Source organism: Emys orbicularis, chromosome 9 (assembly GCF_028017835.1).
Source record: "Emys orbicularis isolate rEmyOrb1 chromosome 9, rEmyOrb1.hap1, whole genome shotgun sequence".
Classification (NCBI taxonomy): Eukaryota; Metazoa; Chordata; order Testudines; family Emydidae; genus Emys; species Emys orbicularis.
In genome coordinates this window covers 79,176,709-79,248,797 of record NC_088691.1, presented here as the reverse complement: position 1 = coordinate 79,248,797, position 72,089 = coordinate 79,176,709, and the positions used below count along the sequence as shown (strand labels likewise).

At 43.2% G+C, this 72,089-nt stretch overlaps 3 protein-coding genes across 3 annotated transcripts in view; 1 reads left to right on the top strand and 2 right to left on the bottom strand.

The window, feature by feature from the left end:
• The window catches only part of SELENOT (selenoprotein T), a 20,411-nt gene extending 9,504 nt beyond the window's left edge, over nt 1–10,907 (bottom strand). The window contains exons 1-3 of the mRNA XM_065410709.1: nt 10,766–10,907; nt 2,228–2,338; nt 873–999 (exon numbers count right to left, since the gene is read on the bottom strand). Of these exons, the coding sequence (XP_065266781.1) occupies nt 873–999; nt 2,228–2,338; nt 10,766–10,896 (369 nt within the window). The 5' untranslated portion in view covers nt 10,897–10,907. The remainder of the gene's footprint in view (nt 1–872; nt 1,000–2,227; nt 2,339–10,765) is intronic.
• A 25,669-nt stretch (nt 10,908–36,576) lies between these two features.
• EIF2A (eukaryotic translation initiation factor 2A) lies at nt 36,577–62,541 on the bottom strand. Its single transcript, XM_065410539.1, has 14 exons — nt 62,462–62,541; nt 55,758–55,827; nt 55,266–55,340; nt 53,458–53,576; nt 51,018–51,117; nt 50,546–50,628; nt 48,233–48,306; nt 47,957–48,101; nt 45,984–46,100; nt 42,653–43,224; nt 40,962–41,078; nt 40,229–40,357; nt 38,752–38,817; nt 36,577–37,011 (listed from the first exon to the last, which is right to left on the bottom strand). The coding sequence occupies exons 1-14, from the start codon at nt 62,487–62,489 to the stop codon at nt 36,946–36,948; spliced, it is 1,761 nt and encodes a 586-aa protein (XP_065266611.1). The 5' UTR covers nt 62,490–62,541; the 3' UTR covers nt 36,577–36,945.
• Nucleotides 62,542–62,779: 238 nt separating this feature from the next.
• Nucleotides 62,780–66,191, top strand: SERP1 (stress associated endoplasmic reticulum protein 1). Its single transcript, XM_065410585.1, has 3 exons — nt 62,780–63,053; nt 63,295–63,370; nt 64,634–66,191. The coding sequence occupies exons 1-3, from the start codon at nt 62,970–62,972 to the stop codon at nt 64,672–64,674; spliced, it is 201 nt and encodes a 66-aa protein (XP_065266657.1). The 5' UTR covers nt 62,780–62,969; the 3' UTR covers nt 64,675–66,191.
• The last annotated feature ends 5,898 nt before the right edge of the window (nt 66,192–72,089 follow it).

Below are 72,089 nucleotides of genomic sequence, written 5' to 3'. Positions count from 1 at the left end.
AAAACCAAGCACCATTGATAGGGCCCTACCAAATTCATGGTCCATTTTGGTCAATACAGTCATAGGATTTTTAAAATTGTAATTTTCATGTTTTCAGCTATTTTAATCTGAAATTTCACGGGGTTGTAATTGTAGGGGTCCTGACCCAAAAAGGAGTGTGAGGGGAGGGGGAGTCACAAGGTTACTGTGTGTGTGGGGGGGGGGGGGGCCGCTGCGGTACTGCTACTCTTACTTCTACGTTGCTGCTGGTGGCGGCGCTGCCTTCAGAGCAGAGCAGCTGGAGAGCAGTGGCTGCTGGCTGGGAGCCGAGCTCTGAAGGCAGAGCCACCAGCAGTAGCAGCACAGAAGGATGGCATGGTACGGTATTGCCACCCTTTCTTCTGCACTGCTGCCTGCAGAGCTGGGCCCTCAGTCAGCAGCCACTGTTCTCCAGCCACCCAGCTCTGAAGGCAGTGTAGAAGTAAGGGTGGCAACTCCACGACCCCCCTAAAATAATCTTGCAACCCCCTGCAATTCCCTTTTGGGTCAGGGCCCCCAATTTCAGAAACGCTGGTCTCCCCTATGAAATCTGTATAGTAAGGGGTAAAAGCACACAGAAGACCAGATTTCACACTCTGTGACACATTTTTCATGGCCGTGAATTTGGTAAGGCCCTAACCATTGTTAAGAGCAATTAGAATATCCTTCCATTTGTCAAGTAAATGTAGATACTCCCCAATAAAGATTTTAGATATTTGTATCTTAAACACCTGCAGTGTACAAACAAGCTGAATACAGATATTGCAACAGCTTCCAAGCACTTCCATACAAGTCACACTAAAGTCAGCCCCTACCACCAGAAAGTTGCTCTTAAAGAAAAGGAAATGATGTACCTTATTTTCTTGGCCCCACTGCCAGATACTTGGAGCTTGCATGCCAAAGAAAGCGAAGGGATCCTTGCCGACAATTATTAAGCCTATTAATACTAGTTTGAAGACTGACAGGAAGGATGCTATGTGTCTATCAAAAGGAAAGACAACAGTCACTAAGGCAATTTTTAGTTAATACTTCGCCACTTTAGAGTCAAAATCACTCCAATTAGAATTATTTTCATAGTGTATAACCAGAAATTTTATAGAAAGTAATGCCACACCTATTTGTAAAATATATAGCTTTTAAGATCATCCAGAAGAGCAAAATTAGAATGTTTTTCATTTAAAAAAAAACATACAACAGACATAGCATACCGTTTGGGTGCCATTTTAAAGATGTAGTATATTTAATAAAGTACAAGGATAAATACAACTGATATTTGTATTTGACAGTGTGCCTAATATCTTACACTGGCAAATGTATTCAGTCTTCTATCATATTTCAGAAGAATGTCTTCAATGACCCATGCTCAAATACATCCACTTGAACTGTGTTCTCTCAATGAGTACATAAAAACCTATAATTCACCACGAGGGGGTTAAACCCACATGCAGAGAACAATGTAACTTTAAAATTCTGTCTGTAAAGTCACTAAAGATTTTAAAAATCTCCTGTAATATTTATTTTGCCTCATTACAACTGGTAACATTTCTGCAAAAGGCAATTGGACATGTAAGTGGTCCAGTAACCACTGCAGTACCTTTACACCAACATTCGTTTTCTAGCCTGTAAACAACTGAATAAAAAAATAAGAATCATTTTCATTTATTTCCTCACCACCAGGTTTTAAATTATGTTTAAAGAAATTCTCCTGTTTATGATAAAGTCACAAGAAAACTAATTTTAAAATCTACTTCTCCATTCCCAGTGTAGCCTGATATGTATATTATGCAACATTATGTAAATATGTACAAACAGGTGAGCTACAAAAGAGATAGATGATGTGAACTAATGTCCAAGGACATCATCGTGGAGCAAAGGTGAATTTTGGCTACAATTAATTTAATCTGCCCTCAAGTATTATGGTACAGACGGATGTAATTTTTTTTTTTTGTTTTTGTCCAATATTCACACAAGGATCATCTGCCAAGGGAGAATATATCCCAGTTTCTTTTCTTTAAATCTGATTTAGAAATGAGAGGGAAAATTCTTTCACTTTCCATATGAAGATCTTTACAAGAGACTATTTTAATACCTTAAAAAATTAACCCACACTTTTTTAAACTGTTCTACTTTGAGAGATATGTACAAATTGTACATACAGCCATTACAGGTTCATTCTGCTAGTTTATAAGCAGACAAGTTATATACTTACCTATATATAGGTTGCGGAAGGTAGTTTTCCCCTTCAATGCGGATGTCTGGGTACCGCTGGCTAATAACCCGCATGTACTCCTCAAACACCCGCCTGTAACCTCAGGAAACACTAGAGGGAGGGGGGGGGGGAGAAACATTATTAACAGTGTAACTTTGGACAAATGTTTATACTGACAGATGGTGGGGCATATATACATATATATATATATATACACACACACACACAAACTCTCCACAAGTTCTCGTGATCATTTAGAGTGAAATACTACTTTAACAATTTTTGACCACTTAATAGACTGTGTCCCAGCAAAAAAAGATATTTACACCTTACATGTGAACTCAGAAATAGCTATTTTTAAACGTTCACTTAAGAGCCTTATACTGGATCACCTTCATCAGACAGTCATGCCAATCAAGACAATTATCATTCATTCAGCTGAGGCTACAGCAAAACCCTAAATTGATACTTTATCCTGCTCTCATCAGTCAATTTAAGCAGAAATATGTTAAAAGTGGTTAAGTAAGACAAAGATTGTTTTCTGCTTTCAGATTTCAGCCAAAAATCTTGAATGAAGACTTCAGTAAAAAGCTGTCTAGCTATTTAATATTACGGTCTCTAACAGTCATGAGCTTCACACTACCAGGATAAAGAGGAGAATGTCCTTTTGTCCTTTGCTGAGGTACAAACAAGCAACTTCTTTTTTTTTTTTTTTTTTGTGACTGACAGTACTTGGAGGAAAGTGCTCTCAAGGAAGTTTCTTTTTGTAAGAAGTGTACTACAATCATTGTCATTAAATCTCAAACACTGTTGGCAAATTCACTGCACAGCTGATATTGACAATACATTCCCAAATAATTTATGAATGTTCTGAATTAGAAAACTAATATCCATTGTACCAAGAAAAAATAAAGTGGTTTGTGATTAAACCAAACTGATTATTTTGGAAGTTCAGACACTGATTTCACATGCCATACCTATTTTCAACGTACTGTGCTATTATACTCAGGATAGGCCAACATGAGTTTAATCTTAAGAGATTTCAGGGTCAATTAACAACTCTACATTTTTACAACAGCATCACTGCAATCTGATTTCCTCCCAGCTTCCAACACATGACAGCTTCCTATGTAAGAAGTCTGTTAGATACCTTTAATGCTGTGAGATATACACTCAAATGTGCCACACTGGAAAGCAATTTGGAAGTTGGCTGAAGGGGTCATGGTATAATGAAGAGAATGCTTCCAATGACAACAAGAGGACAGAATTTGTAGCAGCATGACCTGATGTGATGTCTCCAGCACTCTGAGACAAAATAACATAATAAATCAGTAGTACTTTGCCACTAACTTATACGGCAACTCCTCATTTAAAGTCGTCCTGGTTAACATTGTTTCGTTGCTACCTTGCTGATCAATTAGGGAACATGCTTGTTTAAAGCTGCGCAATGCTCCCTTATAACGTTGTTTGGCAGCCGCCTGCTTTGTCCACTGCTTGCAGGAAGAGCAGCCCGTTGCAGCTAGCTGGTGAGGGCTTGGAACCAGGGTGGACCGGCAGCCTCCCTATGAGTTCCCCACTCCCCTAAGTTCCCTGTGTGGCAGCCGCCCAGCAGGCTATCAATTGCGGGCAGTTCAGCTGTCCCTCCCCCCACTGCCATGTGCTGCTCCTGCCCTCTGCCTTGGAGCTGCTCCCGGAAGCCTCCTGCTTGCTGTGCAGGATTGGGGGGGGGGAAGATGAGGGCTAATGTCAGGGTGTCCCTCCTCCCCCCTGCTCCTGTCCCCGCTTACCCCTTCTCCATATAGAGCACGGTGGGGACATGACAGGGCTCAGGGGGGAGAGAGCTTGCTGGCCACAGCTGCTGTCTCAACTTCCTGATCTTTTTAAAGGCAATATACTTAGAGTGGGGTCAGCGCATCTCTCTCTCTCTCTCTCTCTCTCTGTCATACTGTCTCCCCGCCCTCCATTTGTGCTGCCTTGTAGAGTATGAGGCTACATTAACAACGTGTTAACCCTTGAGGGCTCGGCCGAATGCTAGTTCATCATTTAGCAGTAAGGCACTCCCAGGGAAATATCCCACCCTCTGACTTCACCACCTCAACCAAGCTTCACAATCATCATAGCTGTGTACAGTATTAAATTGTTTGTTTAAAATTTATACTGTGTGTATATAAATATATATATAAAATAGGTTCCAGGGAAAAAAATTTCATTCATTCATTCTTATGGGGAAATTGGATTCGCTTAACATCGTTTAGCTTAAAGTCGCATTTTTCAGGAACATAACTACAACATTAAGCGAGGAGTTACTGTATGTTGAATTGCCTGACCTTATAAAAAGGGAAATAAAAACAACCCAGGAAACTACAGACCAGTTAGTTTAACTTCTGTGCCAGGGAAGATAATGGAGCAAGTAATTAAGGAAATCATCTGCAAACACTTGGAAGGTGGTAAGGTGATAGGGAACAGCCAGCATGAATTTGTAAAGAACAAATCATGTCAAACCAATCTGATAGCTTTCTTCGATAGGATAACGAGTCTTGTGGATAAGGGAGAAGCTGTGGATGTGGTATACCTAGACTTTAGTAAGGCATTTGATACGGTCTCGCATGATATTCTTATCGATAAACTAGGCAAATACAGTTTAGATGGGGCTACTATAAGGTGGGTGCATAACTGGCTGGATAACCGTACTCAGAGAGTTGTTATTAATGGTTCCCAATCCTGCTGGAAAGGCATAATGAGTGGGGTTCCGCAGGGGTCTGTTCTTGGGACCGGCTCTGTTCAATATCTTCATTAACGACTTAGATATTGGCATAGAAAGTACGCTTATTAAGTTTGCGGAGGATACCAAACTGGGAAGGATTGCAACTGCTTTGGAGGACAGGGTCATAATTCAAAATGATCTGGACAAATTGGAGAAATGGTCTGAGTTAAACAGGATGAAGTTTAACAAAGACAAATGCAAAGTGCTCCACTTAGGAAGAAAAAATCAGTTTCACACATACAGAATGGGAAGAGACTGTCTAGGAAGGAGTACGGCAGAAAGGGATCTAGGGGTTATAGTGGACCACAAGCTAAATATGAGTCAACAGTGTGATGCTGTTGCAAAAAAAGCAAACATGATTCTGGGATGTATTAACAGGTGTGTTGTGAGCAAGACACGAGAAGTCATTCTTCCGCTCTACTCTGCTCTGGTTAGGCCTCAGCTGGAGTATTGCGTCCAGTTCTGGAAACCGCATTTCAAGAAAGATGTGGAGAAATTGGAAAGAGTCCAGAGAAGAGCAACAAGAATGATTAAAGGTCTTGAGAACATGACCTATGAAGGAAGGCTGAAAGAATTGGGTTTGTTTAGTTTGGAAAAGAGAAGACTGAGAGGGGACATGATAGCAGTTTTCAGGTATCTAAAAGGGTGTCATAAGGAGGAGGGAGAAAACTTGTTCACCTTAGCCTCTAAGGATAGAACAAGAAGCAATGGGCTTAAACTGCAGCAAGGGAGGTCTAGGTTGGACATTAGGAAAAAGTTCCTGTCAGGGTGCTTAAACACTGGAATAAATTGCCTAGGGAGGTTGTGGAATCTCCATCTCTGGAGATATTTAAGAGTAGGTTAGATAAATGTCTATCAGGGATGGTCTAGACAGTATTTGGTCCTGCCATACGGGCAGGGGACTGGACTTGATGACCTCTCGAGGTCCCTTCCAGTCCTAGAATCTATGACTCCTTCTCTTGCTTCTTTAAGATGTAGAACAGAGGCTAAGAATTCAACAGAAAGGACATGGTTTTATTATTGTCTTGGACAGTCCAGCCTGTTATAAACAGCTGTACCTTCTACAAATGAAAGTATCTATGCTCAGACACAGCAGTGAAAATGAAGATAACAGACGGGGGGGGGGGGGGGAGGAGAAGAGGAGAAAGCTCTGAAAAAAAGATGGTTTTAGCAGTGAACTGCCAACAAAATACGAAAATTACATCAACTTCAGTAACATGCAATGAATGCCCCCTCACCAAACAGTAAGGGAATTATTTAGCACAAATGAAGACACCCCACCCCCACTTTAGTCTTTCATGTTTGTTTTTGTTCACTGAAACACTCCAGAGCACACATCTGAGACACCACAGGTGCCAAGAAATCCTCTTGTTGGAACAGAGTTAACCCATAAGGAGTCAGTAGTTCCTTTTAAAAAAATATGCAGTACTACATGTTTACACTAAGTTTTCGCATTTTATGTCCTTTGAAATAAATAAATGTTACAACACTATGAAATATATTAAAGAGAATCTTTTCTAAATCTAGCACCAAGCTTGGCGTTGGGGAAGCTTCCATAGTAGTTGTCACAGACATTCTGAACTGTCACAGCATAGCTGGAGCCACTGTAAAAGAGTCACAGGACCCATGTAGAAAACAAGCCTCTATTTTTACTTGTATGGAATGCCCCAATCATTGGCTAGCAGGAGCATTCAAAACACATTATTGAAATAACTATAATTTTAAATATTTTGAACAGCTATTTGGCCTTGAGACATATATAAGCTAAGTCTAACGGTATTTGCTTCATAAAAACTATTTAAAATAGCTTAAAAAGACAATTAAACTATTTGTTTGACAAACCAAGAAAATTTGTCATGACAGGAAAATTGTATTTGCATGCACACGATTTTACTCTGAGATTTTACTTTGAACAAAAGAACTTTCCTATAAAACTGTGATACACTGCTGCATTTCCAGTAGTTTCAACTAAGCACAATGTTTCACAGACTGTCAAAGATAAGTAATTTTAGTTATAGCATTCTAAAAGTGAATAGACTGATGTTGAAACAACTGTCCACTAAAAATTATTATGGAGAGAAGAATTTAGATAATGAATACAGGGTCAAACATGCTACTTTAGTCTAGTAAACCAGTGCTTCTCAAAGTCGGGCCGCCGCTTGTTCAGGGAAAGCTCCTGGTGGTCCGGGACGGTTTGTTTACCTGCTGTGTCAGAAAGTTCGGCCGATCGCAGCTCCCACTGGCCGTGGTTCACCGCTCCAGATCGGCCGAACCTGCGGACATGGCAGGTAAACAAACCGGCCCGGACCGCCAGGGGCTTTCCCTGAACAAGCGGCGAACCGGCTTTGAGAAGCACTGTAGTAAACTATGAAGATGCACACCTATGTCACAACGTAAAAACAGTTTCAGGTAAAATCTGATTGCACGTCTCATTAATATATGAAAATACATGAGAAATAGTAAGTAAGAAAATGAAGAAGAGCTATATTAATTTGACTAAAGTTTGTTACTTGTAGCGTTTTATAGAATCACTAATACCAATATGAAACGACTCCATTAATTTTTAAGGGCTTGGGGTGCACATTCTTACTCCAACATGGAATTTTTTCCTCCTGCTGAAATGGCATTGCATGCCTCAGTCAGGCAGTAGTCCCCAAGCTGTGGGGCACACCCCCACAGAGGGGCACAGAGGACTGTTGGGGTGGTGCGGTGGGGTCTAGGCCAGCCCCCATGATGGGGCAGGAAGACAGCGTCACCCAGCCCCACTCTGCGCCCAGCTGCGGCCTTGGCTCTGCCCCCAGCCCAGCTGCCACTCCGGTCCCAGCCCAGAGGAGCGTGGACACATTCTATTACCGGGGGGTTGGGGGAGGGGAGAGAGAGAAGAAGAGCAGCGCAAAAGGAAAAGTTTGGGGACCACTGCGCAGTACGGAATGCTAGCATGCTAATGACAGCAGATGTCTACTGCTCTGAACGCTGTTTACAAAGACTGGCAGCACTTGAGGATAACTATAACAGAGACATCAGACAAAATAACTAGTTCTGATAAAATTTATGACACGTGGCTACAGGCATCTTCTCCTATCAGAGATGATCAATACTACATGAAGGTAAGGTATACTCTTTCCTGCACATTTTTGGTGGTGATGTAAGATAGCTCTATTTCTGATCCCTAGTATAGCTTTTGTTTGGGTTTGAAGCACTATGGAACACATCAGTCTGGAATACTGTATTTAATATATGTATCTGTTATTTAAAAGACACATGAAGTACTATTTCTGTTACTAACACTTTGCTGATTTGTGGGAAACTATTTTGTATGCTGATAAAAATGCATCTTTCGCAAAGTTGTTCACTACATACAAACTTAGATATTTCACACCTGTTTTAAAACCAAGTATTTCAAAACTACTACTTCACTTACATCTTGTCAAGACATGTTTTCCCTTTCAGCAGCTACCACCTTTACAAATACTTAGATATCACAATTTCATGTTAAAATTAAGTCTAAATATTCTGTAAATGATGTGACTTTTAAAAAAAAAAAAGAAGTTTGGCTAGAAACTCATCTGCTCATCAAATATAAGATTAAATTGATGACATGTCCCTACTATGTACAAAAAAGCCATAGGATAAAAGTTAGTTTCAAAGGTGGAAATCTTATTTTTTGGAAATGGTTAAATTCCTTCTTAAAATTATTGTCTATGGGCATTAGTATTAAATATATGCTATATACTACCATCAATTCACAGCAGAGCTCCTAATAACAAGCCCAAATGTAGAATATGTCCTTTATGTAGTAACTAAACTTTTAGCTATTTGGTAAAACTTCTTCAACATCACTCGGAAGGAAAATATGCTCACCTTCAAGACCACCACTGTTCTGCCCTTTCTCTACCTTCCTGATCCTCACATTTCTCCCCATTCCCTATTTTATGTCCCCCCTCCTTTCTTCACTCAGCATTTTCTCTCAGGCATCAACTCACAATTCCCACCTCCCTGTCAGATAAAATGATCAGCAATTAGATAGTTACTAAAATGAAGGGTCATAATTAATCTTTAGAGCCTAGATCCCAATAAGAATAATTGAGCCAGGTAAGTGCACACATCAGAGTCATTGTCTGCAGACTCAAGACAAAACCACAGCTGTCTAAACTCTGTTCATATTTTCTCCACAATCATGAGGGTTAGTAACTTACTTTTTTAAAATGAAAGCTCAGATCCTGCAGAATCCAGTTATGCCCTACAGATGACAGCCAGGAAGTTGGGCTGAATTCTGCCCTTGAGGTGGTTGTTCAATACCTCTGTTTTAATCTTACAGTGCTCTATGAACCCTTTCTAGAGAAATGTCTCTTCTATTAAACCAAAAGTTAGCTATTACATAAATTCAAATGCATAGGTAACTTCCAAACTATTGTTCAATTTCTATCAAGGACTAGAGAGAGTAAGATATTTTCTCTGTTCAATGTTAACTTATAATTTATAAAGTTCCAGCAATAGCATTAAAAAACTGAAAGTGCCTCTATGTTATTTTAAAAAACTAAGGCAGCAGGGAAGGGGTTTTTCTGGTTGTTGTTTAATTATTTACTGTTCTGTCTCTGAGTCCCAGTTGTGATGGGTTGCTAGGCTGATGTAACCACAGTACACAAGAGCAGCTTAAAAACAGTCCTGAAAAGCAGAAACATTTTTTTTAAATTAACACTTGCTGTGAAAGGGGTTAAGAGACTACTATTAAAGATTAACCCCCAAAGCCCCACATTAAAATATACCAGAGATTCATATAACAAGGAAGAACTCATATCTTTTAAAGAAGCAGAGATCATAAAGGACAAAAATTGATTCAACACTGATTCAGCTATCAGAAGAATTCATCATTAAACATTTGATGTTCAAAAGAGGTACTGCTAAGGTTTTAGACCTAGAGTATTAATTGCTTCTCTGTAGTCTTCAGATTTCTTCTAGGTATCACTTACCCAAATCCATGATTTAAACCCTGATTAAAGAAATGCAAGTCATTCTGGGTCCCAACACAAACTATACTGCATACGTAGAGGATCTCAACTTTATTCATGTTCTGATCTAAACCCAGTTATTATTTGTCTCACTACTGTAAAGATCAACTACAAAGAGAATAGCTACGCGCAAACGCAAGTTAAAATATTACACAATTCAGCTATTTTCTTTAGTCTGTAAAACTCCTCAGCACGGAGCTCATAAACCCCCCTCTCTCCAAACACAAGAGAGACAGACAGTCCGTGCAGTTTGACTAGCCCCCGCCTGGCAAACCGTCCCAGCAGCAGGCTGGCCACCGAAAAAGCTTGGAAATCCCTCACTGACAGCTACCTCCCCGTGCAGTCTGCAGCCTCCTAGAGCCGCAGCGAGCAGGGCTTCTCCGGCCAGCAGCCTTCGGGACTGGCGCTAAATCACCGGGTCCGGGGCTCCGCGGGAACCGGGAAACACTCGGGGAGGGAGAGGAGGCCCAATCGCCGCCCGCGCTCGCCCCCAGCGCTGCCAGCTGGTCTCGGGCTTGGCACAGGGACCCTCGCCCGTGTACAGAGCGGAGGAGCTGGGGAAGAAGCGGCTGGAGGCCCCTGCCCCAGCGCGTACCGCCGAGTCCCGCGAAGGAGCTTGGCTCCTCCAAGGCCGCTCGCTGCCCCGGGCGGGGCCCCGACATTCCCGGCAGTACGCGCCAGTGGCGACCCCTGGAGCGGCCCTGCCGGAGCCGGGCCCGGGCGGGGGGACGCTACCGGCTGCAGCCCGAGCGAGCGCGCACTTACCAGATCTGGAACTTGAGCAGCGGCCCCGTGGTGTAGGCCATGCGCAGCTTCTTAGCCGGCAGGGCCCCCTGCTCCGTCGCGGCCCGGCCCAGCCCCGCCGCCAGGAGGAACAGCAGCACCAGCGTCCGCATCGTCCCTCAGCACCGGCAAATGGAGACTGAGCACGCGCCGGCCGCGAGGCGAGCGAACCCCCACAGCAAGGTCACGGGAGCAGGAACCGCAGCGCGCACGCGCAGGGCGGGTCACGTGACGTGAGGTGATAGTCACCGAACTCCCCCTTTCTCTTACACACGCGACAGTGGGCGCGAGACCCTGTCCGCGCGGGGGCGCGCGCGAGGGGCGTGTTCTGCGCACAGGGCTGGCTGAGCCACTGCTGGACGGGGGATAGTGGGGTGGGGCTAACATGTCTGGTACATAAACAATGGCCTACCAAAATCACAGCCATGAAAAATGCCTCATGGACCGTGAAATCCGGTGGCCGCCCCTCTCTCCCCCCTCCCCCAGATTCCCTGTGAAATCTGGATAGAGTTGTGTGCTTTTACGTTATAGTATACAGATTTCACGGGGGAAACCAGCATTTCTCAAATTGGGGGTCCTGACCCAAAAGGGAGTTGCAGGGGGGGCATAAGGTTATTTTAGGGGGGAGTCGCGGTGTTGCCACCCTTACTTCTGTGCTGCCTTCAGAGCTGGGCAGCTGGAGAGCAGCAGCTGTTGGCCAGGCGCCCAGCTCTGAAGGCAGCAGCTTGCCCGCAGCAGCGCAGAAGGGTGGCAATACCGTACCATGCCATCCTTACTTCTGCGCTGCTGACTTCAGAGCTGGGTGGCCAGAGAGTGACGGCTGCTGACTGAGGGCCCCGCTGTGCAGGCAGCAGCATAGAAGAAAGGGTGGCAATACCATACCATGCCATCCTTACTTCTGCGCTGCTGCTAGCTGCAGTTCTGCCTTCAGAGCTGGGCTCCCAGCCAACAGCCGCCACTCTCCAGCTGCCCATCTCTGAAAGCAGTGTCACCGCCAGCAGCAGCACAGAAGTAAGTGTAGCACACTGCAACCCCCCACTACAATAACCTTGTGACCCCCCCTGACTCTTTTTGGGTCAGGACCCGTACAACTACACCGTGAAATTTCAGATTTCAATAGCTGAAATCATGAAATTTATTATTTTTAAAATCCTATGACCATGAAATTGACCAAAATGGACTGTGAATTTGGTAGGGCCCTAACAATGACTCAGCAGCACCTTCCGCTGCTTGCCAGCAGCCCTGGGGCAGGCCTGCCCAGGAGATAGTCGCAGCAGGGCTGAGCGCTGCCCCCTAGCGCTTCAGGGCGGGATTGGTTATTATTGCTGTGGATTGGGGTAGTGGCTGATGGCCCCAGTGTGCCACGCACCAGCCACACACCCAACAAAAAGATGGTGCGTGGCACACTGGGGCCACCAGCCACTACCCCAATCCACAGCAATAATAACCAATCCCGCCCTGAAGCGCCAGGGGGCAGCGCTCAGCCCTGCTGCGACTATCTCCTGGGCAGGCCTGCCCCAGGGCTGCTGGCAAGCAGCGGAAGGTGCTAGGCAATGAAGCTGAAGAGCCTACAATCGAAACCAAGACACAACAGGCGACTGCAGCAGCCAGGCAGGGAACAATGAGTCTACACTGCAGTGCTCAGCATGAAGAGCAATGGTCACAGCACATCAGCTGTCTGCCCACTCTCACATTTTTTTGTAGGCATCAAAAACTGAGCTTGGACTGGCACTCTGATAATCTCCAATTTTCTATCTAGAAGTGGTGTCAGGGGATAAGATTGCATCGGGCTCCTATGTGACCTTAGTTCACCTGTGGGTATCTTTGTGATGGAAAATTACACTAAAGAATATCAGTATAGCTAAAACTGCAAACCCTTTCTAATGTAGACAGTGCCTTAAGGCTTAAACTATATGATAGTAGGGCAAGCGCTAGTCCTGCATCTCAAGCCTAGGAAGCAGCACAGTATTAGGCTAGGTCTACATTCGGGGGGGGGGAGGTGTCAATTTAAGATACGCAAATTCGACGTATCCAATCCGACTTACTCCGCTGTGAGGACAGCGGCAAATCGACCGCCGTGGCTCCCCCGTCAACGGCGCTTACTCCTACCTGGGCTGGTGGAGTACGCAAGTCGATTCAGGGATCGATTGTCGCGTCCCGACGAGACGCGATAATTCGATCCCCGAGAGATCGATTTCTACCCGCCGATCCAGGCGGGTAGTGAAGACAAGCCCTCAGATGCTGCCTGAATCTGTTTGCACAGGAAAATGCTCCAGCAAATTCCACTCCTTTCAGTGGCAGACCTGATTAATGGCATTTCTGTGCCTAAGGGGCATAAAATGCTGAGGGATCTTAGATGTTAATGTACCCTCACTCTCACAGATCTACAGGATCTGTGCTTCACCCCAGCTTTTATACAGAACATAAGAATAGCCATACTGGGTCAGACCAATGGTCCATCTAGCCCAGCATCCTGTCTTCTGACAGTGGCCAGTGCCAGATGCTTCAGAGGGAATGAACAGAACAGGCAATTTATCAAATGATACATCCCTTGTTGTCCAGTCCCAGCTTTTGGCAATCAGAGCTCTGCGGACACCCAGACCATGGGGTTGAACTATCTTGGCTAAGCCATTGATAGACCTATCCTCCATAAACCTAATTCTTTTTTGAACCCAGTTATACCTTTTGCCTCCACAACATCCCCTAGTAATGAGTTCCACAGTTTGACTGTGCATGGGTGAAGAAATACTTCCTTATGTTTGTTTAAACCTCCTGCCTAATAATTTCATTGAGTGACCCCTGATTTTTGTGCTACGTGAACAGGTAAATAACACTCCCTTATTCTCTGTCTTCACACCAGTCATGATTTCATAGACTTCTATCATATCCCTCCTTAGGCCTGGTCTACACTAGGAAATGAGGTTGGTATAACTACGTTGCTCAGAGTGTGAAAAATCCAGTTAAACTGACCTAACCTCTGGTTGATGGAAGAATTCTTGGGGAGGTGGATTACCTATGTCGAGGTGAGAAACCCCCGGTCAGCATAGGTAGTATCTTCATTGAAATGCTACAGCGGTGCTGCTGCAGCAATGCAGGTATGCCACTGCAGTGTTTTAAGTGTAGACTAGCCCTCAGTCATCATTTTTCTAAACTGAACAGTCCCAGTCTTTTTAATCGCTCTTCATGTGGCAGCTGTTCCATATACCTAATTTTTTTGTTGCCCTTCTCTGTACTATTTCCAATTATAATATATCTTTTTTTGAGATGGAGCATGGATGCAGTATTCAAGGTGTGGGCGTACTATGTATTATATACAGGGATGGTGATATTTTCTGTTTTATTATCTATTCCTTTCCGAATGGTTCCTAACATTCTGCTAGTTTTTTTGACTGTTGCTGCACATTGAACAGATATTTTCAGAGAACTATCCATAATGACTCCAAGATCTCTTTCTTGAGTGGTAACAGCTGATATAGATCCCATCATTTTGTGTATATAGCTGGGATTGTTTTCCAATATGCAGTACTTTACATTTATTGATATTGAATTTCAGCTGCCATTTTGTTGCCTAGTCACCCAGTTTTGTGAGATGCCTTTGTAACTCTTTGCAGTCAGCTTTGGACTTAACTATCTTGAGTAATTTTGTATCATCTGAAAACTTTGTCATCTCAATGTTTAGCCTCTTTTCCAGATCTTTGGATACGTTCTGAATACATTCCCAGTAATGGTCTCAGCAATGATCCTTGGGGACCCTGCTATTTAGCTCTCTCCACTGTGAAAACTGACTGTTTATTCCTACCATTTGTTTCCTATCTTTTAACCAGTTACTGATCCATGAGAGGACCTTCAAAGGACCTTGTCAAAGGCTTTCTGAAAGTCCAAGTACACTATATGGGCATTGGATCACCACTGTCAATATGTTTATTGACTCCCTCAAACAATTCTAATAGATTGGTGATGCATGATTTCCCTTTCCAAAAGCCATGTTGATTCTTCCCCAACATATCGTATTCCTCTATGTGTCTGATAATTTTGTTCTGTGCTATAGTTTCAACCACTTTGCCTGGTACTGAAGTTAGGTTTACTGGCCTGTAATTGCCAGAATTGCCTCTGGAGCCTTTTTAAAAAATTGGCCTTACATTAGCTATCCTTCAGTCATTTGGTTCAGAGGCTCATTTAAGCAATAGGTTACATACCACAGTTAGAAGTTCTGCAATTTCATATTTGAGTTCCTTCAGAATGCTTGGGTGAATACCATCTGGTCCCTGGTGACTTATTATTGTTTAGTTTATCAATTTGTTTAAAACCTCCTCTGTTGATGCCTCAATCTGGGACAATTCCTCAGATTTATAACCTAAAAAGAATGGCTCAGGTGTGGGAGTCTCCTTCACATCCTCTGCAGTGAAGACTGATGCAAGAATTAATTTAGCTCCTCCGCAATAGTCTTTAACAGCTCAATTGTCCAGTGGTCCCACTGATTGCTTGGCAGGCTTTCTACTTCTGATGTTTGTTAGTTAATTGCTGTTAGTTTTTATGTCTCTTGTCCATTGTTCTTCAAATTCTTTTCTGGACTGCCTAGTTATACTTTTCCACTTGACTTGCCAGCATTTATGCTCCTTTCTATTTTCCTTAGTAGGATCTGACTTTCCATTTTAAAAGATGTCTCTTTGTCTCTAACCACCTCTTTTGCTCTGTTGTTTAGTCATGATGGTGTGGGACTTCAATTTGGTCCTCTTATTGGTTTTTTTATTGGGAGATTATATATATATAATCTATATATAGTGTGAGCCTCTATTATGGTGGTTTTTTAAAGTTTCTATGCAGCTTGCAGGCATTTCACTGTTGTGACTATTCCTTTTAATTTCCTTTTAACTAGCCTCCTCACTTTTGTGTCATTCACCTTTTTGATATTAAATACTACTGTGGTGGGTTTCTTTGGTATTTTCCCTCGTGTAAGGATGTTAAATTTAATTATATTATGGTCGCTATTACCAAGCAGTTCAGCAATATTCACCTCTTGGACTAGATCCTGTGCGCTGCTTAGGACTAAATCAAGAATTGTCTCTCCCCTTGTGGGTTCCAGGACTAGCTGTTCCAAGAAGAAGGCATTAATGGTGTCTACAAATTTAATCTCTGCATCCCATCCTAAGGGGACATGTTCCCACCCAATATGGGCATAGTTGAAATCCCCCATTATTATTTATTAGTTTTCTGTTTTTGTTGCCTCTCTAATCTCCCTAGGCATTCCACAGTCACCGTCACACTCATCATCCTGGTCAGGTGATCAGTAGTATATTCCCACTGCCATACAGTTATATTCAAGCATGGAATTTCTATCCATAGAGATTCTATGGTACTGTTTGATTCATTTAGATTTTTACTGTATTGACTCTATCCTTTCTTTCACATATAGTGCCATTCCGCACCCCACCCTATCATGACCTGCTCTGTCATTCCTATATATTTCGTTCCCTGGTTTTACTGTGGGCCTTTGATCATCATTGTTCCACCAAGTTTCTGTGATGCCTATTACATCATTATCCTCATTTAATACTAGGCACTCAAGTTCACCCATCTTAATGTTTAGACTTCTTGTATTTGTATGCAAGCACAATAAAATTTGTCAATATTTAGTTGTCTTGGAGGAACAGTTTCTTAGGGGAACCTCTGCAGTGTAGCAGACCCCCAAGGAGTCTCACTCATCCATCAGGATAAGGCCACACAGCCTCGCTGCCTCCTAGACTGAGCTTCTGCACTCCACCAGTCTTATTTCACACTGTGTGCTCTGTCCAGTGAATCCAAAAAATTAATGGAGATATCCTATCTCCTAGAACTGGAAGGGACCTTGAAAAAAGGTCATCGAGTCCAGCCCCCTGCCTTCATTAGCAGGACCAAGTACTGATTTTGCCCCAGATCCCTAAATGGCCCCCTCAAGGATTGAACTCACAACCCTGGGTTTAGCAGGCCAATGTTCAAACCACTGAGCTATCCCTCCCCTAAAAGGTAATTGTGTCCAGCCCCCTGCCTTCACTAGCAGGACCAAGTACTGATTTTGCCCCAGATCTCTAAGTGGCCCCCTCAAGGATTGAGCTCACAACCTTGGGTTTAGCAGGCCAATGCTCAAACCACTGAGCTATCCCTCCCCCATATACAGCACCGCTGTAGCTATCCCTCTCCCATATCCAGTTGAGACAGACTTGCTGGTTAGAGACTTAAATGCTCTTCAGGTACTAATGCGTCCCAGCAACTATTTATGATGACACTATACTGCCTTTTCAAAACAGAGTAGGATTTAGTCAACTGGAATGCAGCATTGGAAGTCCTTAAATTAGCATAGAGAAATAAAGGTTAAAGCATAATCCATTCTGGTCAAGCCAGCACAATTCACCAACCAAGCTGCAGTGAACTCCATATTAGACTCCATCTCTCTCTGATCTCTTTAGTCAGTCCCAGGAGACAATAGACAACTTCCTCCAGGAGCCCACACTTTATCCCGACTGGTCATGTCTCAGTCCTTTGTTCTCTAGACAGTGCCATCCTGAGTTCACAACCCCTCTTGCCAGAGATTCCAGAGTGTTGAGTGATGAGTTGTTGGAGCTTGTATTGTTTCTCTGGACCTCTTGTAGATCTGGGTCAGTTTCCACCAGTCCCTTAAGGACCCTATTAATTCCTCCAGCCAGGTGACACACACACCTGTGTCTCCTATACTGTTCCAGAGGCAGTATTAACCCTTTTGCTCCCACTGGCAAATTACAGAGGGAAACCGAAGCACACACAGCATTATATATTATAGAAAATTCCCACTTTGTCACTCAACACAATCTTCATACTCACCTGAGAGTAGTCAGACTAAGCAGAAGACAAGTAATCCTTTGGTCCAGCAGCTACCAAATCCCTCACGTTATTTACTTTCTCCTAATCTCCTGGCTGCTTCTCTGTATCAAGACTTGGGTTTGTTTAGAGGAAAAAAATACACAAGATGGAGGATGGGGGTTTAACAAAATAAGCCTCTCTCAGGTGGAGTTATGCCACTCAAGGTCAGATTAACATATAAGCAGATTTCATTTCCATAATTTCTACAAAAAAAGTTAAATAGCAGCATTAAAATAATTGTTGAAGGCACAAATCATCTATTCAGATATTTCAAGGCACCTGTTTGTTGTTCAGGATGATGCTAGAGATATTGTGGTATTGAGTAGGGTTGTCAGGGCATCTGGTTTTTGACTGGAACACCCGGTCGAAAAGGGACCTGGCAGCTCCAGTCAGCACCATCGACCGGGCCGTTAAAAGTCCAGTCGGCAGTGCAGCGCGGTCCTGGGGGTAAGGCAGACTCCCAGCCTCCCCTGCTCCACGTGACGCCTGGAAGCAGCCACCAGGTCCCTGCAGCTCCTAGGCACATGGGTGGCCAGGGAGGCTCTGCCCACTGCCCCCACCCTGAGTGCTGGCTCCGCAGCTCCCATTGGCTGGGAATTGCAACCAACGGGAGCTACGGGGACGGTGCCTGTGGGTGCGAGGGCAGCATGTGGAGCCTCCCTCGCCACCCATGCGCCTAGGGGCTACAGGGACCTGGCAGCCGCTTCCTGGGAGCCATGGTAAGTGCCGCCGGGACCCTGCACCCCGAACCCACTCCTGCATGCCAACCCCCTGCCCCAGCCCGGAGTCCCCTCCCGCACCCAAACTCCCTCCCGGAGCCCGCACTCCACCACATCCCAACCCCCTGCCCCAGCCCTGAGTCCCCTCCTGCACCCCAAACCCTCATCCCCAGACCCACCCCAGAGCCCACCTCCCCAGCCGGAGCTCTCACCCCCCCACACTCCAACCCCCTGTCCCAGCCGGAGCCCTCACCCCCGCCCCTCCGCACCTCAACCTCTGCCCCAGCCTGGAGCCCCCTTCTGCACCCCACCCCAGAGCCCGCAACCCCAGCCAGAGCCCGCACCCGCTCCCGCACTCCAAACCCCTCGGGCGCAGCCTAGAACCCTCTCTTGCACCCCATCCCTCTCATCCCTGGTTCCACTCCAGAGTCCACACTGTTGATTGGATTTTATATCTTGGCCAGGGGAACCAGTCTGAGGTTCGTCTCCCTACCCCATGCCTATCAACGGATTTGTCTTTACCCCAAAGAAAACGTACAAGAGATAAGGTGCAAAAAAGGGACAGATTTATTAACAGGCAACAGTTAAACAAGTAAGATAAACAAGGTAAATAACATAGGTAAAACACTAAGGATTCCTGGTTGAAACAGAAAAAGGGATCAAATATGACAGGCTTTAGCTATAACAAGGTAGAGGGCTTGAAGGCCTGACCCAAGAATAAACCCAGATCAGGTCCAGTAAAGAACAAGATGTTGCGGGGAGCCCAGAGCCCTTTAAATCCCGCCCGCAGCTCCTGGGGCCAGGATTTAAAGGGCTCTGAGCTCCCTGCAGCGGCGGGGAGCTCCGAGCCCTTTAAATCCCCGCTGCGGAAGCCGGTGCGGTCCGGCACAGTGTACTGGCTCTTGCCGGTACACCGTACCAGCTTACTTTCACCTCTGGCTGTCCTCACATACAAGGTAAGCTACCCTCCCAACAACCCTAGTGTGGTGCTATGGCAGGGGCGGGCAAACTTTTTGGCCTGAGGGCCGCATCAGATTTTGTAAATTGTATGGAGGGCCGATTAGGGGAGGGGGTCGTGGCCTGGCCCCCACCTCCTATCTGCCCCCCCCCGGGACTCCTGCCCCATCCAACCCCCCCTGTTCCCTGATGGCCCCTCTGGGACCCCTACCCCATCCACACATCCCCGCTCCCTGTCCTCTGATGACCCCCGCCGCCCCATCCAACACCTCCTCTCATCCCTGACGGCCCCCCCGGGACTCCTGCCCTATCCAACCACCCCTTCTCCCTGTCCCCTGACTGCCCTCTGCTGCCCCATCCAACCCCCCTCCTTCCTGACTGCCCCCTGGAACCCCTGCCCCTGACTGCCCTCTGCCGCCCCATCCAACCCCCCTCCTTCCTGACCGCCCCCCGGGACCCCTGCCCCCATTCAACCCCATTTCCCCCCCTGACCACCATCCATACCCCCACCCCCTGACCACCACCCCAAACTCCCCTGCTCTCTATACAATCCCCCTGCTCCCTGCCCCCTTACCGTGCTGCCTGGAGCACTGGTGGCTGGCGGCGCTACAGTCGCGCCGCCCGGCTGCAGCCAGGCCACGCCGCCGCCACCACACAGCACAGAGCACCGGGTCAGGCCCCGGCTCTGCAGCTGTGCTGCCCCAGGAGCTCACAGCCCCGCCGCCCAGAGCATTGCGCCGGCGGCGGAGCGAGCGAGCTGAGGCTGCAGGGGAGGGGGAACAGCAGGGGATGGACCGGGGGCTAGCCTCCTGGCCCAGGAGCTCGGGGGCCGGCCAGGACGGTCCCGCAGGCCGTAGTTTGCCCACCCCTGTGCTATGGCCTACCTATGATGCAAACAGCAGCATTAGCTATTTCCTAGAACAGCAGCACACACTATCTCCAAGATAGGCAGCCCTGCCTGCCTGACAACCTAGACCTATATACTGCCCAGTTGCTGGGCAGATTACCAGTCAGGGACCTGACAGTTTCCCACCTCTGAGGGAAAAGAGCGCCAAACCAAACAGGAGGAGGGGGAAGAAGGGTACCAAACATGGATTCCAGGTGGTTGTTACAGGAAATCCAAGATGGGCTAACATAGGGGCTAATATGAGATGACAGGAAAACCCCCCTACAGCACCCCTAGCCGGAGCCCTCAACCCCCCCCCCCCCGCACCCTAACCCCCTGCCCCAGCCCAGAGCCCTCTCCCACACCCTGAACCCCTCATTTCTGGCCCCACCCAGAACCCGCACTCCCAGCCCAGAGCCTATATTCCCCCGCACCCTGACCCAGTCTGGAGCCCTCTCCTGCACCCCAAATCCCTCATCCCCAGCCCCACCCCAGAGCCCACACCCCCAGCCAGAGCCTGCACCCCCTCCCGTGCCCCAACCCCCTGAACCAGCCCAGTGAAACTGAGTGAGGGTGAGGAAGAGCAAGCGATGGAGTGAGCAGGGGGTGGGGCCTCATGAAAGGGGCAGGGCAAGGGTGTTCAGTTTTGTGCAATTAGAAAGTTGGCAACCCTAGTATTGAGAAGGAGGTAGTTGTGGTTGAAAAGAGAAACTGATGAGTGGAAGGATGGGGGTGCTGATTGTTGATTTGCTTTTTATTATTGTTTGGGTTGTTTGGATATGAAGTCTAGCAAATGTAGCTCAAAATTAACCAGGGGGGAGAGGGGGAGCTTACGTGGGAATATATACAGAAACATCACCAGAGGGAGCTCTCTCACATGGTCCAGTACCTCACACTATGGAACCTCCCTGCCTTACACTCAAGGTTTTCCTTTTGAGCTTCTGAAGCAAATCAGTCTTTTCCCTGAAGAGACTGGCCTGCTGTGGAGCAGTCAGTCATTGCCTGGTAGGTTTTGTGCAGCTCAGAAGGCCACGAACATTTTCTGCGGTGCACAAGCCCTTAGTTATTTTTTTATTGTCAAACACAAGCAAAATTTAATTTTGCCAAGCCTGGAATCTGTCAGTTTTCCCCCCATCAGTAGGGTTACCATATTTCAGCAAGCAAAAAAGAGGACGGGAGGAGCCCCGCCCTAGCCCCAACCCCGCCCCTGCCCCTTCCACTCCCTCCCACTTCCCGCCCCCCTCAGAACCCCCAACCCTTCCCCCGCTCCTTGTCCCCTGACTGCCCCCTCCTGGGACCCCTGCTCCTAACTGCCCTCCAGAACCCCACCCCCCTACCTAAGCCTCCCTGTTCCTTGTCCCCTAACTGCCCCCTCCTAAGACTCCCCCCCCCCAACTGCCCCCCAGGACTCTACCCCCTACCTGTACCCTGACTGCCCAAAACCTTATCCACACCCCCCAGAAAGCCCCCCCCCGAACTCCCAACCCCCCCGTCTCTTGACTGCCCCCTCCAGAACCTCCCTGCCTCTTCTCCGACCCCCTGGCCCCCTTACCCTGCCGTTCGTCCCGGCACGCTGGGCAGCAGGGGAGGAGGAGCGGGGGAGGAGCTCCAGACTGCTGGAGGCGATCTGTGAATGCAGGGAGGGAGGGAGTGATCTTTGCTGCAGGGGAAGCGGAGAAGGGGCTCTCTCTGGCTGTCGGAGCCCCATGTAAGTGGCACCATCTGGCCGGCTGCCCTGTTAGCCGCGCGTGCTCTGCATGGGGTGGGGGGGGTCCGGACATTTACAAATTCCCCCCGGACGCTATTTTTAGCTCAAAAAGCCGGACATGTCCGCGGGAATCCGGACGAATGGTAACCCTACCCATCAGCAGATTACATTACTCTCAATAAATCATGTGTGTGGGGAGTGACTGGAACATGAACATAATGCACTCACGAAAAATAGAGTAGGAATTAGCTATCGTCTATTTGGCAAATAAGATGAAAAGTGACAGAAGGCTCTGTTACTACATCCCCTTCCAAACGGTTTGCTACCCACCCCTACTTCCCATCTACTTCTACAGATTTGGGCCAGATACTGCAACTGCATGCACACAGGCAGATCTTTGCATACTTGCAGAGCTGCAATGATTTCAATAGGGCTCTGCATGGGAACAGGAACTCCATACAGACAGGCGGGCCAATCCACATTGCTCCAGTGGCAGGTTTTGACTCCTATTTGGATTTCATGGTGCCTAAATAAATCCATATATTCCCACCTTATAAAAAACAGAAAAGGCAAAGTTAAGGCTGAGATGTTGAATTCATATTTACATCTCTGATGTTAAAGAACACTCAGCACCTTATCATGTAAAGACTTATGTATGTGAATAGTCCTATTTAACTCAATCTCTTCATAGGAATACTCATGTACATAAAGTTAAGCATGTGCATAAGTCTCCACAGGATTGGGGTCTTATTTAGTGCCTATCATCCAGAGATCCCAAAGTGCTCTACCAACTTTACAAACAGATTTATATACCTTCCAGAAATTACTTTACTCATTGCAGAACCTAGAAGTCTTGACTCACAGGCTCTTGCTCTAACCACTGGCAGTTAAAATAATTTAGGCATATTTGAGGTACATCGATATATGTATGACAAGTATGATGAAAAGGGGAACAAACAAGACCCAAGGAATTATAGCCCAGTCAGCCTAACTTTGATATCTGGAAAGATACTGGAACAAGTTATTAAACAAATCAATTTGTAAGTACCTAGAGAATAATAGATTTATAAGTAATAACCAATATGGATTTGTCAAGAACAAATCATACCAAACCAACCTAATTTCCTTTTTTGAAGGGGTTACTGGCCTAATGGATGGGGGTAAGAGGTAGACATGATATATCTTGATTTTAGTAAGCCTTCTGACACAGTCCCACATGACATTCTCATAAGCAAACTAGGGAAATATAGTCTAGATTAAATTACTATAAGTGCACAACTGGCTGAAAAACTGTACACAGAATAGTTATCAATGATTCTCTTTCAAACTGAAAGCACATATCAAGTGGGGTCCAGCAAGGGTCTGTCCTGTGTCAGGTACTATTCATATTTTCATTAATGACTTGAATACGGGAGTGGAGAGTATGCTTATAATGTTTGTAGATGACCAAGCTGGGAGAGGTTGCTGGCACTTTGGAGTACAGGATCAGCATTCAAAATGACCTTGATAAATTGGAGAACTGGTCTGAAATTACAAGATGAAATTCAATAAAGACAAGTTCAAAGTCCTACACTTAGGAAGGAACAATCAAATTCACAACCATACAATGGGAAATTACTGGCTAAATGGTAGTTCTTCTGAAAAGGGGTTCTAGGGGATCACAAATTGAATATGAGTCAACAATGTGATGCAGTTGCAAAAAAATTTTTTGATGCATACTAACAGGAGTGTCGTATTTAAGACATGGGAGGTAATTTGTACCATGCTACTCAGCACCAGTGAGGTCTCATCTGGAGTAGTGTGCCCCATTCTGGGCACCACATTTTAGGAAACAAGTGGACAAATTGGAGAAGTCCAGAGGAAAGCAACAAAAATGAGAAAAGGTTTAAAAACATGGCGTATGGGGAAAGGTTAAAAAAAATATGGGCATATTTAGTGTAGAGAAAAGAACACCGAAGGGGGAGCTGATAACAGTCTTCAAATATGGCTGTTAAGGGCTGTTATAAAGAGTATGGTGCTCAGTTGGTTTCCACATTCCCTGAAGATAGGACAAGTAGAAATGGACTTAATCTGCAACAATAGAGTTGTAGGAAAAGCTTTCTAACTATAAGAGTAGTTAAACAGGCTTCCAAGGGAGGTTGTGGAATCTGCATTATTGGAGGTTTTTAAGAACAGGTTAGACAAACACCTGTCAGGATGCTATAGGTATGCTTGGTCCTGCCTCAGTGCCAAGGACTGAACTAGATGACCTCTCAAGGTTTTTCCAGCCTTCTATTTCTATGATTCTATGCAAATAACAGCACTTAGGTGCTGAAGTTATTTCATATGTATATTCATATATATTACAGAGGCAACAGTAGTGCCTTTATAGTTAAGGCTATATTTCGGTTATGTCAACACACATTTTAAGGGAAAGGAGTTGGATGGGTATCAGCTGATAATAAAGGGTTAATGTTGAGAGCCTCATTTCACAGTATGGAAGGAGCGGAAATCATCATGTATATGATACTACCAGGCTATCAGCCAGATAGAGACTTCCTTTTTAAGGAATCCATCCTCACTACTATTTTCAAATCCCAAGTAATGCTGCATCAAACTTACTAGTTAACACATATTAAACTTTCTCCAGTACTCTCACGTGGCTGGTTATGAAGTTGCATTGCAACCACAGAGGAGCTTGTCACTCTCAGGGTGAGTGCAGTATTTGCAATCTAATCTATCCCCTATGATATTTTAATGTATCTGCCAATGTGTTATGGGTACTTAGGTATAAGTATCCATCGATGATGGAAGCAGAATGGGATGGGGAGCCTAAAATGAAAGATGTAGGAGGGAAAACTGACTTTAGTATAAACCAAACAATCACTGCCTTGGAGTAGTAAAAATTTACAACCCATAAGAAAACAAAAAAGAGGTATGTCTATTTTATTTCAGAGGCCCTATTGCTATTATTCCATGTATCCAGAGCATTAAACATAAACTGAGGCCTTGGCTACACTTGGGAATTCACAGCGCTGCCGCGGCAGCGCTGTGAAGCGCGAATGTAGTCGCGCCGCCAGCACTGCGAGAGCTCTCTCGCAGCGCTGTATGTACTCCACCTCTCCGAGGGGAGTAGCTTGCAGCGCTGCGAGCGAGTGTGCAGCACTGCAGGCTCTGATTACACTGGCGCTTTACAGCGCTGCACTTGCTGCGCTCGGGGGGGGGGGCGTTTTCACACCCCTGAGCGCAGCAAGTTGCAGCGCTGTACAGCGCCAGTGTAGCCAAGGCCTGAGGCAGCAATGGATCTGAAAACTAGTTAATTCAGAGACAGCGAATTACATTCGTTTGTACAAACTGTGTAGTTGACCCAACAAGAAATAGTCTGCTCAGCAGTCTTAGGTTATTCTGAATTAACGCAGTGACCCAGAAACTAAAGGCTATGTGTGGTCCCAACACTATACAAATTGAGATGAGTCAGTCAGATTTATTTTTTCCATAAACAGTGTAAAGTTGTATGATCTGTAATTCAAACTCTGTTATTCTTCCTAGTTTGGAATACATTTTCTTCCATAAGAGCTACTTTCCCCAAACAATCAGGCAGAGAGGTTTTTCTGATTTCCATTATCTAGAATAAACTAATGCCAGAGTAAGAAAGATCTCCAAAAGGAATTCTAAGGCCCCTATACCAGCGCCATCTCTAGCGTTTTTGCCGCCCCAAGCACACACACAAAAAAGCCGCGATCGCGATCGGCGGCAGGTCCTTCGCTCCGAGAGGGAGTGACAACCCCGCCTCCGAATTGCTGCCGAATGGCCAGACGTGCCGCCCCCCCTCTTCACTGGCCGCCCTAGGCACCTGCTTGCTAGGTTGGTGCCTAGAGCCGGCCCTGCCCTATACTGTAATCCTTTATTCATGACTATGTCTTTAGTCATATAAGCTTCACATTGGCTTCACATAAATAAGAAATTGAAGGATTGACCCCTTTTGTTAACATGTGTTCTGATCTATGAATGAATATGAATATATACACATATAGTGATGGGGTCAGGCCAGACGGCTACAGGAGAGTGGTAGAAAGCAGGTATATTAGCCCCAGGATAAGCAGGTCCCTTTTCCCCTGGTAACTGAACAGGGGTTACTTCAGGTTAATTAGGACACTTGGGGCCAATCAAGGGGCCTGCCAGAACCTGTTAAGAGCCTCCCCTCCAGCCAAATAGGGGCATGATAGGAGCTGTGGGAGGAAGGTGCACTACTGGAGAGCTGGGTGGTGCAGATACTGACAAGCAGCAGGAGGGAAACCCCACAGGTACAGAGGCGAAGGGCAAGGGAAACCCTGCCCAACAGAGTGAACAGCCCTTCCGGGCCCCAAGGTCTGAGGGAAGAGACCCCACCAGAGGCGAGAGACTGAACTGGATGTCTGGCCTGTTGCCACCATGCCCGTAGGGGCTACTACAGACTAAGGGGCTCCCTTCCCATCAAGGAGGCTGGGAGGAACCCTGCACAGACAAGGTGTGGACAGTAAGCCCAGGGACATGGGGAAATTCTGAGGGAGAGAGGAATACCCTGGCTCGCCGCTAAGAGGAAGCGCGAAACCCACCGAGGCCGAGAAGGAGCTCTGTCACAACTGGTGTTAGGGGTGGGATTGTGACAGTGCAGCGGACTAAGCTTAAAAAAAAAAAAAAAAAAAAAGACAGAGTGGGATTTTTCTTGTCCTCACCACAATGGACGATGTGGTGAGGGCACTAGTACAGGCCACGGTGGCTCAGCAGAAGGCCACCCAGGCTCAAGTGACAGCCCAGCAGGAATCAATGCAGTTTTAGCATAAGACAAACCAATTACTTATGAGTCAGGCGACCCAGGACCGAGCCCTCCTGCCAGAGGTGATGGACCAGATAAAAGCTCTGACCACCCTAGCCCGTGGGCCCAACGGGACACAAGCGCTGAGGGCCACCGGTTATCTACCAAAGATGGCTGTGGAAGACAATGTGGAGGCATAGCTCCTTACCTTTGAAAGGATCGCATTGCGCGAGGCCTGGCCCCAAGACCAGTGGGCCAGCATCCTCGCCCCCTTTTTGTGTGGGGAGGCCCAGAAGGCTTACCATGATATGCCTGCAGAAGCCGCAGCCAATTACCCCCAGTTAAAAGCGGAGATCCTGGCCCGATCAGAGATGACGGTAGCAGAGCAGGCCCAGAGGTATCACAAGTGGAGATACCAACAGAACAAGCCTCCGTGGTCCCAACTATTTAACCATATCCACCACGCATGGAAGGGGCTGCGACCTGAGGCCCGTAGTCCAGAGGAGATTCTGGTCATAGACGGTACATGAGGGGACTGCCACCAGACCTTCGCACATGGATAGGCCAGAATGGCCCCTCCTCCTACGATGAGGTGGTCGCACTGGTGGAAAGATGAATGATGGCCAAGTAACTATCCCGACCACTCAGGGAAGATTCACTCCGAATCAAACGACCAGCCCCGATCCTGGGAGTTCGGACAACCTAGCACCCAGGAAAGTCTAGGTGGAAGCAGAGAGGAGCCAAGGACCAGCCAGAAGCTGCGAAGGGATGGAGCAACCTGGGCAGAGGACCGCGGGGCCCAACCCCTTAGTCCAAAGAACAAAAGGGGTTCCTAGGACCACATATAGGTGTTATGCATGCGGGGAGTTGGGGCACATAGCATCCCAGTGTTTCAACGCCGAAGAGCCCATGCAGTGTAACCTGGGGAACTGGGCAGACCTGTGCACCCTAATCCACCTCATGGAGGTTGCAGTGACTCCACATAAATATACAAGGCCAGTGAGACTGAATGGGGTAGAGACCATGGCACTTGTGGACTCCGGGAGTGCTATCACACTCATCTCGGGGAAGCTAGTGAAACATAGCTGTAGCCAGCTAACGCAGGCCAAACATACTGGGGGTAACATGCATCCATGGGGCAGTTAATTATTACCCCACCATCCCAGTGAAGATTGAGATACAGGGGAACGTTACAGGGGTAACAGCGGGAGTGGTCCCTAAACTCCCAGACCCCGTACTCATAGGGAGGAATTTCCCAGGATTTGGAAGCTTGCTTCCACCAGAGGGGTGGGAGGAAGGAGAGGATCCCGAAGTTAATGAGTTGTCCACAGCAGAATGCCAACCCTCCCGACTTTCTCAGCGATATCTCAGGATCTGTTCCCCATTCCCGGGAGGGTCAGGAAGACCAAGCGGGAAAGGAGGGCCAGCTAAGGCCTTAGGAACCTGGATCCTGACCCAGGGCCAGAAGGCCGCCCTCGCAGGCAGGCAGACATGGGCGGCAGATACAGAGTCTACCCTGGCGGAAGAGGGACCCGAGGCTGGTCCCAATCACACCACCACTGAACTGGCAGAGGGGGCAGAGACAGGCCCCCTGGAACTTGGACAGGCTAGTCCCAGGAGGGAGAATTTCAGGCGGAAGGCCCGAGATATAACGTCAGGAAGGAGGTGGCTGAAATAGATGGGGTATCCATAGACAGAAAAGCCCAGGCACCAGGACCTTACTTCATGATCAAGAAGGATCTCCTGTACCAGGTCATACAGATGCAGGTACAGGAAGTACAATAGCTCCTGGTGCCGCGAAAGCATCAGAGGGCAGTGTTAAGCCTCACCCACAGTCACCTTTTTGGAGGACACCTGGCACGGATCCTATGACGGTTCTTCTGGCCAAGAGTAGATGAAGAAGTCCAGCGGTATTGCACCTCCTTCCCCAAGTATCAGCTACACAGTCCCCGTCCTCACTTGAGGGCACCGTTAGTGCCTCTGCCAATCGTAGAGGTCCTGTTTTGAGCAGATAGCCACTGACCTGGTGAACTCCCTGGAGAAGACAGCCCGAGGTCACCAGCATGTGCTTGTCATCCTGGACTAGGCCACCCGGTACCCGGAAGCCATCCCCCTGCAAAACACGGCCTCCAAGTCAATAGCCAAGGAGCTAGTGGAAATCTTTGCCTGGGTAGGGCTACCAAAGGAGATACTGAGCAACCAGGGGACGCCCTTTCATGTCAAAACTGATGAAGGATTTATGTGCTCTACTCCATGAACGGGCCCTGCGGACTTCTGTCTACCACCCGCAAACCAATGGTCTTGTGGAAAGGTTCAACAGGACCCTCAAGGCCATGATAAGGAAAGTGGTAAGTCGGGATGGGAAAGACTGGGATACATTACTGCCTTACCTCATGTTTGCCATCCAGGAGGTTTCTCAGGCCTCCACCGGGTTTTTCCCCTTAGAACTATTATACCAGTGCCACCCCTGCGGCACATTAGACATAGCCAGGGAGATCTGGGAGGAAGAACCCAACGTGGGGAGAGACATAATTGAGTACGTGCTACAGATGAGAGACCAGATAGTCTGAGTCACCCCCATCATGTGGGAACATTTGGAGAAAGCGCAGGAGGCCCAACAAGCCCACTACAAATGCCAAGCAAAGGTTTGATGGTTCCAACCGGGAGACCGGGTGATGGTATTGGTACCCACCACAGAGAGCAAGCTCTTGGCCCAGTGGCAGGGGCCCTATAAAGTGGAAGATGTAAACTACAAGGTGCAACAGCCAGGACGCCGGAAACAAGAACAGGTCTACCACATCAACCTCCTGAAAGCGAGGCATGCGTAGTCACCCAAGAGGCCCTGCCCCGGGAAAGCAACCCGCCTGAGCAGGTGAGGATATCCCCCAACTTGATGCCAGATCAAAAGACCGAGGCATCCAAGATGATTGACTGGAACCAGAATGCGTTCTCGATGAGACTGGGCTGGATGACCAAGGCATATCACCACATCCTCACGAACACTGGGGCCAAGGTGACGATAAGGCCCTACTGGGTCCCAGCAGCCAAGAGGGAGGAAATCAAGGCCCAAGTGAAGAGAATGTTGGAATTAGGGGTCATTGAGGAATCCCACAGTCAGTGGTCCAGCCAATTGTACTGGTGCCCAAACCCAACAGCACCACAAGGTTCTGCAACGACTTTCGCCAGCTGAACGATATCCCAGTTTGACACATACTCTATACCCCACATAGACAAGTTAGTTGACCGACTGGGCAATGCCTTGTTCCTGACCATCCTAGATTTGATGAAGGGGTATTGGCAGATTCCCCTAGCCAAAGAAGCAAAAGAAAAGACTGCTTTTTCCACACAAGAGGGTTATTTCAGTATACTGTTCTCCCCTTTGGGTTGTATGGGGCCCCAGCCACCTTCCAGCACCTCATGGACAGTTGCGCCCCCCATGCCAGTTATGCTACCGCATAACTGGATGACGTGGTTATCCATACCCCAGACTGGGAGACCCACCTGGAGAAGGTAGAAGCGGTGCTGAATACCCTAAGGTGGGCTGGCCTCATAGCCAATCCTACCATGTGTGCCATAGGGCTAGTGGAGGCTAAATACCTCGGGTACATTGTAGGGAGAGGCGTAGTAAAGCCCCAACTAAATAAGCTAGAGGCAATCCAAAATTGGCCCTAGCCGAACTGAAAAAAACAAGTCTGAGCGTTCCTAGGTGTAATGGGATACTATCAGCAATTTATCCCGCACTTCACCACCGGGGCAAGTCCCCTGAAGGACCTAGTAAAAGCCTGGGGCCCTGACATGGTGAGATGAACCGACACAGCGGAGGGGGCATTCACAGACATGCGGACAGCCCTCTGCAGTAACTCTGTGCTCATAGCCCCGGACTTGACTAAAGAATTCATTTTACAGACAGACACATCCGAAGTGGGGTTGGGTGCTGTCCTGTCACAGATGGTCGGAGAAGACGAACACCCAATCCTTTACCTTAGCAGAAAACTCCTTCCAAGGGAACAGAAATACACAGTAGTAGAGAAGGAGTGCCTTGCCATCAAGTGGGCCATGGAAACTCTGATATTACGTGCTAGGCCGGAGATTTGTCCTGGTGACCAACCATTTCCCTCCTCCAGTGGATGCAACGGAACAAAGAGAAGAATGCCAGGGTGACCAGATGGTTCTTGTCCTTCTAACCATTCCACTTCCGCATACAACACAGGGCCTGAAGCCACCACAGCAATGTGCATGGCCTGTCACGAGTACACTGCCTAGCGACCCAACCTGCCCAACCCCATGGTGTTGAGAAGGGGGGAGGGATATGTGACAGGGTCAGACCAGACGACTACAAGAGAGTGGTGGAAGGCAGGTATATTAGCCCCAGGATAAGCAGGTCCCTTTTCCCCTGGTAACCAAACAGGGGTTACTCCAGGTTAATTAGGACACCTGGGGCCAATCAAGGGGCCTCCCAGAAACTGTTAAGAGCCTCCCCTCCAGCCAGATAGGGGCATGATAGGAGCTGTGGGAGGAAGGTGCACTACTGGAGAGCTGGGCAGTGCAGATACTGACAAGCACCAGGAGGGAAAACCCACAGGTACAGAGGCAAAGGGCAAGGGAAACCCTGCCCAACAGAGTGAACAGCCCTTCCGGTTCAGTGGAATGCTGTGCATTCCAAATAAAACCTACGTGCTCAAGGTCAGTTCCATGTCCCTTATCTCAGAGCAGGTATATTAATAAGCAAAAGATTCAAAGTAATTAATACATTTAAAAGCAGAGACCTTTCCTGCTTTCTACAACCTGAGGAGAGGGAACCTCTTTCCCCCTAGGTAGCCCTTCCTCAATACAGAGACACACATTAAGGCTTCTCCAGTATTTCCAAAATCACGAGTCAGGTACCATAAAAGACATGAGATTAAAAAAATGTGTCCATATTGGTCCCTTCTGACCTTAAAGTCTATGAGTCTATGTTCTTTTTATTTGCCTTTGGGTTTTGACTAGGGCTGTCAAGCGATTAAAAAAATTAATCGTGATTAATCGCGCTGTTAAACAATAGAATATCATTTATTTTAATTAATTTTGGAAGTTTACTACATTTTCAAATATATTAATTTAAATTACAATAAGGAATACAAAGTGTGCAGTGCTCACTTTATATTAATTTATTACAAATATTTGCACTGTAAAAAACAAAAAAAATTGTATTTTTCAATTCACCTCATACAAGTACTATAGTGCAATCTCTATCATGAAAGTTGAACTTACAAATGTAGAATTATGTAAAAATAAACTGCATTCAAAAATAAAACAATGTAAAATTTTAGAGCCTACAAGTCCACTAAGTCCTACTTCTTGGTCAGCCAATCACTCAAACAAGGTTGGTTACAATTTGCAGAGATAATGCTGCCTGCTTCTTGTTTACAATGTCACCTGAAAGTGAGAACAGGCGTTCACATGGAACTATTGTAGCTGGCGTTGCAAAATATTTACATGCCAGATATGCTAAAGATTCATATGTCCCTTCATGCTTCAATCACCATTCCAGAGGATATGCTTCCATGCTGACAATGGGTTCTGCTTGATAACGATCCAAAGCAGTGCAGACTGACGCATGTTCATTTTCATCATCTGAGTCAGATGCCACCAGCAGGTTGAGTTTCTTTTTTGGTGGTTTGGGTTCTATAGTGTCCGCATCAGAGTGTTGTTCTTTTAAGACTTCAAAAAGCATGCTCCGCACCTCGTCCCTCTCAGATTTTGGACGGCACTTCAGATTCTTAAACCTTGGGTCAAGTGCTGTAGCTATTTTTAGAAATCTCACATTGGTACCTTCTTTGTGTTTTGTCAAATCTGCTGTGAAAGTGTTCTTAAAACGAACAACATGTGCTGGGTCATCATCTGAGATTGCTATAACATGAAATATATGCAAAATGCAGGTAAAACAGAGCAGGAGACATACAATTCTCCCTCCCCAAGGAGTAGAGTCACAAATTTAATTGACACTTTTTTTTTTTTTTTAAATGAGCATCATCAGCATGGAAGCATGTCCTCTGGAATGGTGGTTGAAGCACGGAAGGGGTATATGAATGTTCAGCATATCTGGCATGTAAATACCTTGCAACGCCGGCCACAAAAGTGCCATGCGACCAGTTGTTCTCACTTTTAGGTGACACTGTAAATAAGAAGCAGGCAGCAGCATCTCCTATCAATGTAAACAAACTTGTTTGTCTTAGCGATTGGTAGAATAAGAAGTAGGACTGAGTGGACTTGTAGGCTCTAAAGTTTTATACTGTTTTGTTTTTGAGTGCAGTTATGCAACAACAACAAAAAACATCTGCATTTGTAAGTTACACTTTCACGATAAAGAGATTGCACTTCAGTACTTGTATGAGGTGAACTGAAAAATAGTATTTCATCATTTTTACAGTGCATATATTTGTAATCAAAAATAATACTATAAAGTGAGCACTGTGCACTTTGTATTCTGTGTTGTAATTGATATCAATATTGAAAATGTAGAAAAACATCCAAAAATATTTAATAAATTTCAATTGGTATTCTATTGTTATAAGTGCGATTATTTTTTTTGAGTTAATCGCATGAATTAACTGCAATTAATTGACAGCCTTAGTTTTGACCCTTTAAGGTACACTTAAGTCAAATTTTTCAGGTTTTCTCTGCTATCATGAGGGCTAGAAACTTTTTTAAAATAAAAGCTGACAGTCTCACATAATCACTTGTTCCTAGGAGCTTTATGTAAAACACCAAATATCATAAGACTGGCAATAAAATGAGCATTGGGTCCCTCATCCCTGCTATTTCAACAAAAGAGACAGGAAGCCTTGTATTTGGGTTCCTGCAGGTCAGATGCTTGCTCCTAGTCTCATGTGCTCTGTGACTACAGATCTCGGTTTCAAAGGCTGTAGCAGCTGCCCTAGGAAAGGACTGTCTCCATAATTACACATTTTCTCAGGAGATCAGTGTTGGGCAATCTTCAGAAAGGATCACTAATCTAAATTCAATAGCCAGCCATAATGATATTTTTCCCCACAAAAAGACAATTGATAGTTTAGATTGCTAGGCACAATTCAAAACCAGACATCACTGAAAACCTCTAAGCACTAAAATAATGGGAATCATGTCAAGTTACTTAATTCTGGCAGCAGCCTTAAAGGGTTAAAAATCACATGCTTACCTTGTTTATTTTAAACTTATTACCATTAGAAGTAGCACTTAAGGATACTGTAACTTCAAGATAAGAAACTATTCTATTTTTCCACTCTGCTTTCTGGGTTTGACAGCACTTTGTGCATGGCCAGTTTTTCTTGTTGCTTGTGTGGGTATTTCACACAGCAACAGGGAAGAGAAAACCTTATAAAAAAAAAAAATAGGAAAAAAGTTCAACAGAACCACAAAAAAATTGGCAGGGAAAGTGTAATAACTGACAGTACTTATAACTCTTTTTTTGGAAACTGACTAGCTTGCAAATGAACTGTTTCTTTAATACCTAGTTAATGCATGCACACACCAACTACTGTTATTTCCTTCATTTTTAGTGTTTGTAATAATCTCTCTTGTTTTGAATTGCTCTTAGCCTCCTTAATTGTAACAAAGATTTTCATGTGAATTAAGATTTTTTTTTTGGTTAAAGTTGTTTTATGCATTTGGGATGAAGGAGAAGCTAGAAGGTTTGACTTAGTAGAAAAGATTGACAGAGCTAAATATGGGCAGCTTGGTTAGGAAATAATTAACCGTCTGTGTGATACATAAACCAGTTTTATGTTTTTTAAGGGTGTTAACTACAAAGATAGAGAGGAACTATGCTGCACAGTAAATGGAGGTGTGATTTTAAAAAGGAGAAATTTAAGCCACATAACAGGAAATACTTCTTGACAGACTTATTAGGATGTGGAATAGTCAGAGAACATGGTAGAAGCCCCATCACTTTGGATATTTATAACCAAATTGGTCCAACCAGGAAATGTACTGTAGAAAACAATCAGACATTGGAAAGGAGATGGAATGGATGGTCTAAATAGTCTTTTTAATTTCCAATGTTTATAAATTAAATAAATAAATAAATAAATGGAGATGTCCTATCTCCTAGAACTGGAAGGGACCTTGAAAGGTCATCGAGTCCAGCCCCTGCCTTCACTAGCAAGACCAATTCCAAATTCTTATGTTCAGCACTGCCGCCAGAGTGAAAGTTTCATATCTGTCTAAACAGTAATGTGATTCTTCCACTAGAGGGAAACCATTGCATTTCCATTGATTGTTGCTGTATTGAGGAACTGTGAAGTCCTCTTAAACAGTGGTTTTCAACCTTTTTTCATTTGCAGACCCCTAACAAATTTTGAATGGAGGTACAGACCCCTTTGGAAATCTTAGACATAATCTGAAGACCCCCACGGATCCACTGATCACAGGTTGAAATCCACTGCTCTAAAATGAGTAGTAGATTTTTGCACAAAAATTTCTATTGAACCATAATGGCTCATTTTTACAGTATTCTGAAAAGTCAAGATAATTTGTTTCCAACCAAGTCACAAAATCAAACAAGCTGAATTCAGTTTAAAATAAAAGGTTTCTTTTCTTTTCCTATTTTTGGTAACAGTCTCATATGTTTTTCCTTTAACAAATGTGGTAACGTACTGACACTAACATTACAAAGCAATTATATGTCTAAATGTATGTTCAAAAAAAAAAAAAAAAAAAAAACTACAAACAAATACATTTTAAAATCAGATTAACTGAGGGAGACACCAGATAGATGCAAAATTAAATTCTTTGCTTTATTCTTCTAGCATAAAATTTTAAAAATCTTTAAATCCTTATTTTCTTCAAAACTGTTTCAGTATAAAACTGTGGACTGCTATTTGTTACAAAAACAAAGAGAAAACATTTACACAACATAAATTAATAAAATGTGATTGTGAATTGTGTATCAGAAGCAAAACGTAAGGAAAGATTACTTTTTAAAGAATGGAAAATGTTATACCACCTAAACAACAATGATCAATTTAATTTAATAGGACATCATCAATTAAAAAAATATACTTATATCTGATTTTTAAAAATAATCCTACTATTCAAGTAACATCCATGACCCCGATCTTTTAGTCTCATCCATATGGGCAATTTGCTACCTCTGTGCAGAGCTCCATTGACTTAACTGAGACTCTACATTGGTTTAAGGCAGGGCTGGCTCCAGGATTTTTGCCGCCCCAAGCTGCAGGGGGGAAAAAAAAAAAAAAAAGCCGCGATCGCGATCGGCGGCAATTCGGCGGCAGGTTCTTCCCTCCGAAAGGGACCGAGGGACCCGCCGCCGAATTGCCACCGAAAGAGCCCGACGCGCCGCCCCTTCCCCTTGGCCACCCCAAGCACCTGCTTGCTGGGCTGGTGCCTGGAGCCGGCCCTGGTTTAAGGGTCACCCATATGAATCAGATTGCAGATTTGGCCTATCATTACTATAAACGGAGAGATCATCAAATTTTCTTTTTCTCAGTTTACTTTGTGCATTTGATAGCACCTGGTGTAGAGTCAGTTTCAGTGGTTTCCTCGTATAATCTGTTTTCCTTTTTGTTTGTGTGGGTCACATACAAAAATCCAGCAAAAGGGGAAAGGATTTAAAAAAAAAAAAAAAAAAAAAAAAAAAAGAGGGAAATGTGATTGCAAAACCATAATAAATTGGTATAGGGAAAGACAGGGGCAGGTGTAGCAACTGAAAATACTTTAAACTTATTTTTAGAAATTTACTAGATTTCAAATTGATTGTTTATGGTAACTTGGAAATGGTTGGTACATTTTACAAGTTCTGACTTGGTAACACAAAACCAACAATTCTTTAATGTTAAATGCTCTTTATTATTGTCTGCAATCCTATTATTGCATAAGGGTCACATGTATCTTAAGTTTAATAAAGCTATCAAATTGGTAGACCAACCAAAAAGCCAAAAACACACACACACAAAAAATACTTGTTTTGATTTTTAAGCAACACCCTTTTGGAACTGTGAGCGTATGTGTTTCTGGTTTTGAATGGAAGCAGGAATGACTGACTGAATATACATTGTTAGATTACAATTTTGCACATGCGCAGATTTCAGAAAAAAGGGTTAACAAATGTAGATGTGCAGCAAATAGGTAAATTTGTCCTTCCTCAGCTAATTGCAGTTGAAGGATATTCTTTGTTCTTTTCAGGTTAAAACGCACCTCATTTTGCACAGATTTTGTGTAACAATCCAATTCCTTTTGAGTAAAGTTTTAAAAGCCCAGTTCCAAATCTTCTAGCTCCTTTAGGAGAGCAGCCTCTTTCTGAATTTTCTCCAACTAGAAAAAACAACAACACAAGATCATACATTTTGCTTATTACACAGGAGGTAAACAGCAATATTTAATGCAATAAATAATGTACATCATTGTTAATATGTAACTCTAATAGGAAAGAATAAGAGTGCAGTAATTTAACAGCAGCAGGCATAATAAAGACTCAAAATACAGAGGCTGATCTAGTACCACATTCTGTTTTAATGTTTAAATTATGCATGCAAATTGATAGTGTATAAAAATACTAATTTTTTAATTGAAGACTTCATATTATTGCTATTTTGGATCAGTCCATTACATACATTCTCCACACACCTTACAATACAATAATAATTCTTTCCACTTGTATAGCTCCTTATATCAGACATACAATCAATGTGTTTTACAAGTGTGAAAGTGCCACTGTCAACCTGAAATCTAGTGAATTTCCAAAAACGAGTTAAAGTAGGTTTAAGTACTACACTTGCCTCAGAGTCTCTCTGCCAATTTTTGTGGCTTTATAATCAGATTATCCTATTTCCCCACCCAGTTTTTCCTCTCCTTAGCACCATGTTAAAGACCCATATAAGCAACAGGGGAAATTAACAAACTACACAAGGGAGATTGAGCATAGTCAATTTCACTAAGTGCTATGAAATGCAAAATTGAAAAAAAATATAGAGAAAAATATTTTCCATCATCTCTCTGCTATGGTAATCTAAGCAGAGACTGTTGTTAATTGTGACTATACCACGGAAAGGGTTTCAAATAGACGTGATTTTTAAGTTGAAGGTGTCCCTTCAATGTAGCCTCACACAATGTAATCTTCATTTTAGAGATGAGGAAACTGAGAGACACAGGTTAAGATACTTGTTCAGGATCAGGAAGTTTGGGGCAGAGCTAGAGGCAGAACTCAATTTGTTCCAAGTATCACTTGACCACAAGACTCTCCTCTATATTCGTAAAGCTTTCTATGCTCCCTACTAGTCCACCCGGGGAGAAAGGATACAAAAGCCTATTCAAGAGGTATTCGGGTTTGGTGACACTACGGAGGAAATGCATGGAGAGATTCTGAGTATACTTCCCCCCTCCACTAGCAGCTTCTTGTATCTGCTAAAGGGGGAATTGTGTGAAAAAAGGGTCTGGCCTGCTTAAGGAGCGACAGAGTTGAGAAGTAGCCACAGACAGCATGCTGCCATCCAAAATTTGTGTAACTTATGATAGTAAAAGCAGCACAAGTTAGTGTTCTTCGTCAAGCATTAACCTAATCAAGTGGAGTGTGGGTAACGGCACAGATGGCTGCAGAGAACAAATGGCAACAAGAGTGCTGTGAGGGGGAGGGACATATAGCTACCAATGGTGACCGATTCCCTTGCTCCTGTGTGTGTTCTGTTGGCCATGCTCCCTAGTAGTTCCTCAGCACTGGTGGCCTTGCCTCTTTAGAGGTGAATTTGAGAAGAGAAGCTTTACCTTTTTTAATGCACGTTCTTTCACTTCATTTGATTTTGACATGGGAGAGAGACAGGGAGCCATACTCTTATAGGCATTTAACCAGAATTATATTTGAAATGTACTATGGATTAGCTTCTCCCACTGAAATAGCTTCTGCTGTTCACGGAGGTGGTTTTATTACGCCATCGGCATACAGCATCTTCACCAGATGCGCTGCATGGTACAGCTGCAGCGCGGTACATATAGACATGCCTTTAAGTGAATTGAAAAGAAGTATGATCCTGAATAAAAACACATGCCAGTTAGTAATACCTGGTTTTTCTCTAGCTGTTTTCCAGTAGCTGCTTGATCTTTCAGCTGCTCAATTGCTTTCAGTTTCTGTGAAAAACAGAAGTATGGGAGAGCCAAAAGAGGAACAGAAATTTTCAGTTTTCTGGGTTTACAGTTGATCAGCTTAACAGAGAAAGAGAAACTCTGATGGGGAGACTTAGCAATAGAAATACATCTACTTTTCATTTATATACCTAAAATCAGAATTTCACATCAACAGAATCCAAGATAACTTAACAACCTATCTTACTTTCTTCATGAATAGAACTGAGTAAGGAAACAACCATCTCTAGTACCTGAAGAGCAGGGCGGCCCGGGGGGGGGGGGGGGGCGCAAGTGGGGCAATTTGCCCCAGGCCCCCAGGAGAATATAGTATTCTATAGTATTGCAACTTTTTTTTATGGAAGGGGCCCCCGAAATTGCTTTGCCCCAGGCCCCCTGAATCCTCTGGGCGGCCCTGCTGAAGAGTTAGGAAGATTATTTTATGCATTTGAAATGTAAACACCATAAAAATCTGACCCTAAAGTAGTAACAATAACAATTTAAAAGTAGGATAATTTCTTGTATGGGGAAGCTACACCTAAGATTCAGAAAGGGAACTCCTCCATTGTAAATATCCCCCTTCTCCATACATCTTTCCTCAGCTTGGCTGAGCTTTAATCAAAGAGATGGATACGGAAAGAGGAAGCTAACTTGACTTGGAGAGGAAAATCTGTCTGTATTATGAACCAAAGAGAAGATGGCCTGCTGTGCAATGCAGAAATAGGAAAACTTCTCTAGCACTGGCCAAATGCAACTCTACCCTTGTTTGAAAGGTTTTAAATCAAAGAGGTCTGAAGCCTGACAGAGCTAAACAAGCAGTACACTTGGGTCCCTTTGTAGGTTTGGGGACTGAGAAGACAGACAGACTGACTTCCTTTGTCCTCTAGTGACTCTCTCTCTGCACACAGTTGATAGGATCTACAGAGATACATGTCCAACACTGCTCCATCAAAGGCAAGCTTTATACCTTCCTGGCAGTCCTGAGATATAAATAACACCAACCCTCTCTTCCCCCGACCTTAAGTCAGAACAGCCTTCCCAGATCCTAAATGAGACTAGGATTTGCAAAGCAAGGTTAGGAAGCTCACTTAGTTCCTTCACAAACATTGACCAGCTATACCATCTGCCCTTTTGAGGGGAGCCTTTGTCCAATACCCAGCAGTTCTTGAGAATGGAAGGTGGAAAAACTACTGCTGTTCTGAACAAGTCCCAATTTTCTTTACATGCTTAGACACTATACCGACAGCCCCAATGTTGTGCTACTTTACACTATGAGAAAGCAGAGAAGAGAAGTTGCCTGAGGTGTATGCTCTATGTACGCGCTACACCTCACTGCTATTAGTCATCTCCACAATCAGACTAGCCCGTCAGGACTTTCTACAAGAGGAAACTATTCTTCATTAGAAAAATCTCTCACCTTTTTCAAATTCTTTATTTTTTTGTCTACCTCAGGGTCTCCTGATGTCACAGAAGGCAGAGTGCTGCGTGGTACATCCTGTAATGCTGGAGATGGTGTTGATTCCTGGCTCCCATCAGTTTTGGCCTCCTGTAAGTTAATACACTTCATCTACTGTTCCTGCAAACCATTTAAACAACAGCTCTGTTGTTTTATAACATGGAAACCTAGAAAAGCTGTTGAATATTTCTCCCTTTCATTAGTCCTCTGGTGCTCTCTATTGTTTGTGAACAGTTTTCAGTTATATGTTATGTTATTTGAGACAGAGCTCCTACAGAAGATGTTAGCTATAATATTAGAGTTCTGATATACTGTGTCTTCATTCTTCCCACAGAGAGAGACGAGAAACATGCTTAATATAATGAAATTGGTAGAAATGAAACAACAAATATACATCCACAACTATTTCTTATAATAGCTAGTGGTCCATCCTCCCCACTACCAAGAAAACCAAAACCAGGTCTAATTTACTAAGAAAAAGTATTATACACTTTAGAAGGGTGTTTTAGTAATTGTGGAAATTGTAGAGATAACATCAAAAGCTGAAATCTGCCATCTAGCCATAGAACAAATACAATACAGGTAAGCTGCAAAAATACAAGCTTCTTTGCCAAAGTTTGATACTGCAGGACTAGTCAACACATTTGTAAAAGCTAATGTAATGTTACCCCAAGAGGGCTGATACTAGCAGTACCTGTTTAGCAGCTTTCTTGGCTTCGTGCTTCCTTTGATTTTTAAGTGCCATCTTAGATAATGGCTTATCACTATTTCCTGGTTGTGGTTTCATGTTCTGAGGTGGCTCCTCCTCATGCTAAGGGATACATAAGATTGGCATTTCTGAAATGTATGTGCCATACTTCAAAATATCCTACAAAAGGATAAAAATTCTAGAAAAATTTTCTACGTGTTAAAGTACCACAGTTTAAAAGGTGACCTGCAAAGGACAAAAAAAATGGGTTTATGCCCTTTCTGCTTCTTTTGATGGTTGAAGGCAGCCTGAAAAAAGTGTCACCCCTAAAAAGATTTTCCTTTGTTTTTTACACTAGCCTTTTAGGACTTGTCTGTCCTGTTTCTCCTAGAGGCATCTATAGATGGCTGGAAAAGTACTAAAGCAAGTACTAGGAATATAAAACCTGAACAATTGAGTGGGAAGGTGATTTTTAGTCAGACTGTTTAAAACTTTGCTTTTTGTTTACACCTATTTAACTCAAATGCCTGATGGATAGTTGGAAGCAAAGCACTTTGTTAACAATTTTACAGTCCTGCCCCTCCAGTTAAGGGATAAGAAAGCTCCCACGTCATTTCTTTAATCCTTCAAGCAAAAACAGGACAGACCGAATTTGATTTTCTTTTTACATCTTAAAGAAGCCAAGATAGGATGCTTTCCCTCCCTCCCCCCCACTGTTAATCTTAAGAAAACCCAAAACCAAACCATTAATATACTCCGTTATTTTCTTAAAAACTAGTTTTAGCAGGTCAGACACATTAAATGCTCAAATAGATTTAAATATGTTTTCCACCCACAACTCTGATTTTTCCTCCATACAAGCTGGCAGAATATAGTTCCCTGAATTCTGTTACAGAATGAATCTTTCTTGCTAACTCTGCTTATGTAGCACCTGTGAAGTCAGACCCTAGTAATAACTAACTGCTGATAGCCTGTGATGAGTCTATCACTCCTTGGAAGATAGAAGCCTCAAAATCAAAGCCTTCTAAAATAAATAAAAACAAAAACAAAAAACAGATCAAGGCTGTAATCGTTAATTACAGTTAGTATCTTCGCACACAAATCTACTTCTGAAAACTGAAAAAGAAAACAAAGCAAGGCTAAACAAACCAGTAGATCCACATAAGGAAAACAGTTAAGCTGCAGTGGACTTGCCAATAGTATCACTGGGTCACAAATGCCCAAAGTGTACTGAAGGAGGGCAAACAACCACTCAACTACTTCAGCACTGGCTCAAGCCTGGCCAAATCTGTGTTATGTCTGACTTTAGCATGTTGGTTCATGAAAACCAGCTGAACACACCACAACTGAAGTGACAGTTTACCCACCCACTCAGGCTCTTTGTTGTTCAACAGCAACAAGAGGAGGCAGCATTTGCAACTGTTTGTGCTGCTGGTCTAAGGGGCAGTTTTGTGCAGGGAAGAGGATTTCCCCCATAAAATTACAGCATTCCTAGCACATATTCCTGCAAACAGGGAGCAGAGGGGCAATCAGTGAAACAAGCCTGTTAAAAGGCAAACGCTTATTTCTTAAAATACAAACAAACAAACAACCCCAAGACTGGTGTCGTCATTCCCCAACCAATAAAGTATTTTGCAATCAAATTTCAAGTACAGATGAAATGATGGGCCAACATAATTGAGATGAAGTTTACTTACCAGCTTAGAACTGGTTATAGGCTTGTTTCTCAGAGCTGGTGGTCTATAAGCTTGGGCAACCTTCAGCTCAGCACTTGGCAGTTCACTTGGAACTGCCTGGTAAGTTACTGCTTTTGCTGGAAATGTTCCATCCAAAAATGGCTGCCAGGAAACTTGCCATATTTCTGCATTCGGTGGGACTTCACATTTGTGTAGAACAGAGCCAGTATAATGCCAGATCTTGTACCCATTACCAACTCGTAGTCTTGGAGCACAAGTAGCAGTTACAAAATGTTCCCCATCAGGGCACCAAGCAAAATATGTAGAATCTGATGCCAGTGGTTTGGAAATAAGTTTGTAGTTTTTTACATCCCATACTTCCATCTGTCCTCTGAGATTTCCAAATCCTGCTAGTACTAAGATATGTCCAGGAGAGCTGTAGTAGGCAGCATTACGAGGGCCAGTTCCAAAATCAAACAAAGGGTCACATTTCAGATTGAAAACAGTTGCCTTCGCAGGCATAAAACCATACACAGCACAAAACTCTGTGGAATTGGGATTCCATACTACATCATAAATGGGACCATTTTTTGCTAAAGAAAAAAAAATAACTAAGATTATGAAATCATATCATTTACATTTGTCTGGATAAAAAACAAAAAAACAAACAAAAAACATGATTACAAAGCTTTCCTGAAATCCAATCATTCGCAATTCCAGAAAAACTAATTTTTGGTAACTTGTTTTGGTGTTGGTAGAAATTAATATTGCAAACCAATGTCTTATGCTCAGTTTTATTTAGAGATTGCACCACATAACCCCCCACCAACTCTGAGTTACCTCTCCTTCTCTGGTCAGCATCACCACTTCTATAGAAAGAATAGTTTTTTGTGTGGAAAAATCCCCTTTTTGTCTCAATATTCAAGTATGATAGCTCAGAACCTTCCAAAACTAGTAGCAGTGGCCCACTAGAAACCTACAAATATCCTCTTTCACAGTTGTACAAAGCTCCTGTTTCTATGCCAACATAGTTGTGAAATATTGGACTTTAATTTGTCACTGGACTAGGAATAAGTATTGCTCAACCTGAACCTCTTATCAGAGGCATATTCTTTTAATGGAGTAAGTGGGCGTGCCATCTTGTTCAGGACACCCAAAACTGTGAGCCACTGCGTTACTCTTCTGCCTTAGCAAGAGGAGACACACTTTAAACCACAATATCAGTGAATATCCCTAATTCCTCATATAATGGTAATACATATATTTCACAGTGATATTAATCACCAGCGTATCACCAGCTTTCATAGAAGACCTTACTTGATACTTTTACAATACAGTAATACCATATACTATCAGTTGATTTAATTGCTTATTCTTTGGGGTTCAGACCCCTTCTTCTCCCCTATGGGTGTCTGGACCCTGATAATCACAAGGGAAGAACAGAAAACATTTTTGTGGCATATTTATTAAAAAATGGGGGCTGTCTGAAGCTGCTCAGGCACTTGGAACAATAGACTATGGGGAGATGGATTAGTGGCCAGAGTGCAAGTGAGGTGCTCAGTGATGAATGAAAAATGTGATTCATTACATAGTTGTAAAAATTATCACATGGTTATCACTGCCAAGTGGTATATATAGACATCTTTACTTATGTCTTGTACAACGTCAACTGCATTTCTAGTGCTTAAAGTAATGACTCTTAAAATAAAATGTTGACCCAGTATATCTAAAGAGCTTCAACCACTGATTCCTGTAGCTATTTTTTTTTTTTTTTTTTGGCACGCACACTGGAAATAGTTATTGCAGTTGCAGTAACCAATTTTATAAACAAAGCGAGTCATACTTCATTTTTCCCTCCAAAGAGAATACCCGCATTAAGGATTATTAACTACAAAGTTTCATTTAAAATAAAATATTTGAAATAAGGGGGCACATTAAGGCATCTGATATGTAAATGTCAGTTGGCAAAGAGGGTATTAAGAGACACAGGCACAAGCCCTAACTGGAATGGTGAAATTGACAAGAAAGGCTGGTAGGTTCCCTGCTGATTCACCCTGCTGTCACCCCAGGTTGGGGGCTCCTTCTGGGTGCAGAGCTCCCTCCTGGGAACGGGCAGCTGGGCTCCTAGCAGGGAGCCAAGAGCCATGGGGAGGGGGACAACTGGGTTCGCAGTGGGGAGCTATGCACGGACCTGAGAGCCTAAACTCTCAGCCCCCCACACTGCCTCTCAAGTTGGTGGAAGTTGCTCCTGGTTGCTGTACGCTGCTGTAAGTTGACCTAACATAGTTCGACTTAAGTTTGTAGTGTAGACAGGCCTTCAGGCTCCCAACACTCTTGACACACAACAGTCTTTAACAGTGCAAAACAAGCCTAACCACAGTTAAGGAAAGAAAGGGAAGAACACCATTACAGAGGAAATTTTAGGTATACAGATTAGCGGTTTTGGTATTGAACCAGGGCACTGGGATTAAACACCCCTATTTGTACAAAAAAAGTGTCAGTTTTAAATCTCTCAGTGTTGCCAACTCTCATGATCTTGTCATGAGTCTCATGATAATTATTGTTTTCCTTAAAGCCCCAGCTCCTGGGGTCAAGTGGTGGATATGTGATGATTTCAGCCTTCATTCTTAAAGAAAAAGTAAGTTTCTAGCCCCCATGGCTGTGGAGAAAGCTTCAAAATGCGACTCCAATGCACTCTAAAGGCTCAAAAAGCAGAAGGCAAATAAAAAGAACACTAAATCTATAATTTTTACATAATCTCATGATTTTTGGTGAGCCTGACTCATGATTTTTGAACTTTTGGGGCTGGCAATACTGTCTCATCCAAAAGTTTTAGTGATTTTTCCTCCAAAATAGTAAACCCTTTTGTTTTTCAATGCGTCTTTTCACTGTACATAGGGGATATGATTAGTTTGTATGTGTGCCTTTGTGGGGGGCGGGGCAGTGTAACAGTCTTATGCTTATTATGGAATGTCCTCGAAAAGAGGCGGGGATTCCTCATATGGGATGCTTTCATGCTTTGATTGAACTTCAGGATAGTAAATCATATGCCAACAAGCATGATGCAATTTAGCAGTTTTTCAAGTGTCAAGGAGTGGTAGTGGAATTTTAAGTGTTTTTATTTTGAATACTCCATCACTATTATTAAACAGAAAGGGGAGATGTCATAGAAACTCTACCATGTGAGGTAACAAAATTCACTACCTTAATATCTGTTTAGTGCAGAAACATATTTGAATGACAAACAGTAGTTCACAGTTTTCACCGAAACTGTAAGATATTTAGCATACATTAAGAACAATTCCCATTAACATATGACATAACACTATGTAAATGTCCAAAAGCCACTTACGTAGTTGTACAACAGCACTTTCTCCATTTGTTGCAATGTAGTGCAGGGTTTGTTCTCCATAATATGAAGCTCCTGTTTTATCAACTTCTGTACTAGCTATTACTAGCACAGCCGTAGCTATTAGGGTACAAAACATAATAAGATTCTTTTAAACATGCAAACCACCTAGTAATCCTGAGACTCTACATTTTAGTCTCCACTAACAGAAACTACCATATACACAGAGGAAGAATTTTAAGTTTGGCCAGTTGCGAAATCTATAGTTAAGATTATATGGACACTTTCTTTATAGATGCCTTATCACATGCTCAGAACTTTCTATCATCTCCTTTTCAATTAAAATTTTCCTTTCTTGATTTTTAAGCCAAAGATGATCTTTTTTCATTTAAGAGGATGGAGCAAGTGTGAGCAAAACCCATTCACTCATTTTGAACTATTTAAAGGTAAGGTTTTTTTTTAAGTGGTGTAAAGAGAATTTTTATACATGCATAACACTAACACTAACTATATTAAGCTTTCCACCTGACCAAGACTAACTGTAAACTAGCATCCAGGCCAGTTTACCAATAAAACAAAACAATTTTGCATATTAATAGCTTTTGTATGTATATCTATTTCACTTACGCACACACAAATAAGCAAATATACATGTATATAATATAAACATTGCCTTCTGTTCACATGTATATGTAATAATTGGTGGTTAGTATAAAAGTTTTACCAACATGACTTTGAAATGACCATCATTATTCATGAGTGGTAAAGCACAAAGTGAACTATGCAGCTCATCTCAAATGTGATGTGTTTTTATATAATTACATTTTGAAGTTTCCCAAATCTAAGTGTCTAAACACAGTGGAATTGTATACATTACATACGAAGGCACACACAATACATATTATGTATAAGATGAATTTTCCACATTATTAGGCAGTATCTGTGTTCATGGGACTAGAAGTATGTATTAGTAAAGTTTCATTAGTTATGTAAATGTGTGTCTGTGCTGTTTCAGTCTGTTGTTCTCTAGTTTTCTAGATTTTTGACTACACAAATGAGAGTGTACAGAATGTAGTGTTTTAATCCCACTTTATAAAATGTATGGAAATTATAAATAAACATATGCTCCATGTATACACTAAAAAGTCATGAAATGCATGTTCAGATTCTTGTAGTAACTTGAATTTGCTCACGTTACACATATATGGAATATTTCGGATTATTAGTTATTATGTTAAATATACAACTGAATACAATGGGCCAGCTTCTACTCTCAGATATTCACAGATGATTCCAACTGACTTCAATGGGAGTTGTGTGGACATAGGTAGGGCAAAATTAGGTCATAAAGAGTATGTGGAATGGTGCTTACCACACATTTTATGTAGCAATGCAAATGTATGTGGCATTTTACAAAAGAAGGTAAGGCATGTTCCTTGTCTCAAAGAGATTACAGTCTAAAGAACACATGACACCAGTTCAGGTACAGGAAGGATGATGAAGCAGGATTTCTGGATGAAATGGCTTTTAAAGAAGGACGTGAAAAAAGGAGAAAGTATTTTCTGTGTCAACAAGAATTAGGACATGGTGTGGTGGGATTTCCTTTGGAGGCTGGAGTTTAACTATAACCGATTTTCTAGTCCTACATAGATATACAGGGCAGCATGAAAGAGCATGCAAAGATGAGAATGGAAGAAGAAATTATAGGGTTCAGGCAAAAGAAAGGTATGCAAGGAGTTGAGGGAGCAAGATGATTAGGAGGAAATGAGAGCAGATACAGATGGGGGACGAGATCATGAAGGGCAATGTGGGCAAGTTATGAGAACTTTATTGTTTAAAATTATAACATTAATGTTGCATTAACACAAGTTTTTTGTCTTTGCATTTGACGAATACAAAAACAACAGTAAGCAAAATAACCAAATCTTGAGGTTAGTGAATAAAATATAAGAGATTAAATTAAATAGCTGCTGTACCTTTGTTATTCCAGAGCATTGTCGCCTTGTCAGCTTTAAAGAAACTTTTATTGGCCAATGCAGACTGAGGGCCACCAAAGTTAGGGTACTGATACAACCTTACAAACGAGGGTGCACCCTTGCTTCCAGGAACATAAACAGAAACCTAAATCAACACCATTATATTAAATTAGTGATACATTGTTCTTAGTAGCACAAAGACAGAGAAATACAATGATTTCTAAAGGAATTAAAGAAAACCAAAATAGATGAATTGTGAATAAACATTAAAGGTACCTTGCTTGGCTGTGGTCCTGGTGATAACACAAAATCATTAACTTTTTGCAAATGAAGTTTATTTGCAATAGTATCTGCAAAATCACAATTACGGTCAGGTTAATGACAAAACACTATTAACTCACACTACTTAATGTATTTTTATATTATACCATTTTATGAGTGTACCCCATTGATAATACACAAGGAACGATGTACTTAACCATAAAAAGATTCTTTACTTGGCAAAAGCAGCATGATAACCATCTTTGATTATGTATTCTCTCAGACTTGAAGTTTTGGCTAGATTTATTTCTCTTTATGATCACAGGTATGACAATTATAGGGTGTGAAATGTCTCCAACAAACTTTGAACCCACTTGAACCAGCCTTGGGTTTAAAACATTCTACAAACCTTGGAGAAGTTCACACAGCAAGAAAGTCTTTGAACCCGCATGAACATACTTCATGTTCTACAATCAAAGCAAGTGGCAGAGCCCCCCACCTTAACTACGCTGTCTTCAGAGGAAGTGGGGCCACTTCCCACACATCCTGCTCCACTCTGTACAGGCTCCCGTCCTTGGATCTTTGTGGATGGGACACAGGTGATTGCTCCCCACACCAGGCTCTCTGAAAGGCCTGCTGTGAATTGATCACTCTCCTACACATAAGAGTTTTCTTTGGAAGTGAATCCTGCACTCGGTGCCAGTTCCCGCACAATACGGCAGTGGGAAAACAGTCTCATTTGAGCAGCTATCAGAATGAGCTTAGTGGCAGAAGTGACAAATGACCCCAACACCTTAGTAGATACACCTCATATTTCCCTACCAAATGATAGGGGAGTTCCTTAGCTACCACACTACGGATTATGGAGAGCTTCTGCCCAAGCTAGGTCTGGAAGCCATTGCCTTGTTCCTGCTACTATAGCTTTTGGGAGGGGTGAGGTGGCACCTAACATCCCTTTGACCACCCTGACTGATTTGTGGGGTGAGTGGATTGCCAATACCATAAAACCTGTGTGTGGGGAGGGGGGGAAGGAGTATGTAGGAGAAAGAAAGGAACACCTGGCACCCTCCTTAGGGAGTGGCCAATAGGCAGCACAGCAGGAGAAGTGGCCATGCTATCATGGAATTCTCTCTTGGCAGCTGAGGCTTAATTAATGTAGGTTTTCTAGCCCTCTCAAACAAACTTCAAGATTCAGTTCATGAACCACCATTGCTATGTAAACCCAGCAGGATTTACACAGACTAATAATAATCAATGTTAAATAAAAAGCTTAAAGGGTGTCTGCTCTCATAGCAGTCTCATCTCTCCATCTACAACAGATCAGAAATGGGAAAGAACAAGAGCACCATGTAGGAAACCCCACCTGATGAGAATACAGATTTTTTCCAGCATAACCCCTGAACACCTCCCCTTTGATAAGCATTATGGAAGGTTTCTTCCACCTGGGAAGAATGGTGAAAAGTCTCCTCCCAGAACAACATCTATGTTATTCTGTAAACCAGTCACCAAATTATAGGGGAGGGACTTTCACCCTAATCTTCCTCCTCCAACAAGCATGGAGCCAGAGACATCCCATGTCTCTATATCTCCAAGTTCCACTAGTTTTCAGAAGAAACTGCCCCCGAATCCTAAAGCCATGTCTCCCGTAAGGCAGTGTGTTACACCATTAGCCCCCAAACAACTTTTGTGTCATCTACGTTTTTTCTTTTTCTCTGAATTCCTCCTTTCTACTTTCACTGTTCTCTTTTTGTCTCTTTCCCTGGAGTTCCTTTTGTTCTCTTCCATTTTCAACATTCTGTATCTCCAAACTCTCCTGGGTTCCTTCCCTCTGCCTCAGCTTGTTCTCTTTACTTCCCAAATACCTTTGGTTAATGCTGAACTACTCTGGAAAATATCCTGGCTCCATAGTAACGGTGTTGCCATAAGCATCAATCTTCTTGTGGCTCTTTAGAAACCGAAAGAGATAAGCTCAGCACAACCCACAGAAGAAATCATGGGTCAAATTCTATACTGACACACATCCTTAGAACTTCACTGGGCATAGATCAATGCAGAATTGGCCCTCTGTATCTAAAATGGGGAACTATCTCACGTTACAGAGGGGCAGTTGAGAAGTAGAAAACAAAAAATGTCAATGTGCTGAAAATGCGCTAGGACTTCATAAGACCTTATTTATTCTGGGTACCAAAATAAAAGAGGATTTAAGCAAGATTTCAGATAAAGCCAACAACATGAAAAAAATCAGAAAAATGCGGAAAGGGTGAAGATAGGCAAAAGAGAGACATATCTAGAATGCAATGAAGCCAAATCTTAGAAATGTTTGCATACCAAAGTTGTTGTTTTCAAAGAAGTGCACTTCATTATTTACGATCCTAGCAGATATACTTTCGTCGTCTGCCCAGCAAGGACACCTAAGATTTAAAAAAAAAAAAATGACAATATAAAAACTGAAGTAGGCAACATTTACTATCGCAATATTTAAAAACTACATTTCATAACTTAAGTTTAGACCAATGCTCACAAAGAGATTCAACAATACAAGTTTATATGAGGTTAGTGGTAAAAATATCATACAACCAGTAACTAATGGTACTATTTCCCCACAGTTGTACAAAATGGTAGTGGATTTACTATGTTACAAACTGACTACACATGTGTACAAAGATACTAGTATAGATACTTTCAGTTTGTAACAGAAAGTATTTTGAGAACCAACACAATATTAAAATCAGACTTTCAAAATTAGGTTTTGAAAACTACATTTCTCTACAGATAATTAATACTTGAAAATATTATTTACCAATTCTGCATCTTTTTCTGGATGAAAGACTTTAAACACTTCCCAGTTTTTACATCATAAAGTTGTAGGTTGGGCATGCCTGCTGCGCCATCTTTAGCAGCTGTAATAAAAAACATAGGTTTGCAGTCGTGGCCCCAGGAATAAGTTTAGGTCTGCTTCACTCACCATCCTATTCCACCCCAACAATGGCCTTTCATAATCCTGCAAAGGGCTGGACACCCTTATGAATGTGCAAGCACTTTGCAATATCAAGTCCTAAATTTGGCAGATTCTGACAGTATAAGGCTTTCACCTACTCCTTCATTGGACCAGCTATTTATTCTGTGCAACCACATATCTACTCTCTCTTTAAATATGGTAGCTATGCTCCTCCAGTTTACTGGATTTACCTTGCACAAGTGAAGCATCCAGCATTCTTCAATGCTGTGATACTCCTGATCAGTGCCTTGTAGTTAATTATCCAAGTTCATGTTTTGTTATTTGCTAAGATGTTCAAGTGACTATGTCACTTCCTTTCAATTTATCAGCAAACCAGGAGTTAGATTTACTGAATGAATTAATTTTTTATTGTATTAGCCATCTGCAACATTAAAAAGTATTTACTGCAGAGATGACTTTCTGTTATCAGCAACGGTTCCTGATTCTTCCTCCTAATTTCCAGTCTCTAAACTATTTTTCCATGGCTTCATTCTGTGGTTCCTTTAGCTTCCTAGGATGCCATGAGCAACATTAACAGTCTCCCCCACCATAGCCTCTAGCAGGTTTCCCCACAGAAGGTAGCTCATCAATCGTAAAAGAAGAAGATGATTTTTTTTATATATCTAAAATTGTTACCATAGTAGTAAATGATTTGACCATTAATACTACTACTTTGCACTTGAATTGCACTTTACCTGTTAACAGTGCAACTCAAACACTAACCAAATTAATTTTCGTATCCAGGAGGTAGCGAGGTGCTACTATTAAAATACAGTACTACTCTACAGACTAAATAGCCTCTACTTACTAATCAGATCACCTCCCTGTGTGCATTCAGACTCCCATCCACGGACTTGAGTAACTAAAGTAACTTTTCACTCCTGTTAGCCCTGCAGAGCCAATATAGCTGAGAAAAAATGAAGGGGAGCGCATTGCAGCTCACGCATCAACAGAACAGATAACTGGGTTCCAGTCAATTAACAACATTGGCAGAATAGGTGCACAGGTGACACTTAGGGCATAATTTGAAGACTATTTGGGTGCATAAGTGTATTTAAGGAACTAATTTGGATTGCACAACCTTTATGCGCAAAAAAGCATGAACCCAGCATGACTCTCAGAGTTCAGTTTTCCAGACTAGTTTTGGTGGTTAGGTTCCCCCCCCAACCATGTCTGATATGGAAATCATTATGGGTCAATAAACATGAACCCTCACAATGCCATTTTTAAAGAGTCCATTTTCAGAGTAGAGTCAGGTTTAAGCGACTTCCCTAAGGCAATACAGGAAGTCAACAGGAAAGCCCAAACTGACTAGAACTCTGAAGTTCCTGGTTTCTCCTCCCTACACTATGAGACAAGGGCACAGGAATAGAGTCACTAACCCTAGGAAAGGTTGGGGTTTTTATAAAAAAGAGCTCGGAAAATCTACCATGTGGGCAAACAACTGAAAGTAAATGTTCCAAGTCCTCTAAGATTTGTTCCCACATGACCACATCCACCCCCATCATCCATCACCTTTGCTTTCATAGCCATAAACTGCAAACTCTCCATGGACTCATTTCACTCATTATCTATAATACACCTATTGACCTGGCTATTCACAACAGTCTTTTAACCTTGGCCTTACTGTTCCCTCCCTGTGACTCTCCACAGTTGGGACCCACTCTGATTTGTTCTGCCACCTAGAACCTCACCCAGCCACTCTTTAAACTCCCATGTTAAAGTCTCAGTTTCTCTTCAGCTTATGATGAACTCTTTCCATAAAGTATCTTATTTGCATGGTTATAAGCTGGTTTGAACTGTATTCTAGTATGTCCATGCATATTCTGGGAGGCATGGATCAGCGCTCACGTCTTACTCCCAGTCAGTACCTGGCCGGGAAACCTAATGACTCAACCAGCGGACCAAATTCAGTGATGAATCCTAGTCATGTGCCACCTGATGCACTTTGCACATACACTAAGATGACACATATTCTCCATGTAGTATTCAGTAATTTTTTTAAAACATAGCATTTGCTCAATAGATCATACCACTAGTCCAGTGGCCCATACTCGATGCTTCAGTAGGCATCTTTCCACTTGACCATGCACCTGTACATGGAGGAAACAGTTTCCCCCCCATGACGTCTACGGCAAATTGTTATACAAATCAAAGCAAATCAAGTAATGGCAAGTCTTCATGTTGAATTGAGTTGGTGCATAATTCTCTCATGTATTTTTACAGATGGTAAAATACTCACTTGTGTAGGCCTGCCACGTTGCCAGGACATTATTCTTAGGCGAGAATTCAAGGCAAACTGCCTTTGGGAGATCAAAAGAGTGCAGTAATTCAGTGCTGGCAACATTCACAATATTTACTCTGGAACCAAGAGAGGTCATTTCAACAAAGCTTGATTAGCCTGGTTAATCAATAGCCAATGTCATTTCACATATGTTTGGCTGTTCTAGATGTCTTCCACATTTGGCTGATGTAACTAAATACAGGAGGGTTTTTTCCTTTTGTTAAATGTTGATTAAAACACATTTTAAGACCACATATCCAATCATACCAAAAAGTAAATTAGTAAGTAAAAATCTCAGATCAAAAACATGTTACATACTTGGTCTGCAAAAAATTACATTCCAGCTAAAAAAAAACTGCCACAAAAAACCTCTTACCTATGTTTCTGTAACATTAAAGTTGAGTTACAGATAGACAATAGCAAGGAAGAATAGAGTTAAATCTGTAAGATACTGCATTTAATTTTTTTTGTCCAGAGAACATGTACATCACAGTAAAAAAATAACTATAGCAAGGTGAGATAACAGCCCTGACACTGTACGTTTGTGGAAACTAAAGGTTGATGGTGACCTGCATCATGTGGAATCCAAAGAACAATATACAAATAGAATCACACCCTATCCAACCCACTGCTAGACTCCAGCGACTGGAGTAGGACCTTGCTCCCACTGGTTACATTAACTGTCCCCTTCCCAGTGACGGGACCTTTCCAGCTGTCTGAAACAAAATTCATAGCACAGTGATGAAAAACCTCAAAATTTTGAGGAACAAAACTGAGCAGAGAACAAAACATTCATTAGCATTAACAGACATTTTGTATTCTCTACTAGCCAGGTAATGAGTAAACAGAGCATTAAGAATCTTAAAACCTCAAAACAGGTTCTTATCTCCTCTTTCCAATCACTATCAATAGACCATTATTGCAGAAAGGAATGTTTCTGAGGCACGATTCTTCATAGGAGGGTCTGAATCCGTGTAGTCTATAAATAAGGGGGCTTGATCCTGTAAGGACCTCAGAATCCTCATTTTCCACTGATTTCACTGGGAACTTAGGGAATTCAGTACCTAACAGCATCTGGCCTAAAGTGCCAACTTCTTTTTAAACTACCTCGTATTGTACTGAAAATTCCACATTTGGTGGACAATCAAGTAGTTCCAAGCATTCTGAGCACCCAGAATATTTTCAAAATAGTAAGACCATATACAATCATTTCCTTCTCTTGTTTTTAAAGAATTTAGCCTAGAAATCATGCTGCAACCCTATTATGCTGAAGGTCTTGGGATGAGTCCCAGAACTGGGAATTGGATATTTTTTTAACTGGGCAATGTGAACAGAAATGATATCACCCCCTAATAAAAGGGCATCCAGATTCCATGGTGCCCTATACATGTATGAAATCAATAATAAATAATTCATATACTAATTTAAAACAAAACCTACCAGTGCAACTGGAGTACAAAAAGTGCCTTTATAGTGTTTTCATTTATACCATTTATGCACATTCTACAATACACCTCTACCCGATATAACGCGACCCGATAGAACACGAATTCGGATATAACGCGGTAAAGCAGTGCTCCGGGGGGGCGGGGCTGCGCACGCCGGCAGATCAAAGCAAGTTTGATATAACACAGTTTCACCTATAACGCAGTAAGATTTTTTGGCTCCCGAGGACAACGTTATATCAGGGTAGAGGTGTGTATATATATATACAGATCTCATAACATCAATTAAAGGAAATCATTCGTAATAAAAGAAACACTGACTTTTCTCCATTGCACCATGCAAAGAGAGTACCATCCTTACTGAAAGCAAAAACTTTGCAGTTTTTCCCGAAGTCCCTAAAAAAACATAACAAATACACATGAACAGTCAAATATATCACACAAAAGAGGTTTCTCATAAAACAAGATGAAAAGCAATGTTACAACCAGTTTCCACGCTGCTCATAGAAATTACTGGGGAGTATTTATGTTATAATAGAGATAACAGAATCTGTCTGTGTAATTATACTTACATGCTCTGGTGGGGCAATAGTCAACTACCAAATACAAATATTATTGGGGTGTATACAAATGTAAAGCCCTCAAATACACCAATTTTCTAAGTTATTAACTTAGATTAAAATTAATTCATTATCAGATATTGGCACTCACTTTATGATTTTTTATTCCAAATGAAAACTCTAGATGTATATTAAATATTTAGAAAAACTGTTTTATTTTCTGCAGAAGATGCAATATTTAGAACAAAAGTACCTTTGCAATGTTGTATTCTCAGTAAAACTAGGTGGTCCAGTCACCATGTAGAATCCTTCAGATCCTCGCACTAGAAAAGAAAAAAGTTAAATAAACTATTGTTCACTTTAAATTGGAAAAAGGTCTGGAGCTAGCTAACTTATCAATGTTGAGGCTGATATTCCTTTTTTTATGGATCTTAGAGTAGTAGCCAAAATGAGGATTATATTGGAAACTTAATATTGTAAAACTATTCTATGTCAAATAGTTTTCTTTTGATTATATAACAAAGCTTGACAACAAAATCTCTTTGCTTATTGTAGCGGGGTGGCTACCCGCTCCAGCCCTGACAGGGTTAAAACTAGCCCAGGGAGAGGGCTGGAGGGCTGGGAGAACAGCCCAGGCTGAGTGGGAAGCAGGCTCAGCAGGGGCCACGCCCCAATCAGGGCCCAGCTGGCCCTATAAAGGCTTGAGCCTGGAGCTCAAGAAGACACACTCTCTCTGCATTCAGAGAGAGAAGGGCCTGGCTGCAGGGAGCTAGAGACAGGGTACCTGAGTGGAGCAGGGCTGGAGAAAGGCAGAGAAGCTGGGGAGCTCCAGCCTGGAAAGCCCCAGGCTGCGGCCTACCATAAGGCCAACAGGTACTGGGGGTTGCAGAGGGCAGCCCGGGGTAGGCAAAGGCAGCAGGTCCAAACCCAACTTTGCCAGTGATGAGTAGGCTGATACTGCAGTCTGCCCCAGGGCGTGGGGGGCTAGATGATGACTGGCAGTAGCCTTATACTGAGGCGAGGTGGGGATAGTGGGTGGGGGTTTCCCGGGGAGGGGAGACCATGAAAGAAAGGGGTTACTGTCAGAGGGCAGCACCCCAGCTAACAGGACACCGGAGTCCAGGGAGGGACACGGGGGCCAAGCGGTAGTGGATCACCAGCCTGCAGAAGGCGCTCCAGGCTGAAAATCGAGCTAATTCCCCAAGGACAACCAGCAGGGGGCGCCGCACTTATTAATGAAAAGATCAAGCATGCCAAAAATCTACTTCTGTACAAGAAACAGAACAAAAATGAACTGGAAACTATTCTTATCTACAAGAGAAGGGAAATGTTCTTACATGAGGCCTGATCCTTCAAGGGGCTGAGTGCCCTCAACTCCCATCAATCTTCCAGGAAGCACTTAACACTGGGTTCATGACTCTCAATTAACACAAGAGTATCACAATAACATACCTTTACAATGGTATTGAAAATGCTGTCCAAATATTCCACAAAGAGAGTATTAAAAGACAAAATGCATGAAGGGCATTTGCTGAATAAAGATGGTGTCAGCAAAAAAAGTCAGGATGACATGAGACAAGATTTGGTCCACTGTGAAATCTGAGTTTGAAAACTAAACTCTAAACAAAGCAAATATGAAATAAACATTGGTAGAAAATGGAATATGAATTCTGCAATGTGCTGTCTTGTTTCAGCTATTATAGCCTGTCAATAAAGTTGGACAGACATCCAGATTCATTCCCAAACTATCCATTAGGAAGGACTTTGTAGTGAATGAAAAAAAAAAAAAAAATTCAGATTAGCTGACTTTCCAAAATCATTCCAAATTTGTTACTGAAGTCACAAAACAAATGTAAATGCATAAGCATTAGTTAAATATTATGTGTTTTCATAGGATATTAAAGATAGCAGGGGCGGCAGGTTTGTATAATTTTTGGTGGTGCCCAGAATGGGTCTAAGTTCACCCCCCCGCTCACCTGCCTTGTAAGCCAATATATATTTTATTAAATAATGTAAAATGGACTGGAAACAGTAAGCATTTAACAGTTTCCCTTATTGCACAATATTACTATCGTAAGAAAAAATTATTTAACCAAGAATATCAACGTTATTAATATTCTTTTAAATACGGAAACAACCAAGCACTCTTTGATCAATAACCCTCAAAAGCAAATACTTTCTAAAATTAAAACAAATATAGCCCCTTCTTTTGCGATGATAAAGAATTTGTTGCTGGGATAAAATGAAGCTACAACGCTCCGGCACCACAAGATTACAAGGGTCAATTAAAAGTGGAAAGTCAGAAGCAGCACTCACCTGCTTCAATATATTATATTTTGTTGTACCTGTTGTGATGAAGTGGGAATGTTCTTAATGTTTTCCTCTGAATACTGTATGGGTGCCTCAGTTTCCCCTGCAAGGTGCCAACGGAAGGTGTTGGAGAACAAAGAGATCAGATGGCCTCCTTGACCGGAAAAGAGACAAAGGCCAGAGGAGAGGCTGGAGGGAGTGTCAGTTTGGAGCTGGCTGGGGAGACGGGGAGAGGCCCAGAACTTGGGTCTGGGCTCTCCACCACCCCCCAAGATGGACCTGACTGAGGGGTCCTGTTTTCTGTACCTACAAGCTCTGTTTTAGACTGTGTTCCTACCATTTACCTGAAGCAGAATTGCAAGGGATATAATTTAGAAAAGAATTTAGATCTATAAATTTAAAACTTTTAGTCTAGACTTTGCAAATTACAACTGGACTGGTCTACAATGAACAAGTACTATATAAGCTTAAAAAATATAAAAAGAATAATTAAAACATATACAGCACATCCAGACCTCTTCTAACTACATTCCCTTGAAAAGTTCTTTTCATCTGTTTAAACATTATTTATCTTTTGCAAATGGTTTGTCCCTTTTCAAGTATAGATTATTTCAGATAATAGACTTTATAGTCTAGCACAGTTTGCAAATTACTACAAGATCAAATCATTGCCTGAGCTATAATGTATAAAAGGCTTATCATGCCCTTCATAAAAATACCTAGAACTACACTACACTGCAAGCCGTATCTTTGTGAACTTCCAAGTTGAAAATAATAAAAAGAATAGCAATTTTCCTCTTGTGGAGATTGAGAGAGCTAGGACAAATATTATCACAACTCCTTTTTAAAAAAATTACTATATATTGATGATAATAATTGAATGTATTCCGAGGAAAAAATAAGAATGTTACTTAATTTTTTAATTCTAAAGGTTAAAGATTAATCAAAAAGCAAAGATATTGCCTTAGTATATTCACATGAGTTGGCTACAACAGAATGAACAAAAATGACAAGTTTTGTGTTGCTTTTTAATAGGTATCAAAACAAAATTGACTATAGGTTATCTGATAAGAGGTCCAATCCTTCTAGCTCTCCATCCACCAAACCTCACTGATTTCAATGGGAGGTCCACATGCAGATGGGTCTGAAAAAAATATACACAGTAATATCTCTCAAAAGTTGGGAATAAAAAATAATTTGTCTATGTCAGGTTCTCTCATCAAATTCTAACATAAAAAGTCAAACCTGACCCTGTTCTAAAGGGGAAATTGATAGGAACAAAAGGAACCCTAATACATAATGTTATTAGTCCTTTACTAGATGGATTTTGTAGAATTGTCAATAATAATGAAGTCAGAAGGGGAGCCGCATAATGATCTCCTACCTCTGTGCAGCCAGTGGCCTGTGCTCCCCAATGCCATGCTGGAGCCTCCACTTTTATTTGACAACATTTGCAGAATTTTAAAATATTGTGCCAGAATTTTTAATTTTTTTGCGCAGAATGCCCTCAGGAGTAGATATTCAAAAAGTGATTCACGAGCCCCACACACATTACTATGCACCAATGTACATTAGCAATTTGCACAATCCACTTCCTTGGCCTTACTCTCAGAAAGAGTGAAGCACCTGTGATAGGAGTGCTCCCTGTGCAACTTGACAGTGTAGAGACCACAGGCAGTAGTGAACAGTGCAAGAGACAGAGCTGACAAGGGGGAAGAAAAATTTGAACAGTTGAAATCCCCATTATATCCAAGCAGCCAGGAGCAAGAAGAGACTCCTCACTTCCAGAGGTGAGGAACAGAAGGAAAAACGCATTCCCTCCTTTCCAGGTAGCCTGGAGAGGTGGGAAAGAGAAAGACACAAGATACGGTATTGAATGGAGTCTGAGCATACCACAAAATCCAGTATAGACAGTACTTACATGAGGCACCTTTTATTTAACGATTTCAAAACACTTTACAAACAACAAATGTAGACTCTCTGCATCTCAATGAGTTAGGAAAATATTTTCCATTTACAGATAGAAAAATTGAGGCATAGGGAAGTTACGTGACTTGGCTATGGTCACAAAGAGTCAGTATCAGAAATGGGAATAGAAACTAGATCTCGTGACTCCCCTAGACAGTATTCTAATCAATAGACCAGAGGTGGCCAACCTGTGGCTCCGGAGACATGTGCGGCTCTTCAGAAGTTAATATGCAGCTCCTTGCATAGGTGCTGACTCCGGGGCTGGAGCTACAGACGCCAACTTTCCAATCTGCCGGGGGCTGCTCACTGCTCAACCCCTGGCTCTGCCCCAGGTCCTGACCCCACTCCACCCCTTCCCTCAAGGCTCCTGCCCCTTTTCCAGAGCCTACAATGCCCTCGCTCCTCTTCCTTCCCCCCCCCCCCAGCCTCCTGCACATTGTGAAACAGCTGATTGTGGCAAGTGGGAGGCATGGGGAGGGAGAGGGAGGCGCTGATCGGTGGGGCTGCTGGCCGGCGGGAGGCACTGGGGGCGGATGCTGACTTATTACTATGACTCTTTGGCAATGTACACTGGTAAATTCTGGCTCCTTCTCAGGCTCAGGTTGGCCACCCCAGCACTAGACCATGCTGCTTTCCTCTTAAAAATGCTCTTTATAACACTAATATTTAACGTGGGGGATCCGCTGAGAAACATTCTTGAACTAGCAGAGTACCATATTCTGCACCTGCCAGTGTTCACAAATAGCCTGATGTAGAAAATAGTATAGCCGTCCAGTTCTGAGGTAACAATAAATGAATCACTGGGCAGGTCTACGTCCAAACGTAAAGATCAAAATGTTCTGGCTAAGAATTCATTATGAAACGCCGTCCTAGCCATTGCAGCTTGCTGGTCAATAAGCAGCAGCAGCGAGTCCAACAGAACCCCAAGGTTACAAACCTGATTAACAAGCACTTATCAAGCTCCTTCAGCTGAAGGAACAACTATCATTATCATCAATTCCTCCAGCAGAGTAGTCTAGGGTTACCATATTTTAATAAAACAAAAAGGAGGACACTCCACGGGGCCCCGGCCCGCCCCAACTCCGCCCCCAGCCCCAGCCCAACTCCGCCCCTTCCCGAAAGTCCCCGCCCCAACTCCGCCCCCTCCCCTGAATGCTCCGCCCCTGCTCCTCCCCCTCCCCTGCTTCCCACGAATCAAATGTTCGCGGGAAGCCTGAAACAGGGAGGCAGCAGGTAAGCTGGGGCTGGGGCGGGCGCGAGGAGGTGCGGTCCAGTCCGTTCCCCCCGGCCGAGCGGCTCCCTCCGGCAGCCAGCCGGCCCCAGCCAAGAGGCTCTGGCCCCAGCGTCTCCGGCCCGGCTTGGCTCGGGCCCTGGGGCGCCAGCCCTAGTTCCGGCCGAGCGCGCCGGCCCCGGCCGAGCACCCCCAGCCCTAGCGACTCCAGCTCGGCTCAGGCCCCAGGGCACCAGCCCCGGCTGAGCAGCTCCGGCTGGCGGCCGAGCACCCCCAGCCCTGGTCCCAGCGGCCCCGGCCCAGCAGCTCGGGCCCGGCCCCGGCAGCTCGGGCCCCAGCAGCTCCGGCTCCGGCCCCAGCCCAGACCCAAGGCCCCTCCCTATTTTCCCAGACATGTCTGGCTTTTTGGCAATTCCCCCCGGACGGGGATCTGAGGACCAAAAAGCCAGACGTGTCCGGGAAAATCCAGACGTATGGTAACCCTAGAGTAGTCCACTCCATCAGCATAATCTCAGTTTTAGCAGAGAATGAAATGCAGATACAGAGCTGGCTGTCATCCCAATACTGGAGACACCACAACACATACCTCCTTACTATTTCCCCTAGCAGCCTCACATATATAATGAAAATGAGGGCAACACACTAGAATGCTCTGGCATGCCATACATGAAGGCCTGGGGACAGATAGTGAATCACCCAGTATTACGCTCTGTATCCTATCAAAAAGAATTGAAAGGAATTTAGCTATTTCAGAACTCCATACACTCCAACTAATAATTACAGCCACATTCGCAATACCACTCAAGGTAAATAGTATCAAAAGCAATCCCAGATCTAACAAAGTAACATGGGCAAACTCCAGGTCTATGTAATGTTGAATACTGATGTAGCGGCACCAAGTTAACACTGTCACAGCCCCTCAAACAGCAAAACTGCTCAGACGCATCACCACATGCGAACGGCACGTGTCACGCTGAACCCAAGACGCTGCCTTGCCACGCGACCGCGGGGTGGGGTCTCCCTGGCAGGGCAGCTTGCAGTGACACGGCCCCCCTCCCTGTGTACTGATGTGCCAGGCTGAAATGGAGTGTGACGCTCCACGGGGCACAAGGCAGAGACTCAACGGCACCAAACGCAAACTGGCCATCGCAGCCCACGCTGGGGAAGCGGGCAGGGGACACGAGGTTGGGGAGGGGCCAATGGCAACCAACGAAGCAAGGCCTGGGGGAGGGAAGGAACCGGGAAGCAGGGGCCAGAGCGGCAGGGAGACGATGGCCAGGTTGGGGAGCGTGACGGTGACGGTACAGAGTGGGAACAGGGCGGCGGGGCAGGGTTTGGCAGCGCAGCATGACCGGGAAGTTCCCCGCAAGGGGAGCGGAGCAGGCGCTGCTTCTCCGAGCGACACCTGCCCCCATACCGCTGACCTTAGCAATTGGCACAGAACCCACCTGCCAAAAGCGGCGTGGAAGGCGCCATGTTGGGTCGGACGCAGAACTTCTCTTTCCGGGTCAAAGGTCACCAGCAAAGACTCTAGAAAACACACGTCGCCCAGGTCTCCGATAGCGGGAACCGCCTCCTTGGCTACGTGGGCTTCTGTGGTCATGTGCTTCGAGGAAGCGCGACTTCCTGCCTCAGATGGCCCCCCTCGTTACCGTTGACCCGGAAGTAGTGGAGTAGAGCGAGCGGGTTGGAGGATCTGTGAGAGCGGAGACGTTTTCCCTTCCGGGTGGCCGCCGCCCCCCTTCCTCCCCGCGTTACGTGTTTCCGCTGGGCGGGGCGTGAGCTCAGTGCTTACGCTGGCAGCGGTCTGGGAGAAGCGGGCGGCGTTGAGTGCCTGAGACCCCCCAGCCCGGCACAGACTCGGCGGTTGAGTGGCGAGGCCGGGACCGTCGTTTCCCTCAAGTCCACAGAGCAGCGGGGAGGAGCGGCCCGGGGCCCCGGCGGCGCGGGGGGAAGATGGTGGCGAAACAGCGGATCCGGATGGCGAACGAGAAGCACAGCAAGAACATCACCCAGCGGGGCAACGTCGCCAAGACCTCGGTACGGGCGGAGGAAGGGGCGGGGGACCCTGGCCGTGCTCTGGCACACGGGCGCTGGGAGCGGGTAGCAGGACCCTGTAGGCGAACCGCTTTGTTCCCTCTGGGATCTGGTGGGGAGCTGGCAGGGCATGGGGAGCTGTGGGGATGGAGCATGTGGGTCAGTGCGAGCCCTCAGAGCCAGGGGGGTTGGCTTGGCTGGAGGGGAGTTGGCCCTGATGCTGCTGCTGCTGCTCTCCCTGCAGAGAAACGCCCCCGAGGAGAAGGCATCCGTGGGGCCCTGGTTGTTGGCGCTGTTCATCTTTGTGGTTTGTGGCTCAGGTAAGCGTTGCACAGGGGTCACCTCATGCTGTGCTCCCTCCATACTCGAGAGGGAGGCCAGACCTTTCCCTGCCTGTGAGCAGCGGGGCCAGAGTCCTCTTGGAACAAGCCCCCCTGTGGCTGTGCCCGCTCCTCCTCTGGTCGCTGGAGAAAGCCCCGCAGGTGTCTGACCTTTCTTGGGGCAAGACTGGAAGGGGATACTGATTAGTGTGCAGGTGAGATGAGTGTCCCAGGTGGTGTCACTCCTCACTGCCACCCACTGGCAGGAGTTAAAGAGGAAACTAATCTTGAAAGATGCAAAAAGCCACACATAGACTTACAGGCTTTCTGTGTAGTTACTGATCTTAAACACAGTGGTCATCCAGAAATGACTCGACAATATAAATGAGAAAGCTATAAAAATATTTAAGACAACCTAGCATCAGCAAGTTAGATGTGTATCTGCTAGTCATATTAACTTTAGTGAGTACCTGTATGCTGTGATTGGGAATATCTTGTTGGTAGTCCACCTGTTTTGAGCTTATCAACCTTAACCTTGCTTAAGGTATGGCATTCAGCCATGCAACTTCTATTATATAATAGACTCTAAAGGACCCCACTATCAAGTTACAAATCACTTAAAGTAGGGTTTTTACACTTGTGTCCTTTATTGCTTTAGCACTATAGTTACAGCAGTGGTTCTCAAACTTTTGTATTGGTGACCCCTTTCACATAGCAAGCCTCTGAGTGCGACCCTCCCTTATCAATTAAAAACACTTTTTTATCTATTTAACACCATTATAAATGCTGGAGGCAAAGAGGGGGTTGGGGTGGAGGCTGACAGCTCGTGACCCCCACATGTAATACCTTGCAACCCCCTGAGGGGTCCCGCCCCCCAGTTTGAGAACCCCTGACTTACAGGGTAAAGCAGAGTAACCAATCTTTAGTGCCTACTGTTGGTTCCTAGTAATATATCTATGATGATTAACTTTTTAGAGTAACTTCTCTTTTCACATTGTGCATTGGACAACATTTTGTTTCTTCTTTGATCAGTCTCCTTTGCTGAAAAGATCCATATAAATATCAATGGGGGGCCTTAACTTTTAATCCATTAAGAATACAAAGGATATACCCTTTAAAGGGATCTCTAGCAGTTTTTTCAAAATTGGTCATTTAAGAAAAAAAACTTGTGTGCGATTGATGTATGTGATTCTTCCAAGTATTAGCTATGATTTGTTTGACTTGTCTCGTAAGCATCACTTGTATTCATCTTTTCTTTTGCAGCTATCTTCCAAATTATTCAGAGTATCAGGATGGGAATGTGAAGGAGCTGACCTTAAACAAGTTGTTTTCATCTTCCTGTGAATTACAATGAACTGTCATTCCTAATGTTTGATACCCCGGTCTAAAAACTTAATTCATGATACTGTCCTGCTCCAGAACGACTTTCCATGTTGGCCATATGTCATTCCAGGTTCCTTCACAAGTCATTCCAAGTTTTCTAGTCAATACCACAGTGCCTTGAAAAGCACCCCATGTATAAAGCAATAAAATTCTATTGTTGATCTACAATCGTGGACCTACTTATTTAGTGAAGAATAAATTTGTTTTTTTGTGTAGATATGTTAAGCTGTATGCAGCATAGATATGTAGGAACTACTACATCTGTGTAAACACCGGTCTTGAGATCTGTTAACCCTATGTATAAATGGAAGTGGTTTTATTTAAAATTGAGAAGCAGGGATTCTTTTAATGGCTGTACTATGAATTTAAAGCCCACTCAGTGAAGCTGAGTGGGCTTTGCTGCATTACATTGCTTATTTAAATGAAATATCATGTGTAGCTGTAGCCTAGTTTTACTATAGCATGTGGCAATGTATTGACGCTCAAATACTTATAATGGTGGAACACCTTATTCTATGCCCCTTGCAAGACTATCCTCATAAAAAAGTATTAATGTAAAATCAGTAGGTTTTACATGATCAGGCTGACGAAACATGACAAGGCAACAACTGCTTCGGGAATGCTTTAGTACTAACAAGTTAAGGCATAGCAGCTATGATAAATGCTGCTGCTAAGACTCTCAGTGTTAAACTTTTGTTGGCAGCAGAGTATAACTTGGCTGTAAATATTTCTTGAACCACTTTCAATTAATGATACTATATGGTTATATTTTTATGCATGTACTTAACCATCATACACATGCCATTTAAACGCACACACAATACCTCCAAAGAGAAGTAACATGTTTTCATGTGAACCAAACTACTGGGTCCAAACCTGCCTTTGTTTCTAGCACTTAAATATTTCCCCGTCAAACATCCCAGCGGCATTCAAATAACCCTACAAATCTGATTTGACTTCCTTGTGTATAAGACTGAAATTATCTTGGTGATGTAATGTATCACACCTAGTTTATTGCAGAAGTCTCTCAAAAGCATAGGCTGTCAAACTACCTGTTGTAATAGTTAAGTCTAACTTAAAGGTGGAGTCAGTCTTCCATTGTGCACTTTTGGTAAAATAAAGGTCTGTTTTTCCAGCATGTTTTTTGGGTAGAGGAAGGGGGTATTACTCTAATTTGGTTGCATTAAGAATTAACTAGAAAAATAAGCTATGCTTCTTTTATAGGGATGTGTTGCTAACCACCTAGTGGCAGATCCTCACCTGCTTAAATCCACTTGAAATTAGTGGGCTTGTGACAGTTTATATAGCTGAGGATCTGCCCCATAGTTTAGCCAGACAAGTTATGTTCTCTGTCCTTGGAAATTGGTATAATTTGTAAATGAAAAAGTTTGTGTACAATTGCAGTACTATTTTAAATAAATTACTTTTAAAATGTGAATTGTCTCCCTTTTAAACTTGTAGGTACTGACCATTCCAAACTAAATCTTCTGGTTTAATGGGAAAATTAGCTCCTAATTTTTTTCAGTTATAGTTGTCTATACTAAGAGCTTTGACTAAGTGAACTTCTAAATGGATGTACAGATGACTAACGTAGCACTAGTAAAACTATAGAAAGGTATTGCCTATTTTGTTATCACTTAGAATGAATTTAAATATCAATTTTGCTGCATTTTATGTTGAATAGCAGTTTATGCAAGCTTGATTAAATGAGATGTTAAGTTTGTTTCAGTCCAGTGTGAATAATTTTTTTTTATACTCTGTTTAGTAGCTGAGTTGGCTGCCTCCAGCATGATATAACAATCACCATGACAGAGCTGAGAGAAAACATGGAATAATTGCTTATTTTTAAGTCAGACGTGGATAATAATCCTGATGTTACTCAGCCTTATGTGGCTGTAGTGAGAACCACATAGCTTGAATGAGAGAGAAGTGAGTTTCTAGCTTTGATATCACAAATTTACTTAACACGTTATTACACTTGGAAAATGGTAGTGTCTAGTTTCTATAAGGCTAAGTATTCTAGTTTTTCTTTAATCAAATGGCTTGAAACTATAGTCAGATTCATTCCCTACTAATACTTAGTTTTGGCTGTACAGTTACTAATGTGAAGTTGTTATACGAGGCATGTACAGCAACAATTTGGTCATTAACCTAGAAAGGCCATTACTATGACACTTAGGCCTGGGCTACACTAGGGGAGGAGGGGGTCGAACTAAGATACGCAACTTTTGCTACGCTATTCACGTAGCTGAAGTCAAAGTATCTTAGTTCGACTTACCTGGCAGTCCTCACGGCGGCGAGTCAACCGCTGCGGCTCCCCCGTTGACTCCGCTTACTCCTCCTGCCAAGGTGGAATACAGGTGTTGATTTGGGGATCGATTTCTCGTCTAGACAAGACACAATAAATCGATCCCCAATACATCGAACACTGCCGGCGGGTAGTATAGATGTACCCTCAGAATTAATAAAAAGCACTGTTAAAACTAGTCAGGGTTAGATTTAATAAAGCACTAGGAATTGTACTCTAGGGCCTAATTTTGCATTGGCAGGGGCATGATCTAGCCAACCTAATTCAGTTTCCATCTCACTAACTATTAAACCTTATGCTTAAATGAGAAACAGGTCTGATAATTAGAAACGTCATTAGTAGAGCCACTAACATTACCTAGAAGGCCAGCTCCTTAGCTGGTGCGAAGTGGCATAGCTCTACTGAAATCAATGGTACTACTATGCAGATTTGTCAGATAAAGTCTGTGGTAGGGGCCCTATTTGGTTAGCAACAAAATGTTTCCCATAATACTGGAGCGTCTCAGATTACGGTTATGAAATACATGTATATGGCCAACAGCTGTTCATTAATTTCCTCTTTGCACCATGTCTTTTTATCCAAATATGTAAAAAATGGGACTTAAGTTGTGTCTCATTATAGAACCTTGAAGAAAAATTAGTCTCCAAATCTTAACCATTTTGTTAATGGTAGGTAATATTTATTGGCAAATAGCTAATACAGTCAATGGGTAAGTGTCAAAGAGTCAGGCTTGCTTCCACTTAAAACCCAAGCACCGCTTTCAAACTTGGATTTAGTTTTCTTCGCAAACAGATGGTGTAGGGAAGTCTCAGTGTTATCTAAAAAGACAGTTTATCAAATCTTATGATGCAGTATATTGTTAGTGTAATTTAAAGTCCTTAACTGTGCTACCTTAGATTATTTTTTTTAACCATGTACTATTCTGTTAATGCAAGTCAACTAAACAGATAATATAACATGACAAAGTCCTCTTTGCCTTATGAGTGGTCTTGAGGATATCAGTGGGATCATTAGTGAGTGAGGCAGGATTTGATCTTATTTTGCATCACAAGCCAGTTTCCTGAATTAACGTCAGCTTGACTGCTGTATGAAATAGAATTAAATTGCAGTCAGTACATAGCCTGGTTTAGGGACACACTTACAGGTAATCACCATACCTACTGGACCAGTGCCAAGGATACATTTTCATTCAACATTTAGCATTACACTGCCAATATTTTCCTTATGATACAGAATCTGCTGCTGCAATAGACTGTCAGTGAGTTTTTCCATAATGCCTTGGAAACTATGAAACCTCCTGAAGTGATTAAATGAATAGAATTATTTCAGTTAGATTGTTGGGGGAAACCTTTGTAGAACATACAAATTCTGATTTTTATGAATTATGTATAACTAACCCTCAATATTTATTGAATCAGCTATTTGCTGATGGACCAGGTTAGGTATTACACATTCTGTCTGGAAGCAGCTACACAATTAAAGAAGTCATTAACACAGAATGACTGTGCCTTAGTAGAACAATGAACATAGCTTGGCCAAACTCCTTAATAAAATAAACTAGTTATTCCAGGGAGAGAGGTTGGAGCAATAGAAATTCCCCAGCAGAAAAAGGAAGAGGTATTAGAAGATGCTGTTAAAAAACACATGTGCTCTGGGAACTGAGAGACCAATGGACCAAAACAAACTAAAAAGAGCTTGTTGCAAGAGCAGAAAGAGAGAGGAGTCAGGGGAGCCTGACTAACCAAAAACCAAAAGGACTCTGAATGGTGAGGATGCTGGAGGATGAGGTTTTACATGCAGGTTTTGTTTTTGTATGGATTGATAAATCTCTGCTTTTGCCAGGAATAAAATGGGTATCTAAAAAGTTACTTTCAAATCTTCTGAGTTCCTTACTGTAACTGTCTCATCCCCAGAACACTGAATTGGAATAGCCAAGGAGATGGAGCTCTGAGAAAAAGTGTGTTTTAAGCTTTCAGGGATATGAGGGAGGATGGATTTCAGCACTTATCTTGGGGTTTAGGGAACCTTCCTCTTTACCATATTGATGTAGCTGAATGCGATTGGGAGGAGCTCCCTCTCACTGAGGGAGTCTTTCCCTTATTTGCATGATGGTATCTATCAATTTTGCATTTAAAAAAAGGATTGTAGCCAGATTTATGGGTTAATTAATGGATCCATGAAGCCAAAGCACACGAGCATTTTTAAATAATGTATTTGTAATTTAGGGGTGAAGGACTCGTTGCTTTCCAGTTATTGCTTGTCTGGGCTTCTACAGTGCTAAACTTTTAAAGCCACAGAGATGCCACGCTTAAACTTTTAATCTTGCCTACTTTCTAACGATTAAATATTATACAAAAAGTGAGCTTAATTTAAAAAATGAAGTTGTTTCATAAGAATGAAACTATGCATTGACCAATCCAGTACACTTCTCTGATAGACAGAAAGCTCAGTATGATGAGCAGCATGAATGTGACTATTCTGCTGTTAAGTTCAGTAATAAAAAGAATGCACTTACCATACGCCCTGTGTCATGAAGTATGTACTGTTTTCTGTGCTACTTCAGAACTACATAACACCTTCCTTAAACAAAAAAGGATCATATAAACCTGTTAAGTGCTTTCATTAAGAAAAGGAAGTTGAACCACAGAGCTGTGGTTAAGTTATTTTAAAAGCCCTTCCTCTGCCAAGCAATGAAATTGAGACAGGGAGAACACTGCATCCTGCTCAGTTATTACACAGGGCTCCTAACACAGGATGGTCAGAAACACCAACCCCTCTCATTTAAATGGGAGATTTGCCTCATTAAGGACTGCAAGATTGTGCCTAGGCAAAACAAATTCCTGTAGGAATCAATCAGGATAACATTTTATCCTTAATACTAAATTTCTTTGCATTTGTCTGTTAAATTCAGATTCTTATGTCATCTGACCATAACTTTACTATTTATCAAGAATCCCATCTGCATTCAGCCAGCAACTGATCTTTATAAAATACAAAAATGACTTTCCCTTTACTGTCAATAGGTTTTTTTAATTGGACAAACCACACACACGTCAATCCTAAGCAGGCAGGGATACTTTTGTTCTGAAAGCATGACTAGTCAAAACCATACGGAAAAGTATTTACCAACAAGAGTTTCCCCTTTGCTAATTGCATTTTACATATCTTCACACTTGGTAATGGGCATTAAAAACTCACAGCAAAGATTTAATAGAGTGTGCTGTAGTGAGATCTCCTATTACTAAGAGTTTATGATAAGAAAAATGAAACAGCAGTTGTCAAAATAAACTAGCAAAGTATAGTTTGCATACACAATTTGCAGAGCTAATATGATATGCAAAAGTAGTCTAGCTTTTTTTGTTCACTTGATTATAGTATTCCATAATTTACAGAAGATCTTTGTTAATCTACACTATTGTTATATTTGCTAATAGCTTTTAAACAAAGCTAAATTGCAGTAAAGCCACATGCTTTTATGAACAGAATCTGACATTTTTTTGTTGGTTTGGTGGACTTATCTTTGATAAAACAATACTCATTTCAAAATCTTAATGCATATAATGCAAAAAGAAACAAGCATTGCATCATTCTTAAATAAAACAGTTGTAGCTGCATGGTGTAGCTTGCAGTTTCTCTTCTGCCTTGTAGCTGTATATTTTCCTCCTTGTGTCTTGTAGGGCTTTCCCGAAATGCAGCACAACTGAGTTAGGGTAAATGCCACATCCAGCTGCTTTTAAAAGAAGCAGACTTCCATAAATTGATTGTGTGGCGCAGCAATTTTTTATTGTGCTGTAATTTACTATATTTAATGTCCTAATAGGCTGTGATATCACACAAATAACAATTCCAAAATCTTTCTATTGCTGGAAGAAAACCACTGACACGCACCAAGGCTCCTGATAATTTATATAAACAGGCCTCTTGTCAGAGGGGAACAACCCTGAATGTTGTCCTGGATCCAACTAACCTTTGTTGTTTGGTGAGTGAGAGTTATCCTAATTTTATAATTTGGGAAACTTTGGCTGAGAAAGGTTGTGACTTGCTCAAGATGACATAGCAATCAAAGCAAGCAATAAAACCCTGTTCTTCTGGCTCAGTCCCCTGCTCTAACCAGCAGGGAGTACTGTTATACAGTCACATGGAGGATATGGTATGGGATAGTACCTGTGGGTTGTGCTGGGAGGAGGAGTTGGACCTCAGTTCATAGGAGAAATAGGACTTACACTCATGTAAGGGGAGAGAGAGAGACACGGGAGGGGCCTTGATAGGTGTGGACAAGGGGGAAGTAAAACAGTTTTCCAAAGTAGAGTACTAGGAATCATCCTCTGGTCCCCCTTAAGAAGTGACAAGAAGTGGGCAGGAGTAGCCTTTTCTAGGTCCTGCAATTCCTGACTCCAGCCCTTTCACCATACACTATAAGACCACTTCCATGGGAAAATAATTTAGATCACTTTAACAATTGTACAGTATCAACAGTGGCACCCAGTGGGCAGATCAGTGAATCACACAGAAGAAGTCTTCAGCAATTTGGGTAGTCATCTTTCTATAATGACAAATTAGCCCAGATTAGCATCTCTGTGCAGTATTATCTAAAACTCTAAATGGAAACACACTCAGCTTTTGATGGCAGAGCAAGAGCAGCAAGATTATCCAAGAACATCCAGAGAGAAAACCATGTATGATGAAACAAAAACAAATCTCTTTTTTCCTTTATTACCTTTTTAAAAAAAATTAAAAAGCCAAAATGTAATGGAGTAAGTTATTTACATGAATACAACAATCACTATTACCACCAGCAGAAGAAAGGAATGCCAACATGAAAGTCTCTTGCCTTAGATTTTAGCTTTTCTTTTTTTTAAAATCAGGGTTTCCCAAATCTTTTCCCTAGTGTGAATCACCACTTTGAGATCTTCTGATGAAAAGTGCTCTGTAAGAGCTATGTATTAATAATAAAAAATAATAGAGAAGTTGTCTCATGCACTATCATGCCTTCCATTCCAGATTGTGAAAATCACTTGCAAATCCAGT

Excerpts from the sequence above, each read along its gene's own strand:
- EIF2A (XM_065410539.1), bottom strand. The coding sequence starts at position 62,489 with ATGGCGCCTTCCACGCCGCTTTTGGCAG. Across the intron at positions 53,577-55,265 it reads GCATGGTGCAATGGAGAAAA|AGTAAATATTGTGAATGTTG; the intron begins GTCAGTGTTTCT and ends TCTTGGTTCCAG. Across the intron at positions 43,225-45,983 it reads AAGTGCTGTTGTACAACTAC|CAAAAAATGGTCCCATTTAT; the intron begins GTAAGTGGCTTT and ends TTTTTTCTTTAG.
- SERP1 (XM_065410585.1), top strand. The coding sequence starts at position 62,970 with ATGGTGGCGAAACAGCGGATCCGGATGGCGAACGAGAAGCACAGCAAG. Across the intron at positions 63,054-63,294 it reads GCAACGTCGCCAAGACCTCG|AGAAACGCCCCCGAGGAGAA; the intron begins GTACGGGCGGAG and ends CTCTCCCTGCAG. Across the intron at positions 63,371-64,633 it reads CTTTGTGGTTTGTGGCTCAG|CTATCTTCCAAATTATTCAG; the intron begins GTAAGCGTTGCA and ends TTTCTTTTGCAG.